Source organism: Momordica charantia (assembly GCF_013281855.1).
Source record: "Momordica charantia cultivar OHB3-1 chromosome 8 unlocalized genomic scaffold, Mcharantia_2.0 BLBB01000008.1, whole genome shotgun sequence".
Classification (NCBI taxonomy): Eukaryota; Viridiplantae; Streptophyta; class Magnoliopsida; order Cucurbitales; family Cucurbitaceae; genus Momordica; species Momordica charantia.
The window spans coordinates 27,434,392-27,500,025 of NW_028275166.1; the positions used below are offsets into that span (position 1 = coordinate 27,434,392).

Here is a 65,634-nt window from a genome sequence, read left to right on the forward strand (position 1 = left end):
AAATACAGAGTTAAGTTGTGCTAAATGATTAAACTAGACGTTTATACTTGTCCACAAAAGAACTTTGAAACGGAAGAAAGTTTTAGTCCTCACCCAACAAAATAATAATCTGTGCTTCATGTCTCCTATCAAATAATCAACCATTTTTGACACGTTCTTCCTTCAGAGGATTAAGAGGCTTAATTACTTCCTTAATATAGTTCACTATCGAACAATGAAAGTTAATTTAAATACTAGAGATGAAATTAAGGTAAAAGAGGAACTAAGAAATAAATGACATTTGAACACAATTAATCCAACAGTACCTGTTTCTTGATGACCATATGCCAACTTCAAATCGCTCAAAGCAGAACTTCAAGAAATCTAAATAAAAAGGTCTTTTGAAAACTGAAATTCACAACCAGAATAATCAATATAGAGATAGAACATGCACTAAATTAATATAAAATGTTAATCAATCCTCACCTGCACGTCGAGCAATATTAATGTCTGCTTTCCTCTCCTTCGGAGAAGGACTTACAATATCGACAAGCACACCATTTATATCAAGAATGAGAAGTTTTTTCTGACTGCGAGGTGGTCGTGAAAGTGGAGGTTTGAATATCGACAAGGCATTTTCTTCTTTATGGCCAATACCAAGGGAAAGCTGTTGAAAACTGTCGGCTACTTCTTCAGTATTACTTTGATTAAGAAGTCTTGGGGATGACATTTTACTCGAATCTTGGGCACAAGTCAGAACGTCCTTCTCATGTAGGTTAATATTTGGATCCTGCGATTTGTCAAGGTACTTCAACATTGTCTGTCTGTCTATCCTTCCTTCTGCCACCACAAGAAATCATACTTAAAAAATTGTGATTGTACACAAATAGGACACTTAAAATGACTGTTATCTACCCTGCCACCATCTTCTATTATGATGACGGGTGTTGACAATGACGGTCATTGAATGTCAGTTTGTTATTTATCACTTTGTCATCTAAGATTAAAAATAAAGAACAATCAGGGTTTGACGTCTTTAGAAAGTGTCTTCTAAAGTTATAAAGATGACAAAAATAATTATCACCTACTCAGTCGTTAACAATGAGTTCTATAAACAACAATTTAGAATACTATCATCTTAAATGAAAATGGACAGTAAAGTTTCTAAACTGTCATCTCCTCGTATATCTAAAGTTAAGATGACAATGGTTAACAATGGTTATCCAACATCATAAATTTACCTTGTCAAAAAAGAAAAAAAACCATATATCTACCTTCATTTAAAACAACTAATAATACCTTATGGTACCTTAAACTTGTAAACAATTCTAGTGAGGGAACTCAACCTAACAAACAAAAGGTACAAAATTATAATCCATCAAGGGTAACCGATTTACAATTGGAAGGAGAGAGTACAATCACGTTTTAGAGGTCTAGTTCTCCACCCAATTCACTCAACCAAAACCTACCCAACTCCTTTCCGCCCTCCCCTTTTATTGGTCATAACATAATTACGAAAGAGGGCCCACACTTCACACAAAACCACACTCATCTCACTTCTCTCATGCACACCCAACTAGCATTTTCTTATTTACATAAAAACGACACAACCACCTTACTGACTAGACTCACAGGTATTATCTCACTTCCCTCATGCTTCTTTAACTTGAAATAAACCAGTTGAAATGGCTTTACTGTGTTGCCATACACTACCACTTGGACTAAATTCTTTCATTTCCTTGTGCATCCCCTATCATTACAGATTAGCTGCCATATGTTTATAAGTTCACAAAGCCCCAGTGTGCCCCCCAAGCCAACTCCTCCTCCTCCTTAGTGGTATTCTTGCAATAGGGTTATAATTAATGAAGAATTCTTGAGAATAAAAAAAAAAATCTCCCTTTCGACTTTGAATGACCACCTCCCACTATCAAATGAGTACTGTATAAATGCTCATGGAAAGAAAAAGGTGTTATCCAACTGTTTTTTAGTTCCTCTGGATGCTCATCGCTTACCACCGAGATGGAAGCCAAGGTAACTATCTAAGAAGCAGGGACACTTCATTTTGGGTAACGTGTCTGTGTCGGACACTCTGACATTCCGATATTTATCGGACACTTGTAGCTTAATAGATGTGTGTCACACACTAGTTGTAGAAAGTGAAAATGGATTAGGCACTTTTTAAGCAAAAGAAATAGACATAAATAGTAATATAAGACAATAATAAATTTTGAGAGTAAAATACATCAAACTCAATTTTTAAAACATAAAATTGCACAAGCTTATTGAATTTAAATTTCCTTGCGGTATAAAAATATATAGACCTAAAAAAAATGGATATTTTAATAAACGTGTCCTTGTTGTGTCCGTGTCTTATATTTTTAGAAATTAACGTGTCTTCGTGTCGTTTCATACCCGTGTCTCGTGTCCGTATATGTGCTTCTTAGATAATTGTTCTAAGACAAAGGAAAAAAGCATCTACTCCCTATTCTTGAGCCCAAGCCAAAACCTGTACTAAATTTCAAAATTATAACCTAATAACTTAGTCAACCCTTTTTGGAGCTTCACTGTTCTTACTTCTTTGTTCTTGAAGAAACTTCAAACCCTTCTGTTCTGTCCGTAGTAGTTACAAGCTCAATGCATTTACACAACCAATGTTTTTAAAAGCATCAGGCACACTAAAACTAAAAGCACTAAGTGAAAAGCACAAAAAAATAGGACTTTTCTTAGTGAAGTGCTGAATAGAAAAACGTATTTCAGAGATTCTTTATAAAAAAAAAAAAAAAAAATTAAAAAATAAAAGAAAAAAGAAAAGGGAAAAGGAAAATGGGGCTGCAGGCACACTAAAGCATGGCTATGAGGCATGTGCCTCAGTGTGCTTTAGTGAGGGGAACTCAGTCCAAGAAGCGAGGTGCTTACCTCTCGCTTTTATAGGGTGCACTATTCAAAACATAGTTACATCTATAATCAAAGTTTCAAACACCATGCTATATCATATATTGCATACTACTACGAGTTCTTTGAGCATACAAACTCAATGCTTGCAGACAAACTCAATGCTTGCCCCTTTTTAAGAGTCTCTTGCTCACAAAGTCCAAGTGAAGCCAAAAAAAAAAAAAATTGACTAAACTTGCCAATAGAACCTAACAACATAATAAGATAAAGTTGACATGTTCCCTTGAGTCTACCATACATAGACTGCTGTGAACTCTTAAGCTATAATTTCTTTCATGTTTCCCAATTGGAATGAAGCTTAAAAAAAGCTAGGTCTGGATCGAAGCCAACCGGAACATATTCTGGCCAAAATAAGCTTGCACTTCTGATTTACTGAGTACAAGAAAATTTTATTTTTCTCCTAATTTTTAGGCCACATATCAAATTTAAGGGCTAATTTCTGTTAAATTCCCACTTTTAATCCTCCAGAACATCATTAGTTCATGTCATACAATATCCCAAAGAGAGTTTAACTTTTACCTTGAGAGATTAGATGTTTAGAACTCGTAGAAAATTTCATGAGTATCATCTTAAAGATACTGCTAACTTTCTAATACACACACAAATCTTAGAAGCTTTTGCGGTTGATTATTGCTTAAAGCACCCCTTGGTTTCACTTTAAATCTCAAGTGCTTAATTGATTCAAATACATATATATATATATATATATATATATATATATATATATATATATATATATCAGATTTTATCTAGAAGCTCGAAAGCTCACAAATTATTGCAGGAAATTTGCTAATAGATACTCTCAATTTCATTTACGTAACTTTCTGAGATTTAACTTCACTTTAAATCTCAGAAGCTTAATTATAACAAAAAGAAAAATAATATTTTATCTAGAAGCTCGAAAGCTCACAAATTATTGCAGGAAATTTGCCAATAGATATTCTCAATTTCATTTACGTAACTTTCAATCACAACCTCAATTCAACCGATTTCTTTTTCTACAATTCCATATCTGAGTCTACTTTTATGTTATATTAACTGAGAGACTAAAATTAGCACCCGAAAACCATAATTTAATTTGAACTTTATAAAAAATATAACATAACTCCAGTTTTCTGTAGAAATAAAAACCTTGCTTTGCTATAATTCTTTCCTCTTCTTATAATATCTCTAATCAAATCCATCCTTCCTACCCAATATTCCAGAAGCACAATGAGTTTAGAACCAACTTGTGAAATAAGTGCCTAGAGCTGCCTTATTCAATCCACCAAAAACAATCAGCCTCTTTAAGTGCCTAGAGCTGCCTTATTCAATCTACCAAAAACAATCAGCCTCTTTTGAATATTTACACTTCCTTTTCTTTGACTTTCTTTCTTTTCTATCCTAACCAAGATTCCAGCATTTCATACCCCATTGTCAGGTTTTAAACCCTTACTTAATTACGTAAAGGAAAGATGATGAAGAAAAGTTCAAGGCTGTGAAGACTTCAGGGTTGAAATGCATTTCCAAACATAAGTCTTGGCCTTCCATTTCTGCATCCTCCGTTATTTCCTTTCCCTTTTGGCCTTTCTCCACTTAAGCCCGGTAATGTATATTCATTTCGAGAGTAAGATCTAAAAAACACATCAACTTTAAGTGCAAAGTCCACTATTTCTGAACTAACAAATAGTTAGGACGTGGTTATTTTGTTAACTCATAACCAGCCAATAACTGCCCTGAGTTCTAAACGATTCTGTTTCCCGCTTTTGTTTAGGTTGCTCTACAACTAGCTAACTGCTAAGTATATAATAGCTTCAATTTACACAAAGACTGAATTAAGAAAGGATAGGAAAAATAGCCACCGCATGCAATCACAAAGTTCACCGCACTCATAAAGTCGAACAATATTTTATAATCCTCTATGCTTGAACAGACGCCTTATATTGTATAGACAATCTTGCATCAGATTTTTACTTATGAACATACAGGGAAATCGCACCCTTTAAAACAACATAAACGACAGAGAAATCAATCTAATATGTAGAAGATCATCGTGCTATAGATTTCTTAAGAATATTCAGCTTCAACACCCGTATGGAGACTACAATCCCAACCCATTTTTTACCAAAAAAATTTAGGGATAACATCAGCCTTTATACCTTGTCCGAAGAGGAACATGAAAATTATTAATATTTCGTTTGGCCAAGTCTTGAGCAACCCACCAAGCAAAAAACTACCGAAATCTCAGCATGAGATCATGTATTGCCCCCAAATAAATGGCAGGTCTAAACTAACGAAGAATCACATAAAACTATAATTACAGAAAACAATCGTAAAAGAAGTTACCTCTTCCGCAATCCCTGTCTTACTGGTGCTGAACGTCGCTTCGCATCCCCGCAGTTGATCGAATTAGCAAAACTGTAAGAAATCAAAGAGAATCGAAGGAGAAATAAGATGAAGAAGGAAAGGGGGAGAATCGGAGAGAGCCTTGGAGATGAAATTGTAGAGATTGAGAGCGAAATTTTTAGAGAGACGCACGCGGGAATGTAAATGGGAAGCAGGCGGGCGCGAGGCGTCCGTTACCCACGATTTTGATTTTGACAACCAACATTTTTTAACTTGATTTTTTACTGTAAAACCTCCCTTTTTTTTTTTTTTTGTAAACATTTTACTGAAAAACTTTGACTAAAAGAAGCTAAAAGTAAAATCATATTAGTCAGTACCCTTTAAAAAGCAAATTTCACGCTAATTGAGATTCGTATACAATCAAAATGTCACAAGTTGAAATTTCCTACCACCAATTATTGTACTAAAAAATATCGGAACAATATAAGTAAAAGCGTCTTTTTAACGTTTAGGTATTGAAAATCTCATAATGATGATTTGGTAAAGTTTATATTTTTACTTAGCTATTGAAAATATGATATTAAAGGGTGGTTTGGTAGAGTTTATATTTTTGGTTAAATTACAAATATATATATATATATATATATAATATATTATAATATTAGTTTAGGACTTTAGCTTAGAGGCTTATTTTCTCAAACCATCCTTATTCCTTCCTCAACAAGGCAAAGGCAAAGTAAAACTTTTCCCCAAGTCCACGGAATGCTATCAAAGTTGAAACTTGAAAGGTTCAACGTTACTATAATTTAAACACATTTTCTAAAAAAATTTTAGAATTTATCTTAACCTCTTTAAATTGATGAGTTAATCCATCGTAGATCAAACAAAATTATCTATAGTGGGATAATTAATCCATAATATTTTTTAAATGTAAATTATGTTAGATAAGTATAAATTTAGATTTCGAGATTTGAGTTACAAATTTTGATCTTTATTAATTATTTAATGAGATTTATGTTGTATTTGAATGATTATATTTAATATGTAGGATGAAGCTCCTAGACTCAAATCAATATCATTGCCTTTCTAATTTTTTCAAAAAATTCCCCGTCAGAAATTCACATATTATTTTTCCCTAGAATTTCTCCACATCGCCGCAGGAATTTATACCGGGTTGTTTCGTCGTTAGCTTCCTCTATGTAAGGACTTTTTCATTTTCCAATATCGTGGAAAACTTTTCCAAATTTTCTCTAAATTCAAATATTTTTCCAATTTTTCTTGAGATTCCAATATCGTGGGCGGCGGCTTTTTTTTTCGGTTGGGTTGATTTTTTATTTTTATTTTTGGCTAATTAATTTTTTCAACTTATTAATTAGGTGGCATAACATATACTTCTTCAATACTTATTTTCCAACCCTCTTTACTCCTCCCACGTTATATACAAAAATATTAAGTTATATAATATAGACCTGGATATATGTCATATAGTTATATGTAACATATACTTTGTAATAACATAGTAGAGACTCCACAAAATCCTAGATTTTTTTCTCTATTTCTCGAGTAGCCACCCCCATGGTGTTCCTAATTGCTAACCCTTCCTTCGCCGACGACTGCAACATCCCATGACCCAATCTAACCATGAACGCCCATGACCCAGGACCCCAGTGATGATCTATAGTGGCGTGATGATGAAGAGATCGAACTTATAAATCAATTCTCACTACTTCTATTTACTAGTGGAACTCAAAACTATAATGTCGTTAAAAAGTTCTAACACTTTCGTGTAAAAAAAATTTTCTAACATTGTCAACTGTATCATTTATTGTTGGTGAATGTTAAAATTAACCGTAAAGTGAAAGTTGACTAAATTTAGAGAAATGTTTAATCCGGCTACCTAAGAGAATAAAAATCGAAATTTCTACTAACGTCTTATAAATTTTATAGAAAATTTGAGAAGGAACTAGAAACTTTCCTCTTTTAAGTGATCTAATTCATCCTCTAAATGTTACGTTAACTCACTATATCTCTGGTCAATTGTGGGGAGTATACAGTATAATTGTTTAATGTTTAAACATAAGAAATAACTAAATGGAACATTTAAAACCAGTAGAACTAAATTTTAAAGAAATGACACCCAAATATTAGAAAGTAAAACACATATTTATAATTTAGCTCAAGATTAAAAAGGAAATTGACCAAAATAAATAAATAAATAAATATTATATATTTATCCCATATCTATATATAGTAGAACAAAGTTTCAAAAGTTGATGTCTACGGAAATGTCGAGGTCTCAGTTTTACAAATATGTTGATGAAAATATCGATAAAATATTGATGTCAATAGATATCGTAAAATCATATAATTAAGAAATATATTTAAATCAATAATCTAGATATTTTACTAATATTTTTTTAAAAATATTGATGCAGTCCTGGTGTCGATGTCAAACTTATGAACCTATAATGTGGATCGAATTTTAATATCATGAAAACCAACCTCATTGCTCATAAAACATAGGAACTTGTAGTTGAGAAGTCAAATTATTAGGGGACAAAAAGGCAGTTGAGATCCAAAAAAGGGTACAGTTGGAAAGCAAAGTTGAAAGAGAAGGGAATGGGAAGAGGCATTAAAGAATGAAGCTTTTGGGCTAAAGAAGGGAAATGAAAAGTTGGAAGGAGCAAATAAAATCACTTTAAACAAAACCAGAAGCTTCTCTTTTACACTTGTTTTCACAAACAACATCCAGGAATCATGCTTTCTTTTTTCTCACCTACCAAACCAAAATAACATAACAACACCCATTCCCCCAAAAAGGTTTTGTGTATAAAAGGAGACACCCAATTTTTTTTATATAACAAAGTCTCCAAAGGAGAGGAATTGTTTAATGTTATATTGGGTTCGTGTAACTGAGAGGGAATAAAGAGACTTGATTTTGTTGTTTTCAAAATTTCTATAAAAATTTTTAGAATGTTTATGAAAAACGGGGAACAAGAAATATAGATAGTTGTCAAATGTTCAAGTTTCTCGATCCCAAACCCACATAAAAATATTGGAAATGGTCAAATCAACTTTCTTGCTTCTGATTCTTATTTTCAATTTTTTTTACACATAAATAAAAATAATATTTTATCATTTTTTACTTTTAAAATGAATAATAAATATTAAAAGTAATAATAATATAGAAATTTGAATATTTAATCTAAAAAATTAATTTTTATACAAAGTTTTTACTTTTGAAGGTAAAATTTAATGGTTATCTTATTTTTTCAGTTAAAAAATATAATGAATAAGTGATAATTATCCAATGCAATTCTTTTTTTTTTCTAAGAAAAAAAAGATAGAAAAAACAAAAATGAGAAAAAAAAAACAAAAGTGAGAACACTATCAAGTGAGCCTATAATGTTAACAAAGGACCCTTTTTTTTAAATGGGTTTTCGAGAGTTCTATTTCCTATTTCCTATATTTTATTTTAAATTTGAAAAGGTTTTAATTTCAACTGACAAATTTGATTATTCTTATATATAAAATGGATAATTCATAACTTATTTGCATTTTCTTTGAAATTTATAAAAAGCATAATACAAAATAAAACAAATGCAACTAAACTTATATTTGGTTAAATTAGTTTGAGCCTAGTTTCAGCTTCATCCCTCCATGTTATTTTAGTTTGGCTACTTTTTAACTTTGTTTGTTTGTTTTAGTCTGAGTGACAATTTTGATCTTATTTACAAAACTTTAATATAAATTTTTTATACAATGGAAATATTTTAATACAAGATTATGACAACATTCCAAGAAATTTAGGGCATATTTTGTATGCAATCCAAATTTTGTTTATTGTTTTCAGATTCAATGAAGTAAATGGATTTAGTGAATATCAGTTTTCGGATGGTGTGTTTTCAGATTTTGAATTTAAAACTTTTAAAAGGTAAAACTCATGTCATTCTTGTTAAAATTTAAAAATGTCAAATATAATATATTATAAATTATATAATATTATAAAATAATAATTCTACAATATCTAAAATATATATGTCAATAAATTGATTAATATTATTTTAAATTAAACAACATGTTAGTGGGCAACTACACTAGTTTACAAATAAATATTTTGAATTTTTTTTAAATTGAGACTCAACTTATAACCAATCTACTACCAAATACATATTTTAAAATACTAAAATCATAGAATACAACTTTGTTTTACGACGTCATTGAATACTTTGTTTTCATATTATTATTTTCGAATTACCAATCAAACGCAATGAAGTGTCATGTTAAAATTACTATCAAATGGAAAAAAAATGAAAATGAAAGAACTAAGATCATCACTTCATACTAAAATAGACATTTCGAAAGTACAAGACTAAAGTTAGTAAACAAAAGTTAAAAGGATAAAAATAGAAGTTTTTGTATACAAAATCCAAAATAATATTTCAACCTTTAAAGTTTAACCATTCTTCAAGCCAATTTCAAAATTATTATTTTCTATAACTTCATTTTTTAAAATTTTATATAAATTATAAAAACTTGGGGGTGGTTTTCTTGAAGAATATACTCTAGTTTCATTACCATGCACTAATTGATTGAGAGAGCTAGAGAAGTTAATAAATACATTATTTTGTCAAAGTAAATCTAATTATGAGAATATTTGTCCTTTACTTAACAGTAATTAACATCTGTGTTTGACAAAGAGGACATGAGATCAAATCTCTCTTGAGTTGGATGATCGACGTTGAGTATCTAGCACTAGATTTCTCTTCTATAACCTTCTCCCTCGAATTTGCTATAAGTCAGGAGATACTTTGAGAAATTGGGTCTCCAACACACAGCGATGCTTTTTTTAACATCAAACTTTCCAATTTAACTTTTTCTTTATTCAATTAGTTTAAAGTAAATATTGCATACCGATACAATGATTTCATGATACCACCTGAAAGAGTAATAATACTCCAATTTCAAGAGTCTACGAGTTTTATAAAACATTATTGACGAAAAAAATGTGAAAATGTTTAGAGAGAAATTTGATATAACTTATCAAGCTCTTAGTGGTAAAATTTTACTTTTTTTCCTCTTATAAATTGAAGAAAATCTCTAGCCTGGTAAACTTGTGCAGCTAAACTCTATCAAACTTGTATTAAAAAAGAAAAGGAAAGGAAAGAAATGAATTATTCTTCAAACATTTTTTAATTTATTCAACATTTACCTAACAAAACGGTGAATAATATTGTTTGCATCTCAAGTTACTAATGGTTAGGTTCAAAGAATTTGATTGTTTCTTTGAATAAAGAAAATATAGTAACTCAATTCATACGGCAAGTCGAGTAATATTATTTGTTGGTTTTAAATTACAAAATTGATCCTTATAAAAAGAAAATTGACTTTATATTTAGAAATGAGATGTGTGAGTGCTACCAACTTAGAACTTTATTATGTAAAATTAAAATGAAATAATGTGATTTTGACAACCAACTAAACGAGGTTAGAATTAAATTTGGGATTTTTAGATGAGTTTGATGATCACCCCATAGGCCTAACTCCAATATTCAACTCTTTTTCAGCATGTTTTATCTTTACATGCTTCCTTAATAAAAGAGTTCAACATGTTTAATTTTTATGTTATATAAAAGAAAAATAGTTCAACCATTATCAAAAATTGAATTGTCAACCTTTTAGACGATAATACTCGAATTAATTTATAATATCTTCCCACATTTAGGGTATAAATTATAGAACCGGTAAGATAAATAAAAAAAAATGTTAGGAATTGATTTCACAACAGGATCACATAATTATTTTGTAAGATTAAGGTTCAGACACTTTGAAAAAAAATTATGTATTACCCTAAAAAAAATTGAAGTGGAAGAGAGGAAAAAAATGTTTTATAATTATGTGTTGAACAACACGCAGGTCGGAGGTGGCCATCATTTTGATTTTCTGAATCAGAAAAACGAAAGAAAGCTCCAATGGCTATGGCTTTCCCTTCGACACTATCAATACGATTCTGTTCTCTCTGCTCTCAATATTCCCCCTTTTCCCTTTCTCTCTAGACTCTGTTTTCTCTCTCCTCTGCTTCTGCATGCGTCAACAATGGGGAACCTCTGCGCCATACTCTCGCCGCCGCCCAAACCAGCGGCGAAGCAACCGGCGAACACCTTCCCGGACCCGCCGCCTCTGTCCATTTCCAGCAACCGATGGTCTCGAATGCGGTCCTCGCGGAGGGAGAAGCCCGGAGAGTCGCTGACTCCGGAGCAGGCTCTGGAAGTAGCCGCGGCGGCGCTCTACCAGAAACGCCCTCTGGATTCTTCTCTGCCGTTTGATCGGTCTACTTCGCTCCGGCAACCGGCCCCCGGCAAGAAGAATCGGAACGCCTTGCCGCGGAGTTCGAGCTCGCGGCCTCGCTCGCTCACTGACCCTCTTCTTCAGCCTCATCAGCTTGTTAATCAGGTTGGTCGAGATTGTTGGACTTCGAGTTTTGAAATTGATATGAATGATCGGAGATTCGTTGTTTGATTGTTGATGGCTGTTTTTTTTCCTTCTTTATGATGCAAATTGTGAATTTTGTTTGGGGGATTTCTAATTTATCTGTGTGGGAAAACCGAATCATTTTTGGGTCAGTTTTGGAACCAATTTTAGTCAGAAATTCAATCGGATTGATCCCTCTAAGTGCATTTACTTTCACTTTGAATGAGAGCATTTAAACATTCAATTGGATTCCAATCATTCAAAAATATAATGAAATGAATGCTATCTAAAATTTTCTCATCCTGTATTTAATAAACAGTTTCAGTGTAAATACTATATGTCAAATATGGACATTTTAAACTAGAAAGAGAATAAATTAACATAGTTTTGATCAATGGTTCTCAAAATAAAGGAGTAAAGAATGATAATAGTCCCCTGAAAAGGAAAGGAGTAAAACATAATGATGTGTATAATTCCAAAGATTTTAATATAGAATCGGAATCAGTCTGTATTGATGCACGTCTAAATCAAAATAGACCAATTGGATATTCTGTTCAAATTATTAATGGAGATTGCAACTATATTCTGCCATTTATTTTGTCTTTATTCTTATACCATTTTACAAATGGTTATTGTTTGAATTTCTTGGCTAAAGGATTTGTGGTTCTAATAAGTTTCAAATTTACAGGATATAAAGTTAGATGACTTGGAAACAAATCACTTTGTTCTTGTCCATGGAGGTGGTTTTGGTGCTTGGTGTTGGTATAAAACTATTGCCCTTCTTGAAGAAGCGGGCTATAGAGCCACGGCAATAGACCTAACTGGCTCAGGAATTCATTCGTTTGATCCGAACAGCGTCGTGAATCTGGCGCAGTATGTGCAGCCACTTACTGATTTCCTTGAAAAGCTTCCTGATGACGAAAAGGTTTCCTCATTCCCATATCAAACGTCCTTTTTAACTCAGTTTATTAAGTATGTATATATTCATAGATATACGATATGTACATACATTAGTATGTATGTATATTGAATGCGTATTCTCATGGGTGTCGAGAATATACCGAAAATATTAAATTTACTTAAGCCCAATAGTTGGAGACCTTCTCGGGTCTAGGGGTGGTTGAACTATAATGTTCTTGAGACAGTTTCTCTGTTTCAATCGACTTTGTTTGTTTCCAATCACGCTGGTGTATTTTGTGCTTAACTTCCTCTCTCTAAGCCGAATTTCTTTCATATTTTTAATTTATGCAGGTTATCCTAGTTGGGCATGATTTTGGTGGTGCTTGTATTTCATATGAAATGGAATTATTTCCTCTTAAAATTGCAAAGGCTATTTTCATTGCTGCAGCAATGTTGAGTGATGGCCAAAACACTCTTGATATGTTCTCTTTACAGGTATTCTCATCTGCTGATAAATTCCAAATTTTTTGTACCTTTGGACTTGATTATATATATGTTGAAGTTTGAATTCATTTAAAATCAGTATCTGTCGGTATGAATGCTTAGTTTGTGAGAATTCAGATGCTGTTTCTCTTCTCTCTTGTTTCTGGCTTTTAGTCGATGCTGCTCGGCAATCTTTCTGCACTCCTAGGATCTTGTTGATTTTAGTTTCTTTCCAATGAACTATGCTTGATTCTGTGCTAGGCTGGTTCGGACGATGTCATGCGACAGGCTCAAGTCTTCGTGTATGCGAATGGCAACGGCAAGACTCCAACTGCTATTGAATTGAAAAAACCATTGTTAAAGGACTTGTTCTTCAATCAAACTCCAACCAAGGTAACTACGGGCTCGTTTGATAACGTTTTCGTTTCTTGTTTCTTATTTTCAATTTTCTTAAGAAATCAAAGAATTTTACAACTAACTTTGTTTCTTGTTTCTACTTTTTTGGAACATTCTCACAATTGTATAGAAATTTTGGAAACAACACAAACAAGTTTCTATTTTCTTGTTCTCATTTCCAATTTGTTCCAAAACATAAATAAAAATATTGTTTTATCATACTTGAATTTTGAAACAAGAAACAGGAACATTACCAAACGTGCCCTACTTTTCTTCTTTAATTCTTTCACTTTCTTACATAACTCATATAGATTATGATATACCCGAAACAATGAACAAATAGTGCGATCACTAAAACTTAGCCAATTGATCACTCCATTGTCCTTACTCAGGATGTAGCTTTGGCATCTGTTTCAATGAGACCGATACCCTTCCCACCTGTTTTAGAAAAACTCCATCTTTCAGATGCAAAGTACAGATCAGTGAGACGGTTTTACATACAGACGCTGAACGACAATGCCGTACCCGCCCCAATCCAGGCGAGCTTGATCACAAGAAACCCTCCGGAACAGGTCTTCAGTCTAAAAGGTGCAGATCATTCCCCCTTTTTCTCAAAGCCTCAGGCATTGCATAGGCTATTGGTAGAGATCTCAAGAATCAAAAGATCTTAGGAAGCAGTCTCTCTCACCAGCTAGATTGGTTTGCATTGAAAGTTTTTCCAAGCTTTTGCTTTATTGGTATGGCATGTGAATGAATAAAGTTGGTGGGGCTGCTCTCCAAGAGGGATGAAATGAAAAGCCCTGATCTTGCCACCTCATTTTCTATTTCTTCTTCTTATTTTTTTATAAAAATATTACATTAATTAAAAGAGCAATGAGGTTGCAAGATGAGAATCATCTGGTCCCAAAACGGGCTGTTTTAATGGCCTTAATTGGAGGAGAGGTCAGCCCAAAGTTTGGGTATCAAAGTATCAATAATATGAATGCAATTAGGCATTGAAAGAAGTTCGGAATCAAGTTATACTTTCCTCTTTGCTTCTGTTTTTATTTTATTTTTTTAGGGAAAGATAACTACATATTGCATCAAGGTTAAAATACTATTTTGGTCCTGTACTTTCGATTTTGGTTCATTTTGATCTTTGTACCTTTGAATGTTCATTTTGGTCGTTGTAATTTTGTGTTCATATTGGTCATTATACTCTAAATTTTTGTCTATTTTGGTCAATTGTGTTTTCTAAATATTTATTTTGTTATCTACATTTTTTGGTCAATTCATTTTATTTTTTATCTCATTTTTCCGATCACAGTTTTAACACAATACTTCACTTGATATATTTCTTGAAATGTAGTCATAACTTTAAATTAAAGCGTTATGTATAAAATTTGTGTTAAAATTTTACTAATAGAGACCAAAATAGCCACTTTCTAAAAGTTCAATGACTAAAAACATATTTAAATACATAGACTAAGATGAACCTCCGAACAGTGATCAAAATATAGATAAAGCTAAGAATACAGCTACGGAAATAATATTTTAATCTGTATTAAATATGTAAATATTGTCTTTTATTTAATTGTTATTTTCCCCTATTTTCAGAAAAGAAAGAGGGGATTAGAAAAAGAAAGATATTAGAACAACCAACCACTTTTTTTTTTTTTTTTAAGGATAAATACGTAACTAGGTGCGCCTATGTTTAGGTTTGCTCTCTGATAAATTTTTCGTTCTCTGTATTTTAAAATTATGCTTCCAAATGTACGGTTTCTTCGATGTGTTTATCACCTCTCTTCAAAAGGCATTTGAATTCCAAACTAAAATCCAATGACCCAAGTTGGTAAAACTATTTTAGTTTTCATAATTTGAGTTAAGTTGAAAAACTAGATAACAAAACACATAAATACATAGTGTTTATAAGCTTAATTTCCAAAAATAAAAAACAAAAAATAAAATGTTATTTATAAGCTTAATTTCCAAAAATAAAAAACAAAAAATAAAATGTTATCAAATGACACCTTTAAAACACAGTTTTTAAAAACTTGATTTTGTTTCAAAAATTTGATTCAGAAGTCAAACATATTGTGAAGAAAGTTGAAAAATACATGCAAATGCAAAACAAATGGCGAGGAAGCAAAGCAAAGAAATCTGCGTCACAAATGAGTCCAAAGGTATTGAGCTTAACAATGTTGAGTAGTTTAATTTTAAGTGCAAGAAGAAGGGTGGGCAGCATATAACATGTGTTGTGGCCTCAGTAAACATGCAAGAATTATATTGGACCCAACGTTTTTAAAAAATATATCGGGAGAAAATTCACACACCCGCGAGTCAAGCTTTCTCTCGACGTTTTTAAAAAATTGTTGGGATAGGTCTATTTCTCCCGATGATTTTTAAAAATCCGTTGGGAGGAGTTTACTAATATCAAACAACTAGAATAAACTCATAATTCTTGTAGCGTAGGTCGATGCAGATATGAGGGATTTGGGCTTGAAAGATGATACTTGTATTATTGAATTTGATTTTCTGCTGGTTAAAAATTCAGTTTGAAAATAATTTAACTCAACATTTCTCCCTGTCATACTTTAAGTTTGATAGCTTCCCCATTATTTTTGCTAGGTGTAACCAAAGTATTAAATCCAATGGAAGACATTTTCATACGGTCATGAGTGGGACATTTTCGGAAAAATTATATTTCGTGGACTAAATACAATTTATATTTGATATTTGGGGTTCATACAATCTCTAATATTTATCATATGATTCTTTCCCTTGAATTCTTGGTTTTGATCGGCCTCTTGGCGGCTTGTGGGCGGCTTTGTTGATCTTGATCGGTCTATCGGCAGTTTGTTGATCTTGATCGGCCTATTGGCGGCTTGTTGATCTTGATCGGCCTCAAGCTTGGTGATGATCTTGATCGACCTCTGGCTTTGTGATGATCTTGATCGGTAGGCTTTATGTACTTGTTGATCTGAATCGTTGATGATGATAATCCTAGGATTTTGATCCTATGGAGGATGAAGGATTTTGATCCTCTGCATGATGGATGATGGATGGGATGAAGGGATGGATCAGAGGAAAGATTTTGATCCTCTATAGGAATGGGATGTGCAGCTCTGCAGGATGATGGAGGAGAATTTTAGGATGTAGGATGGAGGATTTTGATCATTTCCAAGATAAAGGATTTTGATCCGGATGGATTAGATGGTGAATGAACCTTCTACTCATAGGATCTTTCATAGACCTTAGCTCGGCTTGGACTCTGATTATAAATTCATTGCCACGTGGCGCAATCCAATTGGATTAGCTTATATCATCAAATAGGCATGACAAATTTGATTGGACCAACTTATATGTCATATGTGACGCAATCTTATTAAATCAACTTATGTCATAACTTAATTTGATTGGTCGAATTCAAATATCCAAAAATAATATGTGACATTATTTAATTGGCCTCAATTTAATGACATATAATATTGTTATTATAATTACGTGATAGTTTATGGTTTGCTGAAATTTATCAATCAACAATCATTAATATCAACGTAATAATAAAGCTACACTTACTAAAAAAAAAAACAGGAAACCTTTGTTTGTTAATTTAAATAATTTGTATAGATTTCTTAATTTTTATAATAGTGACATCAATATTTATTTCCATCAAATTAGAAAATATCTAGAATTTTGGGTGTAACTCAACATAGGCCCATAACCTCGAGATATTTATTTGGACTAGTTGTTGAATGCATTTTCTTTTTTCTTTTTATTTTATTTTTCTTAAAGATAAAAGGTGCATGACCCAAAATAAGGTCCTAATAAAGTAGGAAAAGTCTACACAATTCTGTTTTCATTTTCACTTGATAGAACACACACATTGAAGGAGTGCAAAAAGTTGCATGGGTCCAAGATGGAAAAATCAACATGGTCCTTCAATATCTCTATTTAAATTAAATTAATATCTTGTCACTTAAAGAATGAACAAACCACCACTCAATCCAAAAGCTTAAGTTGATGAGTTTCATTTATATGGATTCTAACCTAAACCATTTGGCAACTTTAATCAATTTATATACTTTTCCTTCTAATTTTTCTAAAGAAAAAATCAGAGTTTTGAAAAGATCTTTTGGATTTGTGTTAAAAAATTCAAGCGATGTAGAAGATAATTTTATAATTTAGGCTTCTTTTATTATTATTATTTTTTGGTTGACGGGTTGAATAGTGTCTTATTTCTTATCTTATCTCTAAATTCATTGGTTAAATTTCAAATTTCGTTAGGAGATAAAATAGACCACTGTGTTATTTCAATTGTCTATGTATGACTGCGAAATTTAAGCTCTAAATTTGGAAAATAATTGTACATTTTTAGTCATACTATCAAGTTTTCAGATTCAATCACGTAAGTAAACCAAAGATGTTAGAACAAGATTTTAGTAAAACATTTGACTTGTAGTCAGTCATATACTAACTTCCAAAATATACACGTCATAAAGATGAAGAAAGATGGTTGCTTCTCACCCGCACAAGCTTCCCTTCGGATTGGGATTCCATTTCTATCTCGTTCTGGTCCAGCTGTGTTTCGCATCTTCAATTCGGGTTAAATTTTTATCGATATATGTTGATATTCTATAAATATGTATTATGATATTTCCTTCCATATTTTCATATGTATATAAATTTGATATCCATATAAGATGTGAACTCTATTGTAAAAACAGAAAATATAAACAAAATAGTATAAGTGAACCTAATATTAATAGTAACAAACTTTAATTTATTTTGCAGTGCGAAGTGATTATTTATTAATTTAAATATTATTCATAACTTTTTTTAATAATTTTTAAGATTTTTAAGATATAACCATCAAAATTAGGGACGGCAAAAAATTCGCGTGAACCCGATCCGAGGGTCGGGAACCCCGATTTGACCAGGACAGAGTCAAACTAAAAATTAAAGCCATAATTAAAAATATTTTTGTTTTCTACAAATTATTTTTATTTTCTCAGAAGTTATTAGTTTTTTTTCCACTTTTCTTAAAAACACATTTAAATATTTTTACCCAAAATTTTTTAAAAAAATTACTTTTTTAAAACTATATATTTTTTAATTCTTAAAATTTAGCTTAGACTTTGATTTTTTTTAATTTTATTTTAAATAACTATACTAATTGTACCAGCGTCTATTAATTTAATAGGTTTCAATTGTATTCCTTTTCAATTTTTTTTAGTTTCACTCCTTGCGAAAATTATCAATAGGTGATATTTTTTTATAAAAATTAAGAAACATGGTGTAAAATTAGAACTTTTAAATCATTAAAAAAAATAAAATCAAAAAAATCAAAACTTAACTACACAAAGGACGAAGTATATTTTGTATAATTTTTTATAATATTTTGTATAATTTATCATATATATTTCGATCAAAAATTGAATTTATTAGTATACAACTTTAAATCTTATTTCTTATATCTCAGATTAAGGAAATAGTACTTTAACCACTTCAACTATGCTTGTTTTGTGAATTACGTGACACTTTGTTTATAAACAACTCATTCCCATAATTTTTGAAACTATAAATATTGTCAAAAAGCCCCTTGACACAAAAAAAAATTTGCAAATCAGCCATCTTCTTCTTCGTTATCTTGCAGTGGGGTCCTTAATCTCAGAGAAAACAGTCCCCGACATCCCTTTACTATACGCAACACTCGAACCGTCACCATTGCTTGTGGTCACATCACTGCTTACGCCCAACGCCGACGACCCGAGTTTCTCGTCAACGGTACTACTGAACATCTCCTCCATCAACCACCGCTCTTCGCCGCCACCGCCGCCATCGTCCCCTCCCTTCTTCTTTTTCGTCGCCTCCTGCAATTGCAATGCAAACTCCAATCCCCACACCACATCGTTCATCGCCGGCCGCTTGATTCCATCATCTTGGATGCAACTCACCGCCATCTCCATGAATTTTCTCAAACACTCCGGCGAGATCTCGTCCTTGATTTTCGGGTCGATGATCTGAGCCACCGTGTTGTCGCGGTGGCATCGCCGCGCCCAATCGGCGAGGTACGCTTGCTTCTTGTCGGCGGTGCGCATCAATGCTGGACGACCGCAGAGTACTTCGCAGAGGACCACTCCGAATGAGTACACGTCGGATTTTTCTGTCAACTGCTGCCGTCGGTAGTACTCTGGATCTAGATATCCGAAGCTACCTTTGACCACCGTGCTGACGTGGGCTTTGGACATGCTCGTCGGCCCCACTTTCGACAATCCGAAATCAGAGACCTTCGCGACCCATTTGTCGTCGAGTAAAATGTTAGTCGTTTTGACGTCGCGGTGGATGATGGTGTGTTTGGCTCCGGTGTGGAGGTAGTGTAGCCCTCTTGCAGCTCCGATGCAGATCTGGAGGCGCTGCTGCCACGTCAGGGGTTGTTCGTCGTCGCTGCCGTACAGGTGGCTCCGAAGGGTCCCATGAGACATGTAATCGTAGACTAGAATCATTTCGTTGCCGTCGTTGCAGTACCCGATCAGCGAGACGAGATGGAGATGGCGAAGTTGTGAGAGCATCTCGATCTCTGTTTTGAACTCGTGCGCTCCCTGTTTGGAGCCTGGTTTCAACCGTTTGATTGCCACTTGGGTTGCTCCGTCGTCAATGTTGCCTTTGTACACGTTGCCAAATCCGCCGATGCCGATGATGAAAATATCGTCGAAATCTTTGGTGGCGGCTCTAATCTCAGCCAATGAAAAATAACGGGACAGATTAGAGGGGAGATTCGAGCTGCGAGTTTTGCTCGACTTGTTCGTTGAAATGGAATATGGAGCCCACCAGGTAGTTCCGTCGTTGGAGGTCTGATCCGTAAATGTCCTGCGTCGCCGGAAAACAAATAAACCCAGAACAAACAAGGCTAATATTGCCACGATGGGTACTATAATCGCCACCATTTTACTTTTTGAATTTTTTGAGATTGAAGAAGTTGGAAGGGACTCTACGGGGGTATTGGGAGGTGGGTCTGGGTTTGGGCCGGCGAGGCTGCCGTTGGTGTCGCTTAATTTGAAGATTTCAATTCCATTCAAGATGACATTGTTGAATTTTGTGTTGTTGTCGTTAGGATTTGCTTGGAGCTTAACAGAAAGGTTCACTCTCTTCTCGCCGTTACTACTATGAACAAGCACAACATAATCTCTGCGAATCGGAATCCCTTTCCCGCCAGCCCAAAAAATAACGTCTGCGGATGACTCGGCGATCATTTCTTGAATGTAAATCAAGAAAACTCTGTCACCTGGATTGTTGATTCTACTCTCAATCTCGCAGAAATGAAGGCGAAGCATGTAAACGAATCCAGGATCTACAAGGTACTCCCATGTGAGGTTGAAGCTCTTGTTAAGCGTATTATTGTTTGGTCCCATGGTTCGAGCAGTTCGATACAGAGTCTCCGGCGCAGTGTATGGAGATATGTTACTATAAACGATTGGGATTGATAAGTTAGTAGGTGGAGAATCAAAATAGTAATTATCCAATAAATTACTTTCTTCTGACCAGGTTCGGAACATTCCAGTGTCTTCTTTGGGGCCAATGGCCCTTCCACCAATATTCATCCTGTATACCATTTCCAGAGACGTGGAGTTTTCAAATGTGTAGAACTTATCATCTTGGCCGACTTGGTGCAACCCCAGGTTGGGATCCGATGGTGTATAATAAAGATCAGTGGGCATGGATACAATCTCAATCCCACTGATAAAAGCATACGAGTTCTGATCTGTGGGAGTGAATGTAAGATTGAGTATGTTATGATTTTCATCCACATACACACAGTACTCTCGAAAAACTTTATCATTACGAGAAGCATCAGCGTTGACGGAAACATTGAAATCGCGAAGGAGAGTGTAGAGACCAGCTGTGACAGAGAAGACGGCTCTGGAGCGGTCGAAGTTGGGGTAAGGAGCAGAGTAGAAGTAAAGCCGAACGAACTTCTGGCCGGGACTCACCGGAAAAGCGTAGGTGAATTCCGAGCGTGAAAGCCGTGCCGTGGTGTAAGGGACATCGAGGAGCAAAGTGAACTGTTTGTCCGGTGACAAAGTCACCGAGTCGCTGTTCCGATGAAGATCGGAAGGGAAGAATTTGGAGTTGACGTCGCCGGCCCAGGTGCGGGTTCCCCCATTCTCAGTTGATTTGTCGGAGGAACCACAATCGAGCGCTATATTGTCGATGGGTTCGTAGGCAGCAAAGAGGGAGACGAACTGGAGGCAGAAGAAAGTGAAAGTGAATATGATGGTTGAAGAAGAAGAAGCATGTTTGGTGTTACAGTACTCCGCCATTATTAGTAGAGCAAATGCAGATTAATTCTTCATGGAACAAGATGAAAGAATAAATCAGCAGAACCATAAATCATAAATGTGAGGTGCAAGTCTCTGCCGTAGAGCATCAGGCTTTACAAGTCTCTGCAGGTTGAAAAGTCTTTGGCCTCTTTTATGTGTCTTTGTCTTCTTCCACCAAATTACAAGTCTTTATGCACACAGATCTTTACTTTTTGGAATATGGAAATACCTGTTTTGCCATTGGAATTCTTTTTGATTGACCAAAAATGTCACTCTCTCTCTTCTTTAATCTTTGGAGAACATAACTGATGATTTAATTAAAAAGTTGGTACTTTTGAGTGGGTGCTCATAAGGTCAAAGTAAAAAATTAGATGGAAGTCTCAAGAGGTGCAATATCGTAACATTGTATAAATACTATAGATCTTATCCTTTCCAATCCCATGCATAACCTCGATTTCAATCATTTTCATACACCTCTACGTCCCGTATTCGAATCCCCAAGCTTACCTCGATCGTATTTGTTTCTTTAAAATTTTTGTAAAATAAATAAATAAATATTTTTATTTAAAATTGAATTTGAATTTTTCATTAAAAGTAAATAATTTAGATTTGGGTAAATTGCAAAAACCACTAACCCACGATTACAATTGAAACCTTACAGTTTCAATTGCAAATTTTCGTGCTGGCCTCCCAAAAGTTTCTAAGTAGTATTTGAATGCTTTCAACACCTTCACACGATTTTGGGTAGCATTTTTTGATAAATTCATTGTCGGAAATTTTCGATTGTTGTCTGATTTGTTTAATTGGGGTCAGAGTTTTACACTCGGAAATTGCTTTTTGGATCGGATTCAAGCTCTTAGACCTCGTCAATCAATCCATCGACCTTTCTAGGACTAAAATTCCTTTTTCTTTTCTCTGTTTCATCCTCTGCTTTATCAATTGGTTACTTGTTTTAAAATTAGAATTTGAGTTTTCAGACTGATTTTGGCTTTTGGTATTTTTTAAAATTTTTTTTTTTTGGGGTGTTTCAAGTTCTGGGTGCGCTAGCATTTCACGGTTGGAACTGAATCTTCTGATCTGGTTTGGGCTCTCCAACTCCATGGGCAGGTCGCAAGTGTTAGAAATTGTCAAATTTCGGATACAGGTAAAAATTGTTTTAAAATAATATATTGATTATAAAAAATAAATATTTTTATTTAAAACTAACTTATTTACAAGAGCTTATGCCAGCTGACACCTATCTCTAATTAGGAAGTCATGAATTGGAATCCTCGATAATGTACAAAAATATTATCTTAATATTATCCTATTTTTGTCGTTAATTTAAAGAAGTGCCCCACCATTGAGGCTTTTTTTTTTATTTAAACTATAATTTTTAAATATTGATTTTTAGAATTTTTATTTTAAATGCATTTTATCAACTTTGCCCTAAAGTTAGCCACAAAAAATCGATTGAAAAGTATCCCAACCGAACTAAAAATTATCAACACGACAAAATAAATACCACTAAAGAAACTTGGTCCCACCACAATTTAATCATGCTCATAAGTCATAGATAGTCCAAGTAAAATGATAAAATAATGAATTTTTCTTCCTCTTTTTTCTTCTTTCTTTTGAAAAAATACTTTTGAATCGATGTCAAAATGCTTCACTGTTTAGAAAAAGAAAAATGTTTAAATTTCACCTACCTTTTAGTCTAATATATATATGTATAAACTAATGAACTATATTCAAGGCAGCAATACATTTACACATCGTTGAATCACGTTATTTCAAATTATTGACGAAAAAGTAATGACTTTGAAAATTCAAAAACTAAAATATACATTTTGAAGTTTTATGAACTAATCTCAACCTTTGAGATCAAAATTTGAAATTTGAAAAAAAAAAAAAAGCCGAGTGGAAGTGAAATTAAGAATTATTTAGGTTAAGTCCCCAAGGGATACTTTGGGTGACTTAGAACCTCAAGAAATAAACTTAAGATCTTGGGTTCAAACCACATGGGATGTAACTTTCACCAAACAATGACTCCTTACGTATGTTCGAGTATGGGGACAATGTGAATACCCCAAATATAAGGACATAAAGGTCAAAGGGTCGTCGACTCCTGGTTTATAAAAAAAATAATTATTTAGGTTTAAAATACTATTTTGATTTAAGTATTTTCAACTTTAGTTCATTTTAGATCATATATTTAAAAATGTATATTTTAGTTCTTCTACTTTTCACCTTTTATTTGTTTTAATCTCTATACTTTTAAAAAGTGACTATTTCGATTATTGTTTATAAAAATTTAACATAAATTCTTTACCCAATGAAAACGATTTAACTTATACATTTCAAGAAATTGATAAAGCTTAGTGACAAAAATAAACCAAAGATAAAATGTAGAGCGACTAAGTATTTAAACCAAGCATTTACTTTAACCAACCCCAAACCAGATTGGATAAATTGAAAGGTAAGTATTTCCTTAAAAAGGATTTTTTAAGCAATGAAATTTTTTTTAAATACTTTCTATTACTATTTTAAAAGTCACGCAACTATTTTTTAATTAAAAAAATTAGAGAAATAAATTAAGCCCCTAGAAGAGAAGCAAATTCAATGGAGAAAATAAATACCGTACTAAAAACTATCCAAGACGACAAAATAAATAAATACCACTAAAAAAATTTGGTCCTACTACAATATAATTATGCTCATGTCCGGTCCAAGTAATTTTTCTTCTTCTTATTTTCTTCTTACTTTTTAAAAATACTTTTGAATTATTCAGTCCAATTAAAAGTAATAAAAGATCAATTAGATGCTTTTCAAGAGAGTTTTTTTTTTTTTCTTTTTCTCTTCTTTCTTCGTCTTCTTCCCTTTAGTACAAACTACAAACGGCTTTTAAAAAGAAAAAAAAAAGGTTTAAATTTTATTTCAGTATCTAAACTTTTCTATCGTTTTATGTTTAATTTCCCTCCAATCCAATACCGATGTGTTAATCAACCTACATGATTTCAATTCACGCCCATATCAGCACATTTATATATCTCCAAACTACATTATTTGAAAAAATAATGGCCAAACTAAAATATACATTTTCAAGTTTTAAGGATGAGTCTCAATTTTTGAGATCAAAATGAGATTAAGAAAAAAAAAATTAGACTTGGAAGTGAAATTCCAGGTAAAGTAAGAATCCTCCATTTTCATCCTAATAGTTCAACTTTAATTTATTTTAATTAATGTATTTTCAAAATATCTATTTTAATCTTTATAGTTTCTCCCGACATTGTCCATGTACTTTTAAAAAGTGACTATTTATTTTTTCATTGTTTAAAAAAAATTAGCACAAATCCTATACACATAAGAAAGTTATAGTTACATTTCAAGAAATATATTAAGTATAGTGTTTCTTGAAATTGTGACCCACAAAATGGGAAGAAAAATAAAATAAAGAGACTAGAACAGTCAGGTGTAAAGATACATGAAACTGAAATACACACTCAGTCAAAGAAAAAAAGAAGCATAGATTGAAATAATATTTAGATCAAGCCTTTACCGGATAAATTGAAACGTAGGAAAGGTGATAGAATTGGCAGAGACGACATGTCGTTTGTTGTTTTAAACTAACAGATTGTGCGGTCATAGATGTTGCGGCGTCTACAACCAGGTCCCGGGTTGGGCGGGCCAAGACAGTCATACGGTGAATTTGGGCGATCGCATATAGGTTTCTGCGGCTTTACGGCCCGTGAAGAAGCGTATTTCGGAGGGTATGAAATTGCCATCTGAATGTCCAATTCGTATTCTCCGGCCAGGCATTCCTCGGCCCGGCCACCGCACCATATCGATCCGACGGTGGTCTCGTTGTGGAAATTCGAAGAAGTCAGAGATGCAGAGTGGCTTGTGCTCAGCATCATCATCAGAACTGCCACTGCCATCGCAGCTCCCGTGATTGAAGAATGTCCCATGGAAATGAAGGAGTTTGGGGAGGAAAAAGGAAAGAAAGAAAGGATAAAGAATCTGTGGATGTCAGCTCGTTATATATAATAAACATAAATATATTATCACTTTTTTTAATATTTTTTTAAATTATACCATTATGTTGTAGTATCGTATTAAACTTTTTTCGACATTTCCATCGACATTTTCATGTATTTATGATTGGAGTTCGATACGAGGGGTAAAAAAAATATAGAAATGATATTTCCATAATATTACATAGAAAAATGGACAAAATATAAAAAAAATATCGACAAAACTTTACTAATATAGTCAGATGTTAATATTAATTATTTTAACTCATTTAAAATTTGTTTGAAAATTATTTGTTAATCTAAATGTTTTTTCGAGTTTTTATTTCTCTAATTTTTCTAGAAATATTCATCAACATCGACAATTTATTAATTTAATATTATAATTTTATGTCAATTTTAGTTTATGTTTAGTGATTATTGGAAGAGTATAATTGTAACGATTGAGTTACAGAAAAGGAATGTGCATCTTGTTAGTATATGTAGTAACTATCATTTCTTTTAAGTTTTCTTTACCATGCTTCTATAGTCTCGGAATTCCTCTCATTCGAATGTGTATTGGTTTATTCATGTACCCTTCCTCTTTACTCGAGTGTAATGAAAGATTTCACACTAAATTTGGATTAAAAATAAATAATGATATTATACCATTGACTAATGTTTATTTTATACCTAGATGTAGCATATAAATAAAACTGTATTTAGACATTTATCAATGAATTAGTGCATACATTTATTTTTAAAATAAAATAAATGAGAAAAAAAATATTATTGATGAAAAAAATATATTATACAACAAAAATGATAGTGACAAAATTATCAAAAAGAAGATATCCTCGACACGGGAATCTTAAAAACTCATGTTAGAGGAGGACATCTAAAATTGCTCAGATACCTCCGACATCCAAAAATGCTCAGGTATCCAATATTCCTATCAAACAAGTACGAAAATCTGGATGCCCATTTCATGGGAATCTCAAATTCTCACTAAACAAACGACCCTTAAGTAGTTAATCTCAGTCACGTTAAAGCCGGCTTTTGGATAATTTATCTATTATTAAGTGTTTCTTTTAAAATGATTTTTTAAGAATATTTTTAATTACTACTTTTAGAAAGTATTTTTAGTTATTTAAAATCAATAAAAAAAAGTATATACTAAACACACTTTAAATTTCTAATTATTGTAAAAAAAAAAAAATCATCCCACTATTAGTGAGCTCGCAAAATTTTAAAAGATGAATTAAGTTACTTTAGAAGAGGAAATTGAAAATCCTCTATCAAATTCTTAGAAATTTAGAGTGAGAAAATTTGTTTTCTTCCTAGGTCTCCTTTCTTCTTTAAATTTTTTCCATGTCATGTAAATTTATAATTAAAAAATATTTAAATATTAAAGATTACATTAAAAAATTTTAGACAGTATAAACTAGATTCAAAAACACCAAAATATTAGGTGTTAAAATATATATTCATGTGAATAAGTTCTTTAACAAAGAATTAAAATTAAAATGATTCACATGCCCTTCACTGTCAAAAGAGTGGGTTTAGTTTATTTTGTTTTTGTTTCTTTTCTAATTACAGGGTGTTTTTCTTTTTCTTATTTTTTATTATTAGTTTTTTCCTTCTGCCGACAGCTGTTGGATGAAAATGAGTGTACAAATGCAAATGTATTACAGCACTGTTAGACATCAAATCAACAGCACACCTCATTCTTTTTAGGAAGAAGTTAAAATATTTTATTTAAATACTATTTTAATGTGTCGACTTAAATTTATTTGAGTTTATTTACTTCTAAAAATGTATGTTTGATCATTATACTTTAAATTTCAATTTTTATTTATTAATTTATATACTTCTAAAATATTTATTTTGATCTTATATTTTTAAAAAGAAACAAATTTTTATTATTCCATTTTGATTTTATTTATTTGAATTATAATTTTAATATGACATTTCACTGGCTAAATTATTAAAATATAATCATGAATTTGTATTGAAGAGCTTTCATTGTATATAAAATTAAAAGAATTTTATTGGTCACTTTTTAAAATAAAATTACTAGAAGTACAATAGATTGTTTGAATTTGAGAGTATAAAGATAAGATGAACAAAATTTCAAAATAAAGGAACTAAAATGAAGGTTCTTCATTTTAAAAGATAGAGAAACTAAAATATAGTATTTAAACTTATTTATTTTTATCATTGTACTGATATCTGGTAGTGCCCATCCAATCAAATAATTTACTATTAAATTAGTGATGTCCAATGGGATGATGGACCCGATTGTTAAAATGTCCTTTTCGTTCTTTAAAAATGGTCTGAGGAGGAGCACTTTGAAAAGAAATTTACGTATGATTTGTGTTACAATGTTGGAGTGAGTTTGAGATTATCTTGAAAAAATTATTTTTAAATAAATATTTATTTTTTAGTTAAATATGTATGGGGTGTTGGGAAATTAATGGTTCCATATAATTTTCTCCCCATACAAATATCCAAAATCCTTGATTCAATACAATTAAAAATGTCATAAAATATTGAGGCACAGTTTTGATGAGAAAAAACCAAGATTTAAGGATTTTTCCATTATTTATGATTTATTTTTAAACATCATGAAAAGTCAATAAATATTAGGATTCAATGATAGTTGGAAATGAAAAAAAAAAGAGAGAGATTTACGTATTTTTTCATTATTTATAATGTTTTTTAAACGTCATAAAAAATCAATAAATATCAAAATTCCATCATAGCTAATAAATGTCACAAAAGTATTGAGCACCTTTTTAACCGTTTCAGATTCTATGCTACTTGTTAGATTTTAATAAGAACATGCCCAAAACATCCATTTTTGCCTATTTAAATATACATCAAAGGATTGTTTCAGAGAATTATACTAGTTTCTGCCCCACTATTTTTTAAAACACATTTGAATCCTTAAACAGAATAGAAACAAATTTTAAAAAACAGATCTTTTAAGAAGATAACAAAACATAAAATAAATACGTGATATATATTTATAAGCTTTAACTTTTAAAGACAAAAAATAAAAAAAATGAAATAATTACCCAACAAGATGAAAAATTAAAAATTTCAAAATGTTACTAACAAATTTTTTTCAAAAATTTAACGCAAAATTATAAATAACTATATTGATTATATGTATAACTAACTACACGGACGAGGAAGAAAATATTTTTTATAATTAAGAAACTTGGAAAACTAACTACATTGGAAACAAATTAAGAAACTTGGGGTAAAATTAAAACTTTTAAATCATTGAGAAAATCAAATCAAATTTATATCATACAAATCTCAAATCAATTACACGAATGACAAAGAAAATACTTTTTATAATTTTTCCAATATATTTCTATGGAAAATTAAATTTATGTCATACAAATCTCAAATCAATTACATAATAAATTATTTATAAACAACCACTTAGTTTAGTTCCATAAATTTTTAAAAAATATAAATATTGCCAAAAAGCCCCTTGACCAAAAAAAAAAAAAAGAAAATTATTGCAAATCAGGCCTTCTTCTTCTTCATCATCTTCCGGTGGGGTCCTTGATCTCAGAAAAAACGGTCCCCGACATCCCTTTATTATACGCAGAACTCGAATCCTCACTATTGCTTGTCGTCACATCACTGCTTACGCCCGATTCCGACGACCCGCGTTTCACGTCACCGGTACTGCTGAACATATCCTCCATCAGCCACCGCTCTTCGCCGCCGCCATTGTCATCCACTCCCTTCTTCTTCGCCGCCTCCTGTAATTTCGATGCAAACTCCAGTCCCCACACCACATCGTTCATCGACGGCCGCTTGATTCCGTCGTCTTCGATGCAACTCACCGCCATCTCGATGAATTTTCTCAAACACTCCGGCGAGATCTCGTTCTTGATGTTCGGGTCGATGATCTGAGCCACCGTGTTGTCGCGGTGGCACCGCCGGACCCACTCGGCGAGGTACACTTGCTTCTTGTCGGCGGTGCGCATCAATGGCGGCCGGGCGCAGAGTACTTCACAGAGCACCACTCCGAATGAGTACACGTCGGATTTTTCCGTCAACTGCTGCCGTCGGTAGTACTCTGGATCTAGGTATCCGAAGCTACCTTTGACCACCGTGCTGACGTGGGCTTTGGACATGTTCGTCGGCCCCACTTTTGACAATCCGAAATCGGAGACCTTCGCGACCCATTTCTCGTCGAGTAGAATGTTAGTCGTTTTGACGTCGCGGTGGATGATGGTGTGTTTGGCTCCGGTGTGGAGGTAGTGTAGCCCTCTTGCAGCTCCGATGCAGATCTGGAGGCGCTGCTGCCACGTCAGGGGAAGTTCGTCGTCGTTGCCGTAGAGGTGGTTTCGAAGGGTTCCGTGGGACATGTAATCGTAGACTAGAATCATTTCGTTGCCGTCGTTGCAGTACCCAATTAGAGAGACGAGATGGAGATGGCGAAGTTGTGAGAGCATCTCGATCTCTGTTTTAAACTCGTGCGCTCCCTGCTTGGAACCTGGTTTCAATCGTTTGATTGCCACTTGGGTTGCTCCGTCGTCAATGTTGCCTTTGTACACGTTGCCAAATCCGCCGACGCCGATGATGAAAATATCGTCGAAATCTTTGGTGGCGGCTCTGATCTCAGCCAATGAAAAATAACGGCATAGATTAGAGGGGAGATTCGAGCTGCGAGTTTTGCTTGACTTGTTTGTTGAAATGGAATATGGAGCCCACCAAGTAGTTCCATCGGTGGAGGTCTGGTCCGTAAATGTCCTACGTCGCCGGAAAACAAACAAACCCAAAGCTAACATGGCGATCACTCCTCCAACCACGACAGGTACTACAATCGCCACCACTTTACTGTTTGAATTCTTCGATTGTGGCGTCGATGGTGGAAGAGGTTGGGTGGGGATGGTGGGATTTGGGTCTGGATTTTGACCGGCGAGGTTGCCACTCGAGTCATTTAATTTGAAGATTTCAATACCATTCAAGATGACATTGGTAAATCTAGTTAGAACGTCATTTGGGTTTGCTTGGAGCTTAACGGAGAGATTCACTGTCTTTTCGCCTTTGCTACTAGGCACATTCACAACATAATCTCTGCGAATTGGAATATATTTCCCCCCGGCCCAACGAAACACATCGGCAGACGGCTCGGCGATCATGTCTCCAATGTAAATCAGAAACACTCTATCATTTGTGTCGTTGATTTCAGCCTCAAACTCGCAGAAATGAAGACGAAGCATGTAAAAGAATCCAGGATGTACAGGGTACTCCCATGTGAGGTTGTAGCTCTTATTCAGCGTAACATTTGGTCCCATCGTTCGAGCAGTGCGATAGACATCATCTGGTGCTGTGTATGGCGGAAATTTAGTATAATTGAGGTGGATAATCAAGTTAAAAGGGCGAGCATCGAATATGTACGCATCCATCAAATTACTTTCCTCTGACCAGGTTCGGAACATTCCAGTGTCTTTAGAGGGTGAGATAAAACTTCCACCAATATTCATCCTATATACCGTCTCGAGAGACGTGGAGTTTTCAATGGGGAAAAACTGATTATTCTGACCAATTAGCTTCAATCCCCGACCGCCTTGATCGTTAGGCTCCGGCGGCGTATAATAAAAATTAGTGGGCATGGATACAATCTGAATCCCACTGATAAAAGCATAAGAGTCCTGATTTGAACTGGGAGTGAATGTAAGATTGAGTATGTTATGATTTTCATCCACATACACACAGTACTCTCGAAAAACTTCATCATTACGAGAAGCATCAGCGTTGACGGAAACATTGAAATCGCGAAGGAGAGTGTAGAGACCAGCTGTGACAGAGAAGACGGCTCTGGAGCGGTCGAAGTTGGGGTAAGGAGCAGAGTAGAAGTAAAGCCGAACGAACTTCTGGCCGGGACTCACCGGAAAAGCGTAGGTGAATTCCGAGCGTGACAGCCGCGCGGTTAAATAAGGGACTGAAGAGGACGACGGCCCGTCCGCCTGTGCAGTGACTGAGGCGCCATTCTTATGGAGATTGGAAGAGAAGAATTTGGAGTCGATGTCTCCAACCCAAGTGCGGGGGTCCCCTTGTACAGTTGAATTGCCGGAGGAACCACAATCAAGGACTATATCGTCGATGGGTTTGTAGGGCGGCGGCGACTGACCGGCTACGAAGAAGGAGAGAAACAGGAGCAGCTGGCAGACGACAGTGAATAGGATAGCTGAAGAAGAAGCATGTTTGGTGTTGGAGGCCGCCATTAGAGCAAATGCTACAGAATCGTCTCCATGAAAGAAGAATTTTCTTTTATTCTAGATTTGAAAGAATAGAAAAATCAGAATAGCAGAACCATAAATCATAAATGTGAGTTAAGAAGATTGGTGGGGAGGGAGATGGAGGGGAAGGTTCAAAAGTCTCTGTCATGAAGCATAGACTTTAATGCCTAAGAGAGTGAGCGTTGAAAGAGTCTATGGTTGAAAAGTCCTTGGTCTTTTTTCCTTTGTGTTCTTCGACCAAATAATTCTTTATGCACACAAATTGATAAAAGTTACTTTTTTTTTTCTTTCTTTTTTCCTTTTTCTCTTTGTGCCATTTGAAATATCTTTTGATTGACCAAAAATGTCACAGTCCCGTGTTTAATTTTTTTTGGGCAAATTGGACTAATATAATAACGGATTACGATTGATCTACAAATTTTTAATTGTAAACATTCAATCAAACTCACCTAATTGAAAAAATTGGACTCTTTTTATTGACTCGGCTAAAATATAAAGGGGGTGTTTGATTTAAGATTTTCAGCGTTAACTTAGCTAAACCAACCAACGTATTAGTTGATAGTTTTATAAACTCAGATTTGTACCGTATTTTATCATTTTCCCTCCAATTTACTTAAGTATATGTCTTTAGTTTTTGTTTTAAAATATATTAATTTGAAACAAAAGTGATTAATGGTTAGTTTGATAATAAATAAGTAAATGAATTTAATTGAAATGGTGATTAATAAATAACTAATTCACATATCAAAACAAATTTATTTATTGGAAATTTTATGGCTCAGAGTTTAAATTGAAAAAAATCGAATAAATAAGTTGAGTGGACCGGTTGGAATCATACTTTCGTTTAATTCAATTTTGTGAAGTATATAATAAAAAAATAATGGTCGATTTGATTTGGAAATAAAATTTATAATTTTGATTTACTCAATTAATTTAGTTCGATTGGATTTTTAAAAAAGATTTGTTTCAATGTCGGTTTTAAAGTTTCTTAAGTCGATATGTTGGCTTTGACAACAAACCCAACCCAAAAACTATTTTTCCTTCATTATAAACTTTATTTTTAGACCAATTATAATGATAAAATTTATATAAAATAATTTTCTTTAGTTTATACCGTATTGAAAATGAAAAAAGTATGGGACGACATTCTGAATGCTAGTACAATACCTGAAGAGAACGAGTAGGTGTCAATTACCAATTATGCTTATGTTCGCATCCTTTAAACACTTTTTTTTCTTCATAAAAGTAATAAAATCAATGTTTAATATCATTAATTGATATAAAACGGGTAAAATTGACATAAATAAGTATATAAAAAATAATAAAATATATAAAATGATCGTGCACATATTTTTTCTAAAAATGTGGCTATTTCTTATATGACATCACAAAAAGTGGCTATTTGAAATACTTTCTCTAAAATTTGTAACACTTTTCGAGTCTAGGTGTTTTTTTTTCCTTATTTTTATCGAAATTGGAAATTCTTGGGTAAAAATTTATTTTTTACCTAAAATTTTCTACATTAACTCGAACTATTCTACTCTTTTGATAATTATGTTTCATTGTTTATTATTTACTTAAAATTAAATAAAGAGAAAAGTAGTAATATTAGTTAGTTAGTAGTTGTTGTTGGTTTTTTTTTTTTTTGGGGCAAAGATGATATTAACAATTTGCCAGTGGCAATATTATGAATTTTTATTTAAATATTAAGATGAAAACTGAAGGGATCGTACATAAACAGAATATTTAAATAATTACAAAACTATTTACAACCCAAAAAAGAATATAATCGAAAATTTCTAAATATTCATCGACATCGACATTTTCGTAGATTTATGACCTTGACTTTTCTATCGATTGACATTTCAACCTTACAAACAACTAGTATTACAATAACTTAAAATATAGCTAAACACACAAATAGTTTAATTAACACTACTTTAGAGAAGGTGTTTTTTTTAAAAAAGACTTATTTGAAAAAAAATGTTTAAATTAAAAGGTAGGTTGGTCTGTGGAGTATTTTCCTTTTACGGGACTTTGGGGCGTTGATATTGAAATAAAGGACCTCGTTACTGAATTAATAAATTAATAAATATATGAGTTTTTTATTTATTTATTTTTTAGTATGGAGATCGAATTTACAATCTCTTACTCAGAGATATATACAATTACTACTAACTTATCTTCGCTCTTGGCTGTGTGAGTTTTTTGTTTGCACGAAGAATTTGAGGGATTAGCATAAAATTTAATATATCTATCTATATCTACATGAGAGAAACTTTATCTTCCTATTTTGTCCTTCAATCTTATTAATTCTTTCTATTACTTTGAAGTTAAGTTTGTCATTCATCATTTACCAAAAAGTTTGTCATTCATCTCTCACTTTCTCTCCCTAAATCTCCTCAAATTCCACTAATTTTCTTTCTCCCTCTTCCACAAGTTGCTCTCCCCCTCTAAATTTCCTCAAATTCCACCCATTTTCTCTCCCGTCCTACCACTTTTTATTTCCAAATATTTCTTTCCACGTTTATAAATTTCAATGTTGTCAATTAATTTTGTCTTCCTAAAAACTTCATTTATCTTTTCGAGTCATTTCATTATTTTTCTTTCTCATTCATTTTTAGACTTTTTTTCCTCCACTCATCCAAATTCCTTACTCAAAAAATGATCATTTATTTAAATTTATTTGGAAACGATAAAGATGGAGAGATAGTATTTGAAAAGAGAGAAAAACAATTAGAGGGATAGGAAATCGAGAGGGATAAATTTGTAAATATTGAGAGATAATATTTAGAAAGAGAGATAAAATTAGAGGAATTAAAACAGATAAATCTGTATTTCAATGATAAAATTGCTCTTAAACTAATAATAATAAAATGATAAATTCTGCATAGTTGGTGTCGCTCACTGGTTCTATATATAAAAGGGGATAAGGGAGAATTCTTTTTCTTCTTATTTTATCTTTTTAATTTAATCATTTTCATATTTATTTGGATACATTGTTGTCCTTTGATATAAAGTTTTCTTTCTCATTCCTTCCTTCTCTCTCTCCCACGCCCCCTCTCCTTTTTTTATTTTATTTTATTTTCATTTCTTTCAAAATATTTTAGATGGATATTCCACTTTTCTCAAATTAATTTTCTTTTTCTCAAATTAATTTTCTATCAATATAAAGAGTTAGAATATGTATAGTTGAATTAATTAAAAAATTAGAATAGGTATAGTTGAGTTAATTAAAAAGTTATAATTTATTTTTAGTTTTAACTTTTTATTTTCAAAACTATATAAAAAGTTTTTTCTTCATCTTTCTCTTAATTTTTCATTCATAAAAAACTTGGACTTCCTTTCTCTTTGATATATTTTTCTCCTTTAGTCAATGTATTGTGTTTTCTTATATTTAGTTAGATTATTTGATTGAACCCATTGAACTTTTGGTTTTTTTTTTCCAATGTAATGTTAATAATTGTTATTTTAAAAAATACTTGATAACCTACAATATATAAGTAATTTATTCAAAAAGTTTAAGAGATAGACATACTTGATGTTTTTTTTATTGTCATTTTTTTTTCAATGACTCAAAAACACAGTTTTATTTACTTTTATGCATTGTTATGTTTAGTAAAAAAGATGAAATATAGGTTTTTTTTTTAAGAAAAAATTTAAGTAATTGAAGAATAATATCATTAGTCACACTAACCAGATTAATGGTGATGAAAATTATCGAGACCGTTGATTTTATGAGATAAACATGGAGAATATAAAAAAAAAACTTGGTGAGATAAATATTGAGAGATAAAAAAGCTAAATTATTTAAAAAATTTTAACTATTTAATTAATTTTTATATTTTTAAGCATTGAAATAACAACTAGGAAATTTGATGTGCCCCACATATTTCTTACTAGTATTTTTAAATGACCGAAATTTCATTTTTACAAATCCAAAATGGCATAAATTTGACTCTTACCTTAAATTTGAGTTTAAATTTGTCTGGAACATATATTTTTTTTCATAAAATTTTAAACTTTATACTATATTTAAAAATATACATTTATTTGATACTATTTGTGTAAATATCTAAAAATTTTTAAGCCGAGGAAGGACACGATAATTCAAAATAGACTTAATATATACTTTCCAACCCGAGAATTATCACCACACAATAACCTTTCTAGTAGGCCAATACCGAAAAGACTTATGGATAAGTCATGTATGTGCATAATCCTTTAATTTTGTAAGGTGGAAACCTTGTTTTAAATTATTGTTTGGTTTTGAATTGTTCTTCGTGGAAATATTATTCAATCTATTCTAATCTGACATAAAAAAAATTATGAAAAGAAAGAGAGATATTGGAAAAAGACTTGAAGACTTTTCAACTTAGACCCATTATTATCAAGAAGAAAAAGACTCATCATCATCAGTTAATCACAAATATTAAACACTCTCTTACACCAACAGTTGATTAAATGTAAAATAAAAATAATAATAATAGGGTTTCATTTATTTAACTTCTATTTTTATCTATTTACTTTTAAATTTTTATAATTTTTTAAAAATAGAAAAAAAATTTGTATTTATTTTTAACGTTAGTGTTTAAAACATAGGTGGTGGGTGTACCATTTATAATATTTTTATTTAATATATATGATTGCATAATTATAAATCAATTTTACCCCACGTGCTACCAACCCCACCCTTGTACCTCCGGTTGACTCCAAACATATGCTTAAAAATTGGAAAGAGAAAATTAAATTTTCAATTCACTGGTTATGGCTTGCAGACTTCAGAGTTGTTGTTTCTGAAATCCACTGTTTCATAGTTTTGCTCTAAATTCTAATGGCGAGCTTTGAGATCGAACATGCTTATGCAACCATTCTGTTTACACTCTTCTACCTCCAATTTCTGTCGCTCCCCATTGCTGGGGACTCGCCGCCGGCTTACATACCCACCGATGATATAGCCCTTGATTGTGGTTCTTATGGAGCCTCAATTGTGTACGGGGGAAACGGTCGCCCCTGGGCCAATGATTTCACCACCAAATTCTTCCCTTCTAATTACCATCACAACTCCAAGTCCGTGAGTGTGGCGGCGGAAGAAAAACAATTTCCTTCCGCCATTGAGGTCCCTTACATAAATGCGCGGTTGTCACGCTTCCAATTCACCTACTTAATTACGGTTAGTCCCGGCCAGAAGTTCGTTCGCCTTCACTTCAACTCTGCTCCTTTCTCTAACTTCCAACCCCACAAGGCCGTCTTCTCCGTCACAGCTGGTCTCTACACTCTCCTTCGTGATTTCAATGTTGATGTCCACGCTGATGCTTCTGGTGCAACCGAATTTTTTCGAGAATATTGTGTGTATGTTGATGAAAAGGGAGTACTCGATCTTACGTTCACTCCTACAGATCAGGACTCGTATGCTTTTATCAGTGGGATTGAGATTGTATCCATGCCAACTAATCTTTATTATACCCCGCCGGAGCCGGAGCCTAACGATGAAGGCGGTCGGGGATTGAAGCTAATTGGCCACAATAATCAGTTTTTCCCTATTGAAAATTACACGTCTCTCGAGACGGTATACAGGATGAATATCGGTGGAAGAGCCATTGCCCCCGAAGAAGACACTGGAATGTTCCGAACCTGGTCAGAGGAAAGTAATTTGTTGGATGCCTACATATACAATGCTCAACCTTTTAGTTTATCTATGCACATTAATTACACTAAAACACCGCCATACACAGCACCAGAAGATCTCTATCGTACTGCTCGATCAATGGGACCAAATAGTACGCTTAATAAGAGCTACAACCTCACGTGGGAGTACCCTGTACATCCTGGATTCTTTTACATGCTTCGCCTTCATTTCTGCGAGTTTGAGCCTGAAATCACCGACAGAAATGATAGAGTGTTTCTGATTTACATTGGAGACATGATCGCCGAGCAATCTGCCGATGTGTTTCGTTGGGCCGGGGGGAAATATAATCCAATTCATAGAGATTATGTTGTGAACGTGCCTATTAGCAAACACGAAAACAGAGTGAATCTCTCTGTTAAGCTCCAAGCAAACCCAAAGGACTTTCTGACTAGATTTACCAACGTCATCATGAATGGTATTGAGATCTTCAAATTAAACGACTCCAGTGGCAACCTCGCCGGTCAAAACCCAGATATACATCTCAATACCCCCACCCAATCTCTTCCACCATCGATTTCACAATCAAAAAATTCAAAGAGTAAAGCAGTGATTATTATAGTACCCACTGTGGGCGGAGGTGTGGTAGCCTTGTTAGCTCTGAGCGTGTTTGTATTTCGGACATTTACGAACAAGAGCTCAAGTGATGGAACTTCCAAGAGGGCTTTGTATTCCATTTCGACGAACAAGTCAAGCAAGAGCTGCAGCACCAATATTCCATCTGATACATGTCATTACTTTTCACTGCGACAGATCAAAGCCGCCACAAAAGATTTCGCAGACGCTTTGATCATTGGCGTCGGAGGTTTCGGTAACGTGTACAAAGGGTACATAGGCAACGCAGCCACCCAAGTGGCGATCAAACGATTGAAACCAGGTTCAAGACAAGGAGAGAAGGAGTTCAAAACAGAGATAGAGATGCTGTCTCAACTTCGCCACGTGCATCTCGTCTCGCTAATCGGGTACTGCAACGACGGCATCGAAATGATTCTAGTCTATGATTACATGTCCCGTGGCACCCTCAAGAATCACCTCTATGGCGATGGTGATGAACAACAACAACCTCTGACGTGGGAGCAACGCCTCCAGATTTGCATTGGAGTGGCAAAAGGGCTACACTACCTTCACACCGGCGTCAAACACACCATCATCCACCGTGACATCAAAAGTACAAATATTTTACTGGATGAGAAATGGGTGGCGAAGGTTTCAGATTTTGGATTATCAAAAGCCAGGCTAGAGAGCACGTCTAAAGCTCATGTTAGCACGGTGGTGAAAGGTAGCTTTGGTTATCTAGACCCAGAATATTACCGACTCCAGAAATTGACTGAAAAGTCTGACGTGTATTCATTTGGAGTGGTTCTATGTGAAGTACTCTGTGCTCGTCCAGCACTGATTCACACAGAAGACGAAACGTCACTCTTGTTAGCTGAATTGGTTCGACGATGCTACCGTGAGAAGACGGTTGATCAGATCATTGATTCGAATATCAAGAACGAAATTGCACCGGAATGCTTTAGAAAATTCATCCAAATCACGGTGAGTTGCATCCAAGATAATGGAAACAAACGGCCCTCGATGAAAGATGTATTGCAGGGCCTGGAGTTTGCATCCCAACTTCAAGAGAGTTCCAAGAAGTTGGGAATTGTTGAGCTAATTTGCCTGGAAAATTATGATGGCTTGCTCTTTGAGGAGGGGATTTCAAGTAACAAGACTGAAGTGGTGACAAGCAGCAATGAGAGTTCAAGTATTTCGCATAATAAAGGGATGTCAGGAGCTGTTTTCTCTGAAATCAAAGATCTACAAGCAAGATGAATGGATAACTTTTCAATAATAATCTTGGAAACTTTTATATCTCAATTTACTATATCAGACGCCATACAATAATTATCTCACAATTCAAGTTATATTAGTTACCCATGCAATTTATATATATATATATATATATATAGGAGAAAATAAGAACATTATCATGACAAGCGTTTAATTGTCGGATCACTTTTTCGTTAATCGATTCGAGAACCATTTAAAATCATTTTCTAAACCTCAAAGATTAAAATGTTTATTATGAAACTTTTAAGGGCTGAAATATACTGCAAACTCAAACTTGAAAAATGAAAATTATATTTTACGACTAATTAAAATACGATGAAAAGTAGATAGGAGGGAGGAAATACAGAGTTGGTAGTGGAAGGTGTGGTTGGAATGAATGATGCAACTGACTAAATTCGACCCCTTCAAACCTCCCCATCAACCGTCGAATCAGCAACCTCAATTAGTTTCCCCTTTTTCTACAGGTCCCAGACCCAGTCAACAACCACAATTCCATTATCATCAAGAGGCCTTCTCCCCGTTGCCACCTCTAACACTACCACACCAAAGCTGTAAACATCTGTCTTCTCAGTGGGAATACCCGAATAAACAAACATACTCAGGTGCAAGATATCCCATTGTTCCTACCGGTATAGTTGCTTCTCTTGTATTCGAACTGTGTTCATAAACTTCTGCCAGACCCAAATCCCCAAGCTTAGCATTGAACTCCGCATCAAGCTCGAGTAACATATAGACAAATAGACAACGTAGGAATTATGTAAAATAAAAAAAAATATATTTGTGTATTTATTGCGTTGAATTCAGGGAAAGTTTACTCGGGAAGATTTTTCATATTATTTGGTCTATTTTTATCTCATACTTCCTTATCAGTCTAGTAGTGGGTTGTGGGGCATCTTCTTTTGTTTGCGGACTACCCTGATTGAAACTATGATATTGAACAAGGACCATATTACAAAATCAGAAGTTAAAATTTTATTTTCCTCCAAAAATTTTAAAAATTATGTTTGTTTGCTAAAAAAAAAAAAATAGTATGCTTTATTTTTTTTAAAACTACAATTAATTTTTTGGCTAAATTTTAAAACCAATAACAAGTTTTTCTTAAAATTACTTTTTTTTTTTTTGAAGTTTCAAAGCTAGTCTTAGATTATGAAAACGTTTTTAAAATATATATAGCAAAATAAAGAAATATATAGATGAAAATAGTGCACAAGCTTAATTTTTAAAAATAAAAATAAAAAATAAAATGATCAAACAGTATCTAAAGAATCACTTGAAACTTGAAACTTTTTCTAAGTTCTAATTTGGCCGAAAAAACAATGGAAAAAGACAAAGACTTTTCAAATTTAAAGTCTCCCTGACGCGTTAAAACCCAATGCTTCATCAACTTACCATCAATCGTCATTGATCTGTGTAGTTATTTAATAAGGTCCGAAACTTCTAAATTACTTGAAAAGCTTTATTCCCATATCATATTTCAATATAATTCAAATTTAAATAATTAAACCTAACTAATAGTGATTATATTATTTTGAAAATTATATGATATTGTTTTACATATCTCATATGGAGAAACACAGGCGGGAAGGAAGATCGAGTTCTTAAGGAGGCTTTGGCAAAACTAGTACTCAACTTAAAAGGGTTTTTGGGAAAGGCAAGATTAATCCTTTTTCTCTTTTTCTATCAGCGGTTCGAGCTCCTCGTATCAATTTATAGTCTTTGGCCTTGCACTTAATGGGAGAATCGACTTAATTGGTCTCTTACCATGGAGAAAGGTCAAACCAAATTCGACATGGAAAAATATTAAGGTCTCTTTAGTGTTCCACCATTGTTATTGCTTCTTGTTTCTTAAATAAAAAACTCTTCCAAAATATATAAAATTAACCCTTCTCGAATAAGTATATATCACATTAGCTACTTTACTTAATCTAAAACTTCATTCTTCTTGAAAAATAATAGAGAGTAAAGCAGGGAAATAAATGACTTTTTTCAAGAGTTATCAGGGCGGCTAAACTAAGGGGGTTGGAAAAACATTTCGTTCTTTTTACTTGAACTAAAAAATAGTGATTAATTGACATATTCCATAAGGGACGGATTTATGGTAGGTCCAGAGTGGTTCGAGCCCCTAAACTTTGTAATATATATATTATTGGTTAAAAATTAAAATGAATTCATTCTAAAGCATAATAAACCTAAAATTGTCAAAAAGAACTCCTATCGAAATCTAATTCAAACAATGTTTTAACTTTCTAAAATATTCAATGAATACTTCGTATTGAAATTTCATTGACGATATCGATAGGGTCGGATATGTTGTGGTAAGGAATCTCCCATTTTATGGTGCTTTCAACTTTTGATTTCACATAAATGATTTCATGTCAATGGGATGTATTATCATAACTTTATACCATAAATTTTCAATTTTCAAAACAAAGGTAGGATATTGTGCCCATTTCCAACATGATCGATGAAATTCCTTCTATAACATCAAAGCATATGTATAATACTTTGAAATATCAATCAAATACTATCTGTATTTTGAAAAGCTAATTTTTCGTTATACTTTTATACTTCGTCTTCCTCTACTTTTTGTTAATTATACCTTAATCTGTACTGTATTTACTATGCAGTAAACACCCAACATAAAGAAAACCAAAAAAAATTATCACTTCATAACATAAATTTAATATGTATTTAAGAAAATGATCTCATAACTTTTCATTTTTTTTTCAAATATAACAAACTAAAGCATTATATCATATTTGAATTTGATTTTCGTTTGAATTATTATTTTAAAAAATTTCGAACTTTTTACTACATTAGAAGAAAAACTATCCCACAAAAGGATAATCTTTTAATTCTAAGTTATAATACTATAATAGTACTCTAAAAATGTATATTTCAAAACACAACTAATAAAATCTTTTATTTAAAATTTATAAATGTTTAGAATTAGTTATAAAAAAAATTTGAATATATTTCAAATTTTGAATCTCAAAATGAGTTAAAAATTACTATAAGTAAATTACATTTAGGTTTAATTTTGATAATCTCAAATACATAATATTATTATTATTATTATTATTATTATTATTATTATTATTATTATTTTGAAAAGCTCAAATACGAAATAAATGGTTGGTACTTGACAAATTTTATAATGACAAAATGTAAAAAGTAGGAAATTAATTTTGATAGCATAAATTATGACAGAAATTAAGGAAAATAAAAAATTATAAAAACAATTAAAATTTTTATAACAAATATTTAAATTAAAAATAAATATTTTACTCTATTTAAATAAGTTTAATTTTTTTAGTATTAATATATATCCATATTAGTGATATTTTTGTGATATATATATATAATAATAATTTTATATCACTAATATATATATATGTATATGCATATTTTGTCAATTTTTTGTGACATCGTAGAAATGTCGATGCTCTCTTCATGATATATATCGAAATTATAGACATTTGAAAATGTCTACGAGCGGAGAGAAATTTAATATCCTTTCTACACCCTTTAACACTCATGATTTTTCGAACATAAATTCAAAGATTCCAAGATAAAGAGATATATATGAACGTTTTGTTGCATAAGAATTTTTTGGGTGGAAGAAGACGATCGAGAAGTACCAATACTTTTCAACCTAAATTATTGAATAAATCATTTTCGTGAATAGTCATTTAATTTGTAAGCTTGAAATTTCTTCTAAATTATTGTTGAATAAAATCTTCTATTTAGCGTAATTCAGTTAATCATTCAAATGCTAAGGTATTATAATATATTTTGCATGAGTACTACCAAAAATAATTTTTCTATAAAAACAAAATTAAAGAACCAATCACAAACACAATCTTTTTTTTTTTCCCAATCAGAAAGTATTCCCAAAGACTTTTCAACCTAGACTCATAAGTCATCACCAACAGGTATTGTCAAAAAAAAAAAAAAATGATATTCCTCAGTTCATCTCTTGACTCTTACACAAGTCCATCAGTTTAACTCCAAGTAGATGCTTCCAAAAATAGAAAACAGAGACTCAACTTAACTCACCTTATTATATTCTTCTGGTTTGCAAATTTTAATATTGTTCTATCTGAAATCTTCTTTCGTAATTAAGAATACCTTTGATTCTGTATAGCTTGTGTGCTGTAATGGGGAGGGTAAGATCAAACATGTTTCTGCAACCATACTACTATTCACTTCTCTCAGCCTCCTCTGTCTCTCCCTCCCCGCTGCTTACGATCCCATCGACAATATAGCACTTGATTGTGGTTCCTCCGACAAATCAACAACTGATTATGGGAAAACCCGCATCTGGGTCGGAGACGTGGACTCCAAATTCTTCCCTTCCGATCTTCATCACAACAGCGAGTCCGTGACTTGGTCGGCGGAAAAACAGTTGGCTTCTGTCCCCGATGTCCCTTACATGACGGCACGCCTTTCACACTGTTGAGATTTTACCTCACCCTACACCTCTTGCTTCTCTTTAGTGCATGCAGAACAAAAAATGAGAGAAGACAACTTCTGGCGGTGCTCACAAAGAAGACGAAGAAGACAGATGAAGATAAGAGAGAAAATGAAAGGGAAGGAGAATAAGAACAACAATCTTTTAAAGTGGTTCGGCACACGGCCTACATCCACTGTAGGGAGAAAACTTTTCTATTTCACAGCACAAGTTTACAAGGTGAATCTTTCAAAATCCCTCCTAATACAAAATTAGAAATTGGTTTTATACGCCGGTTTCTAACCTTTAACCCTTTGGGTAAAGCCTAGATATACTGAGTCTTGAGTTGGTTTCAACAAACTATAAAACTCCACCTTGAAACAGACTGCAAGCGAAGAAAAAATCCCCCTTTCTGAGGAAGATCTACCCCTTTTCTGGTACATGCATTCCAATCAATCTTAGACAGTGTTCAAATTTTTGTTGATTGACTGGTTTTGTGAGCATGTCTGCGGCATTTTCTGATGTATGAACTTTCTCCACCTTGATTTGCTGTTTTTCGATTTGTTCTCGGATGAAATGGTATTTCACATCTATATGTTTTGTTCTATTGTGGAATTGTTGATTCTTAGACAAATAAATTGTGCTTTGATTGTCACAATGTATCACCACTGTCTCTTGATCACGACCATATTCCTTTAGCAAGCCCTTTAGCCATAGAGCCTCCTTTACTGCTTCTGATAGAGCGATAAACTCGGCCTCTGTGGTGGACAGAGCCACTACATATTGAAGTGAGGCCTTCCAGCTTACTATATTAGATCCGACTAGGAATAAGTATCCAGTTAATGATCTTCGTTTGTCTAAGTCTCCTGCATAATCTGAGTCTACAAATCCATAAAGCTTTGCTGTTTTCTCGTTTGAGACTCTGTATGTTAATCCCCTGTTTTCAGTTCCTTTAAGGTATCTCAGCACCCATTTGGCAGCTTCCCAGTGCCTTTTACCTGGGTTAGACATGTATCTACTGACCAAACTGGCAGCATATGATAGATCGGGTCTGGTATACACCATAAGGTACATTAAGCTACCAACTACATTTGAGTAGGGGACTTTCTCCATGTAGTTTTGATGTTCTACATCTGTTTCTTCTGGTGAGTTAGCTATAGATAGCTTGAAATGCTGTGCTAAGGGAGTTTTTACAATCTTGGCACTTTCCATATTGAACTTCTGTAGAATTTTCTTGGAGTACGAAATTTGACTGATGTTCAATGTTCCTTTTCCTCTGTTTCTGTTAATCTCCATTCCGAGTATCCTCCTTAATTCCCCTAGATCCTTCATATCAAATTCTGATTTAAGACATTCTTTTACCTCTATGAGATCTTCTTTTGTCTCACCAGCAAGTAGCATGTCATCAACGTATAGAAGTAGATAGATATTATGCTTATTTTTAGTTGTTTTAATATACACACAACTATCATAAGCACTTCTTTTGAATCCAACTTTAGTTATGAATTCATCAAACCGTTGATACCAACGTCTAGGTGACTGTTTTAAGCCATAAAGAGATTTTTTTAGAAGACATACCTTGTTTTCCTCCCCTTTTACCTTGTATCCATCCGGTTGTTTCATGTATATTGTCTCACCAAGGAAACCGTGTAAAAAAGCTGTTTTAACGTCTAGTTGATCCAGCTCTAAGTCTTTTTCCGTCACCATAGAAAGAAGCATTCGAATTGATGTGTGTTTAACGACGGGAGAGAAAATATCTGTATAATCAATTCCTTCTTTTTGAGAAAAGCCTTTGGCGACTAGCCTAGCTTTATATCTTGGCAATTGTACATTTGGGATGCCCTCTTTGTATTTGTAGATCCATTTAGATGCTATTGGTTTTCTGTCTTCTGGTAATGGGACTAGCGTCCATGTCTTATTTAATTCAAGAGAAGACATCTCTTCATTCATAGCACATATCCACTTCTCAGCCTTTTCACAGTTAATTGCCTCCTCAAAATTTTGTGGCTCTTCTATATTCAAATCATGAGCTGCATTTAGAGCCATTGCTATGCAGTCTGCATCAGCATATCTAATAGGTCTCTTTGTTTGTCTTCGTTGTCTATCTCTGGCAAGTGAATAGCCCTCCAAGTTTGGAGGTTCTTGATATGTATCTTCTTGGGTCTCATCTTCTCCCCCATCAGATTCTATATCTTCTGGTATAGGTTGCTGATTCTGAATTTCATTTCCAGATTCTTTTATTGTCTCCACCTCAATTATAGCTTTGGATTTCTGTGGGATATCTTCCGATTGAGATTCACAACTCATGAACATTTCATTTTCTCTAAAGATTACATCTCTGCTGTTAATGCATCTTTTTTCGATAGGTTGCCAAAGTCTAAATCCTTTCACACCTTCAGTAAAACCCAAGAACATGCATTTTATTGCACGAGGCTTTAGTTTGCCTTGACTTACGTGTACATAGCCCACAGAACCAAAAACTTTCAAAACATCAAGTTTGGGTGGCTGTTTGGTCAATTTCTCTTCTGGGGTCACAAAGTTATTTGCTGTGTGAGGACTCCTGTTGATAGTATGGACAACATATGCAGTGGCTTCTGCCCAGAACTTTTCAGGAAGTTTAGCATCAAGTAGCAAGCATCTAACTCGTTCCATTATTGTTCTGTTTAATCTTTCTGCAACCCCATTCTGTTGGGGTGTGTACCTTACTGTTTTATGACGACTAATTCCATGTTTTTTACAGTAAGAGTTATAATCTTCATTACAGAATTCTAAACCATTGTCAGTCCTTAGGTATCTTACTGATTTTGAAGTTTGTTTCTCAACTTGTTTCTTCCAGTCTTTAAATTTTTCTAAGGCTTGATCCTTGGTTTTAAGAAAGTACACCCAAGTCTTCCTAGAAAAATCATCAACAATAGAAAGAAAATACCTTGATCCATTTAAGGATGGACTCTGTGCTGGACCCCATAGGTCTGAGTGAACGTAATCAAGGATTCCCTTTGTTACATTGTCAGACTTGTTGAAGCTTTGTCGGGTTGTCTTGCCTAGAACACAAAATTCACAAAAGTTTAAATTTTCACAAGCTTCTTTAGGTAATATTCCTTGTTTAGTTAGTTCACTCAGACCCTTGCTGCTTATATGTGACAATCTTTTGTGCCATAAATCTCCACTGGTTAGTTCCCCATTTGTAGAGACTAAAGCTGTGTTAAATTTTTCAACATCTTTAACAACAAAAAGACCATTGATCTTTTCTCCAACAAGCACCACCCTGGAATCTTTTGATACCTCTAAAGTACCATCTTGCCCACTGTATTTACAGCCGTTTGAATCTAACATTCCCAACGAGATTAAATTTCTCTTTAAGCCGGGTACATGCCTTACATTTTGTAAGATTTTCGTGGAACCATCTTTCAATCTCAAAGAAACTGTGCCTATTCCCACAACCTTGCATACATTGTTATTTCCCATGTAAACAAGACCTCCATCCCATTCCTTGTAGGAGCGAAACCACGCTTTTGATGGAGTCATGTGATATGAGCACCCAAAGTCTAATACCCAGTCATGTTTTTCTTGAGAGGTTTCCCCTTGTCCACACTGATTAGTGGCTGCAAGTACATCTGAGTATGTGATAGAGTTTTCACCCACTGAGGCTTCCGCTGAATTCCCTTTCTTTTGCTTTGTGTTTTGTTTCTTCTTGAAGAAATAACAGTCCTTCTTCAAGTGGCCTATTTTATGACAAAAGTTACACTTTACAGGTCTGATTTTTCCTCTATCTTCGTACTGATTCTTTTGATCTTTTCCATTGTTCTTGAATTTTCCTTTTACAAAATGTCCCTCTGCATTTGAGTTTTCTCTTTTCCCAGCCTGCAATTCTAGCTCCTTTGTCTTGACTGCAGAAATAATCGCATCCGTGGTTATGGATTCCCTACCGTACTTTAGAGCAACTTTTACTTCTCTATAAGATTCCGGTAGTGAATTCAGAAGAATAAATGCTTCATTCTCAGCACCTATCTTTTCTCCAAGACTATTAAATTCTGATGAGAGTTTCTTGAAGTCATCTAAGTTCTCACTCAGTGTTTTAGAGCTATCCATCTTGTACGTGAAGTATTTTTCCCGTAAATAGGCTTTGTTCGGTAAATCTTTTGACAAAAAAAGAGTATCTAGTTTTGTCCATATTTCATAGGCTGTTTTTAAATCCATAACCTGCCTTAGAATGCTATCACTCAAATTCAATATCAGAGTTCCATATGCCATTTCTTGCATAACTTCCTTTTCTTCCTCTTTCATGGTGTCAGGCCATTTTGCAGGGTCTGTAATCGCTTTAGAGGCTTTCTGTTGCCCAAGAATTGCTTTAATCTTGGTTTTCCATAGTTCGAAATCCCCTTTACCATCAAACTTTTCGATTTCATACCTTGCAACTGCTATCTTGAATATCTTCTTGAAAAGAAAGGTTGGTTCTTTCTGTCAATCTGTCACTTTCTTTTCCTCTGCAGGCTCTGATACCAATTTTGTTGAGATTTTACCTCACCCTACACCTCTTGCTTCTCTTTAGTGCATGCAGAACAAAAAATGGGAGAAGACAACTTCTGGCGGTGCTCACAAAGAAGACGGAGAAGACAGATGAAGATAAGAGAGAAAATGAAAGGGAAGGAGAATAAGAACAACAATCTTTTAAAGTGGTTCGGCACACGGCCTACATCCACTGTAGGTAGAAAACTTTTCTATTTCACAGCACAAGTTTACAAGGTGAATCTTTCAAAATCCCTCCTAATACAAAATTAAAAATTGGTTTTATAGGCCGGTTTCTAACCTTTAACCCTTTGGGTAAAACCTAGATCTACTGAGTCTTGAGTTGGTTTCAACGAACTACACACACTTTGAGTTTACCTACGCTTTTCCGGTGAGTCCCGGCCAGAAGTTCGTTCGGCTTTACTTCTACTCTGCTCCTTACCCCAACTTCGACCGCACCAGAGCCGTCTTCTCTGTCACAGCTGGTCTCTACACTCTCCTTCGCGATTTCAACGTTTCCGTCAACGCTGATGCTTCTGGTACCAATCATTTTTTTCAAGAATATTGTGTGTGTGTGGATGAAAATGATAACAAACTCAATCTTACATTCACTCCCACCAATATGGACTCCTATGCTTTTATTAGTGGGATTGAGATTGTATCCATGCCCGCTGATCTTTATCATACACCGCCGGATCCTAACGATGAAGGCGGTCGGGGATTGAAGCAAATTGGCCAGAAAAATAAGTTCTTCCCAATTGAAAACTACACGTCTCTCGAGACGGTATATAGGATGAATATCGGTGGAAAAACCATCTCCCCCTTTAATGACACTGGAATGTTGCGGACCTGGTCAGAGGAAAACTATTTGCTTGATAGGAACATATACGATGCTCGCCCTTTTAACTTGACTATCCACCTCAATTATACTAAATTTCCGCCATACACAGCACCAGATGATGTCTATCGCACTGCTCGAACGATGGGACCAAATGTTACGCTGAATAAGAGCTACAACCTCACATGGGAGTACCCTGTACATCCTGGATTCTTTTACATGCTTCGTCTTCATTTCTGCGAGTTTGAGGCTGAAATCAACGACACAAATGATAGAGTGTTTCTGATTTACATTGGAGACATGATCGCCGAGCCGTCTGCCGATGTGTTTCGTTGGGCCGGGGGGAAATATATTCCAATTCGCAGAGATTATGTTGTGAATGTGCCTAGTAGCAAAGGCGAAAAGACAGTGAATCTCTCCGTTAAGCTCCAAGCAAACCCAAATGACTTTCTAACTAGATTTACCAATGTCATCTTGAATGGTATTGAAATCTTCAAATTAAACAACACCAACGGTAGCCTCGCTGGCCCAAACCCAGACCCACCTCCCAACACCCCCACTCAACCCCTTCTGCAACTTATTTCACAATCGAAGAATTCAAAGAGTAAATCAACGATAATTATAGTTCCCATCGTGGTCGGAGGTGTGGTAGCTATACTAGCTCTAAGTGTATTTACATTTCGTAGATGCAGGACAATCACAGACAAGAGCTCAAGTGATGGAACTTCCAGGAGGGCTTTGCATTCCATGTCCACGAACAAGTCAAGTAAGAGTGGCAACTCAAATCTTCCATCTGAGTTATGCCATTACTTTTCAATATCGGAGATCAGAGCCGCCACAAAAGATTTCCACGATGGTTTCATCATTGGCACTGGAGGTTTCGGCAATGTCTACAAAGGGTACATGGACAACGGAGCCACACAAGTTGCGATCAAAAGATTGAAACCAGGTTCCAAACAGGTAGAGAATGAGTTCACGACGGAGATTGAGATGCTCTCATAGCTTCGTCATCTCCATCTCGTCTCTCTGATCGGATACTGTAACGACGAAGATGAAATGATTCTAGTTTACGATTACATGTCTCATGGAACCCTCAGAAGTCACTTGATCTGTGGTAGCGACGATGAACAAACTCTTACATGGAAGCAACGCCTCCAGATTTGCATCGGAGCAGCGAAAGGGCTGGACTACCTCCACACCGGCGCCAAGAGCACCATCATCCACCGTGACGTCAAAACAACAAACATTTTACTCGACGAGAATTGGGTTGCGAAGGTTTCTGATTTTGGACTGTCGAAAGCCGGCCCAACGAGCATGTTCAAAGCCCACATCAGCACGGTGGTTAAAGGGAGCTTCGGTTACCTTGACCCGGAGTACTGCCGGCGGCAGCATCTCACTGAAAAATCTGATGTATATTCCTTCGGAGTGGTTTTGTGCGAAGTGCTTTGTGCTCGTCCTGCGTTGATTCGTAACAACGAAACGACACTCTTGTTGGCAGAATTGGTTCGACGGTGCTATCGTGAAAAGACTGTTCATCAGATTACTGACCCGAATATCAAGAACGAAATTGCACCGGAATGCTTTAAAAAATTCGTCGAAATCGCGATGAGTTGCATCCAAGGCGAGGGAAACAAACGGCCATCGATGAAGGATGTGGTGTGGGGGTTGGAGTTTGCATCCCAATTGCAAGAGAGTTCAAAGATGGGAGACGATGAGCTCAGCAACAGGGAGGGCTGGGATCACTTGGGGGAGGCCATGTTCAGTAACAGTGCCGAGATTGAGATGAGGACAAACAGTAGTAGTGAGAATTCAAGTTTTGTGTGTAATAATGGAATGTCAGGCATCGTCTTCTCTGAACTTGAGGACCTGCAAGGAAGATGAAGGACAAATTTCAAATCAGTGTGCTTTTCTTTTTCCTTTTTTTTTTTAGTGGTTGCGTTGAAAAGAATTATGGAAAGAAGGCGTTACCATATTAATGTATTAGTAGGATATCCAACCTGCTCATTCCTTATCCTCTCTTTCGTACCTTTACCCATCTCTGTCTCATCTCCATCGCTCGTCTTCCCTACCTTTGTTTTCCATTCAATTTTCACTTTCCCTCTTTTCTTCGCTTATTCTCACATTCTTAGCAACTCAATGATCAAACCGGCCAACCCGACCCAAAAATATAAGGGTTGGGTTTTTAGTTGGAGATAGTTTGTTTTAATTAATTAAACAATTTTACAGAAATAATCACTTTTGCCGTTATCGTAGCTCCACCATCAAATTCCACTCCACCAATACTTACCATCAGCTATTGAGTATATGTTTGTACATAATTTACACCCATTTTAAATTAAATAATTGACAGATAATAATAATAATATGATAACTAAAATGACCCAAACAGTTATTTTTTAGTTTTTAGAAACAAATTGACATTTTATAAGTTAAAAACCATAATACAATAAACAGAAAACCAAATGGATTTTAAACAAAACAAAAACATATGATTTGTTTAGCTCCTTTGTTATGTTATTTTCCTAATTAAGTAATGGGAAACAAATGTAATAATTTGTAGAATAATAGATCAGGTGAAATTCCATTTCCAATGTGAAGTGATGAAACCAACCTTAGCCAATTAAGTACATTGATTAGATAAATTCAAACAATATATCAAGGTAATTAAGGTGGTGGATAAGAATTACAAGAAACATCACATGTCGACATCTGATGCTTCTAATTATGTTCTATTGTGGACAGTCGCGATTAAATGGGCTACACTTTTCTTCCACGGGAATTTTGTGTTCTGTGGGGAGACAGCTCCTCAATCCTACCTCCGGCCGATCACATAGCTTATTCTTGAGATTGCTTGCAAGGCTCTCAAATGTCAACTTAATGTCCTCTTCTCCTGTGATGCAGTCTTTGGTGCCACCACGGCACGACTTTGACGTTGCAGCAGCGACAACGGTCTTGCTGCTACTCTCAGCCATGCAGTTGCTTGCACTCAGGATCACCATTGCCATTGCCACCGCTACCACTACCACCATTGTGTTTAGAGAATGGGCCATGGAGAAATGGGATCCCGAGCGGAAGATGATCGAGTTAGAGGAGGAGTGAAAGAAAGCAATGGCTAAAGAATATGTCAATGTGAGCTCATTTTATAGGAAACAAAAATAGGTTAAATCTCCTTTAAACCACAAAATACTCATGTGGCAAATTACAGCTCCCCCGAAAACTTTGGGACGACCAGCTTGTTATCCATAGAAATAGGGTAGGATTCTAAATCTAGGGCCCTTTAATGTACACAAATTAAGCCAAATCGCATACATCTATCAAAAGCGATTTTTGCCTCAAAAGCATGCTTCCATGGTTTAAGAGAGATGTAATTGATCAAATTGAAAATTCGAGAGTGTCTCGTGTAATGACGTTATTTTTATATCTCATCTAAAAGTCACTCTAAATTCTAAAAAATTAGAGTCCACGAATAACTATGTATTCTTTTATCTTTTAGAAAAATAAAATATATTTTTGTTACTTATGAGGGAGTCAATTTCAACTTTCAACACATTTCATCAAATTAAACACTAAATTTAGGTAAATATTAAATATTACTGACTAGAGCTTAACTCAACGGGTTAAGGCACAATATGTATTGACCAATCATGAGATTCATAGTTTGAATCCCCACTTTCACATATTTTAGTATGTAATTCTCATATATATTATTTTTAAAAAGTTATCATTTTGTCACTTAATTTTATTTTGGGGCAACTTGAGATATGTCAAAAAAGTTAGGAAAATAAGCAAAATAGCAACAAGGTTTGAGTTTTTCAAATATAGCATTTTTTTTTTGCAAAAAACGGAGGCCCACGTTCTACATTACAAGTATACCCTACAGGCCCAAATCAACAATAAATTACTTCTGATTGACTTCTTATATACTAATGATTGACAGATATACTCTTGATATATATGTGATATATGTTTGATATACATATGGTATAAAATTGATTTACTTCTGATATAACTATGATATCTACTAATATAGGTGACATAAAATTGATTGACTTCTGATATACTACTGATTTACTTATGATATAACTATGATTGATAGATATACTCTTGATATATATGTGATATATGTTTCATATACATCTGATATGAAATTGATTTACTTCTGATATAACCATGATATATACTACTATAGGTGATATAGAACTGATTGACTTCTGGATATACTATTGATTTATTTATGATATAACTATGATTGACAAATATACTCCTGATATATATGTGATATATGTTTGATATACATACGATATGAAATTGATTTACTTATGATATAGCTATGATATCTACTACTATAGGTGATATAGAACTAATTGACTTCTGATATAACTATGATTGACAGATATACTCTTGATATATATGTGATATATATTTGATATACATATAATATGAAATTGATTTACTTCTGATATAACTATGATATCTACCAATTATTTTGAACATATTACCTATAATATATGTTTTTTGATGTACTACTAATATATGAAATAATTTTTTTTTCAGATAAAAGCAATGGTACAAACACGAAAAATGAAATAAAAAAACATCGTCGAAATTGTTGATGTCGTTCGTCCCAAAAGACAACATAAACCAACACCAAAAGTGTTGTCTATAAAAAAGAATGGAAAGCTTCAAAGATATTATCTTCGAAGACACGACAATCACTAAGAATGAAGATTGATGTCCCAAGCTTTTACCTAAACATTATACAAGAATGGAACTTACGCTTTTCTCGACTGTTGGAACTTATGCTTCTTCTTTTATAGAATTTTAAGAATGACATTGTTAGTCTACTTTTGGTTTATGCTACTGGTTCGTTTTGATGTTTAAACCTTTAAGTTTTTGGTTGAAGGACTTTGCTGCTGATTTGATGTTGATGTTGATACCCAAGAATGATGTTCAAACCTTTTAAGAATGACATTGTTGCTGATTTTGTTTTGATCTTTAAAATTTTAAATAAAACTTAATTGTACTATTGATATATGTACGATGTATACTTGATATATCACTGATATATTATTGATATACAGAAAAACACTAAGTTTCTATTTACCTCTAATTTCTAATTGATTTCTCATTCACAGTAATTTCGAAAATCACCATTGACATTGACATTCATATTTCTTTCAAGTTTTCTTTCTCATTTTCAGTAAGTATCAAATTTTTTTCTCATTTTTCATGGATGCCAATACATACTCATTTCTAATGGATCAAAAAAATACAAGACAAAGGGTTTAAAGCAGGTAAAATAGTGATTCACTATTATGCAATTGATATAGTACTGATTGACTTCTGATATACTATTGATTTACTTCTGATATACTAATGTTGTGAGATATACTCCTGATATATATGTGATATATGTTTGATATATAATAACGAAGCGATAACTGAAAAGGGTAATTTGAGAATACTGAAAATTTTAAAATCAGGATTTAAAAAAAATGTTATATCTGAAAATATCAAAAAGACATGCTATTTTGTTAAATATAGAAAACTTATATGCTACCCATTACAAATTTCCTTTTATTTTTTACCTCATTTTTCCACTAAAATTACTTCAACACAACATTACACTCAATATATTTATTAAAATGTAACCATGAATTTTTAAAAGGGTTTCAATTATGTATATAATTTGTTTTAAAATTTTGCAAAGAAATACTAAAATGGTCACTTTGTAAAAATATAGGGATAAAAACAAACATTTGAAAGTATTGAGACTAGAATAACTGAAGTTGAAAGTACATGGACAAAAATGAACATATTGAAAGTACAGACATAAGACCAGAATGAACCAAATTATGCTCAAAGTACGGGAATCAACATAGTATTTTAACCTTGGGCTGTGAGATGGAAGGCATAAGAGCCCAACAAGCAATTAGTTATGGTGCTAATTTAGGATAAATTTTTTTGACAAAATATGATAAAATTATTTGCTTGTAAAAAATGTTGTTGATTTAATTAATTAGACTCACGATGTGAAAAAGTTTATCTAAAAGTCAATCATATCCATCTTGTTGTATTTTAGTATAGCTCAACAGTAATTGATATATATCATATATCTTATTTTTAAAAAGTGATCATTTTTGTCCCTTAATTTTATTTTTAACCTCATTTTTCTACTACAATTATTTCAACACAACATTATACTAAATATATTTATTAAAATGTAACCATGAATTTATATTAAAAAGGGTTTCAATTATGTATACAATTTGTTTTAAATTTTTTCAAATAAGGTCTAAAATGACACTTTGTAAAAGTATCGGGACCAAAACAAACATTTGAAAGCAATGAAACTACAATAACTAAAGTTGATAGTACATGAACAAAAATGAACATGTTAAAAGTACAGACATGAGACCAGAATGAACTAAATTAAGCTCAAAGTACGGGAACCAAACACACAATTAATCATGGTGCTTAATTTAGGATAATTTTTTTTTTTTGATAAAATATGATAAAATTCCCAACAAGCAATTAATTATGGTGCTTAATTTAGGATAATCTTTTTTAACAAAATATGATAAAATTAATTGTTTTAAAAAATATTGTTCATTTAATTAATTAGACTCACTATGTGAAAAGTTGTGAAAAGTTTATCAGTCAATTATATCCATCTTATTGGATTTGTAAGGAGTGCAAACAAAATCTTACATTAATTAGGGAAGAGGGTGTCAATGAAATAAAAAACAAAACTATGAGAGTCATGTTCAAAGTGCACAATATTATACCATTGTAGAAATACTCAAGTTACGATTGTAATTAGCCCATCCAACGTAACATGAAGGACAACATGGTCAATACTCCATTGCTAATTTTTTTACTCCATCCAATACTTACCTCAACCCCACTTAACTTCAATACATGTCCATATTAGCATTCACGCACATTTAAAACCAACTATCCATATGCTTACAATTTATAATGTAATTAATTAAGGACAATAACCAAAACATTTATTTTTAACGTAATTGCAAACAGATATATGTAAGATTTGTAGAATCGAAACTCCAATCGTTGGAGAAATCTTACCCAAAGTACAATTACAATGAAATGGAATGAAATACTCTAAGATGCTTTATTGCTACAACAAGTCCAAGTAAGATTTGAACCTACAATCAAGTCATTAGATAAGTTGAAACAATTTAACAGTACGTTGGGGAGCACAATCAGCGGACGACATATATACTCGCTTTATTTATTTTTAACATAACTTGTGGAAGTGAGAATTATTTTCGAACTCAACTAAATTAGATCGACACTTGTTGACTTGTTATCTTGTTCTAATGACAGAAGTTGCGCTTATAATCAGCACAAGTTTCTGGATTGGGAATTGGGTGTCCGTCGTCGAGGCATCTAGAACTTCCCGGCCGAGAACATATAGGTTTGTTCTGGTTTCCGGTTCTTGAACTATCAAATAACTTAATCGACTTTACCAAGTTTGGAAATGCCGACTCGTTGTCTTCTTCGGCGATGCATTCTTCGGTGTGGCCATCGCACCGCATCGAGGCAGCGATGACGAGCGTGTCGTTGTCGAAATTGGAAGGACTTAGAGGAGCAGCATTGCAGTTGCAGTTGTTGGCACACAGAGTCAGCGCCAAAATGAGGAGCGCCATTGCAACTCCTGTAGTACTGTTGGAAGAATGTCCCATGGAATTGGGGTTGAATTGAAGAATGTGTGGGTGTGATCTCATTTTATAGGAATGAGGATAAAAATATGAAGAATAAATATTTAAAATTGAAATGCTTCACATGGCCTTTGCCGACAGTTGATGTCATGATCTTGGGCAGATATTTAGATTCACCACCCCACTCAGTAATGGCCATGGCCATCCAATCCAATAATTTTGCATTAAATAGTGTAATGGAGGCCAGCTAGAGAATGGACAACGACCCTTTTCTGAGAAGTTGTTGTCTCAGAGGAGCAATTGGAGAAGATATTTATGTACCATTTGAATTAAAATGCTCTCGCTCTAGCCTTCCTCCAACAAATATATTCTTCACCATGTAGAGACAGAGAGAGCAATTGTCAATCTTCAAATCTTCTCTTTAAATGGTACACTAGTTGAATGAATTACTCAAGTGGACATGAACTCACGGGTGAACATTTATAATTCTGACTCGTGTAGGATCAAGGGACATATTTGTCTTTCTTTAAAAGATAAGTATGACATTTTTTGTATGTACTCATTTGTAACTTTTTACATGATAGGTCATAAAAATATAGGAAAGGCTCGAAGGGAACAGGACACGAATTAAATTGCTTGAGCCAAACTGCTTGAATCGAGCCAATTTGGCCTAGTTGGGGGAATCGCACCACAATGTAGGATGTGCTGTCATCACAACAAATCATGCATGAGTCAAGTGTTGAAAAACCTGCACGTTATTAAGTGTCCTAGAATCTCAGAGATTGAGCGAGATTGGCATAAGAAAGGTCAAACCCTGAGTGTATTCCCCTTACAAGTGGGTAGAGAGATCACATGCTTGAAGTACATTACACAACATTAATTTTAGCTACACTAAACTAAACCTACTGTCTGATTTAAGCATCTGAGTGTATTGGACTTAACACCACACCAATATGCAATGGTGATTATGTGTGTAGGTGTTCCTTTGAAGCTCTTATTCATAAGATCAATTAGTTTGTGACGTGGACAAAAACCTTGCATTAATATTATTAGGCGCCATGTGTGAGAGTGACATAAGCAATTCTCTACCCAATTTGCACATGTCACACGAACGTTAAACGTAAGTAAAAATGTTTGAACATTGTAGGTCCTCAAAAATGAAGACAGACTCTCATGGGTAGAATAAGGATAAATAATAATGTCTTTTTCACCGCGACCATGACCATATCACCTAAAACTGCTTTGACCTAAAGGAAGATATTGAAGTGTTGATTCAGCACGACTATTTGAAGGAGGTAATTAGAGAGAGTGAAAGTCACTGCACCAAGCCAACTCGAGGTAATGAAACTAGGGCGATAATGATTTCTCTTCTAGAGAGAAAAAAGACAATCTTCGACGGTCTAGTAGGAAAAGAATCTCGAAAAAAGAGGAAAGTGAAGCGTCAATTGGGGTTTTTTGTAAAAATAAAGACCTTTTCGAACTTAATTGAGAAAAACGGGTGGGGGTTGAAATATTTAGGTTTTTAGGGTGTTGCGTCTGTTGAAAAGACGAATTTGGTTAGTTTTATACGAATGCGTCTCTTCAAGAGACGCATTTAGTGCTCCGTCGGACGGTGTAACGGAATGACATAACGAGACTTTGACGGCGTAAGGAGACCTGACGGACCGACTAGATGCGTCTCTTAGAGAGACGCATCCAGTTTTTTATTATTATTATTATTATTTTGTTTTTACTTTCCTTCACATCCCATCCTAATTTTTATTAAACACCATAATTGCGATATTCGTACTAAGCAACTTCACTCGTATCTCATCTTTGAGGGATACATACGTCGCCGGTTTTCGTTGAATGAACATCACTACGTTTTTTTTTTCTTTTGAATTAATTGTTTTATATATTTATATTATTTTGTGAGTATTTTAGCTTAGAGTTTATTACTTTATATTAATAAATGTTCAAAATTTTGATGACTACTTTTTTAAAAAATATTTTATTCTTTTATATTAACATATGTCTTTCATCTTTTATTAACTTAATAATTAATAAATTTTTATAATAAAATCAAAACTCAAACTTCATAATTTATCTAAATTTTTTAATTTTCGATTAAATATACTTCATAAATAAAAACATCAAAATTCATAAAGAAAATCTGTAAAAAAAGTTTTGTAACAATATGACTTTATTTTTTTGTCTTTTTAAAACATACATGCTCAAAAGAAAAAATATATATATATTTTTTAGTTTTCAATATTTTGCTTAAATTTTATAAATGTTTTTAAAAATAAATAAACTCACAAACTCATAAAAAATACCCATGAATTTTTAAAATTCAATTACTAAAACAAAAATGTTCAAAAATATGCCTCAATTAAAATTCATATTAAAAAATATTTCCATATCTCAGTAATATTTTAAATATATATTATAAAGTAATTAAAGATACCTATATTGTAAACAAAATCTTGCTCCAAGTTTGCTATCTCTATTAAATTTGAACGGTTCCTACAACAAAAGAAAATTAATAATAAAACTAAAAAATAAACAATAAACAATAAAAATATTAACAATTACCTTAAAAGGATGATGGTGAAGATAAAATGGAAGGGAAGTAAGGAAGGAAACAAAAAATAGAAGGAAAAAAGGGAAGGAAACAAAAGTAGGATTAAAATGAGAGTGATGATGAAGATAGAATGGGAGGAAGAATGGGAGACCCGAGTTAGAAGAAGAATGGGAGAGTTAGAAAAAGAATGGAAAAATGAGGAGGGAGTAAAACAAATGTTTAATAAATTGAATTTGAAAAAAAAAAAACTGCAATTGTGCAGGGAGGTTCCTTGCAAGGAACCTCTGAATCGCCGCAGGGAATCCACTTGAATTTCCAAGACGGATGCGTCTCTTTAAGAGACGCATCCTGAATAACTCCGTCAGTTTAAACTGACGGAGTCTGTTCCCAAAAAAAGTGCGCTGAATGCGTCTCTTGAAGAGACGCATTCGTATAAAACTAGTCAAACACGTCTTTTTGAAAGACGCAAAACCCCAAATATCCAAAATTTTCAAAACTCACCCGTTTATTTTCAATTAAGTTTAAAAAACCCTTCAGTTTTTCAAAAAATCCCATCAATTGGCTAGGCTTGTCCCAAAAGTTTGGGAAGTGTGCTCCACCAACCTAAGCTAAGTCGAGCTCGTGGATCGAGCTTTCAGAAGAAGAGGCAGTAAACCTCCATCAACCTTACGACAATGTCTTAATGGTGACTCTAACTGTAGAAAACGTCAAGGTCCATGAGATTCTAGTTGATGGCGGTAGCTCACACGATGTACGTGTGCTCTACTCGGCAATCTTCAATGCATGAAATTATAGGAACGAGTAGGCTAAGAAGTAGTTTAGTACCTCTAGTCCGGTTTGGAGAATGAGTCATGCTAAGAAGTAATTCAGTGCTTCTGGTCAGGTTTGGAGGCAAATGAGTCATTCCTAAAGAAGCATCAAGCTCCTAATGAACCTTTTAGGGATGAACCCAACTAAGTGACCCTGATGGAGTGATGGAGTTTTGTTGTGGACTAAACCTCAGTTTACAACACCGAATCTTAGGAAGGACAAACTTCCACATTCTAAAGGTCATACCATCTACCTATTACTAGGTAATGTAGTATTAACACTTGGAGCAGTTGGAGTGTCAAGAAAGAATAGTGAGTTTTTCGCAAATATACTATTATACTGCCTTAAAGGAAACGAAACTAATGCATGTTATCGACTCAACACTTTTGATGGACGACGAACCAATCTATAATAGGGAGAGGTGGACCCAAGCTCCTAGCAATTTAGAGTCAACTACCTGGGGGAGCTAATAAGCTAGAGAAAGGGGGCGCATCTGCCAAGGATTGGGAGTCTATTCTGCTCGTGTCTAACGAGCAATGGGTCATTATCATCAGAGCCAAATATAGAGAGGAGCCTCCTGTTACTTCGAAGATGTATTCGCATGCATTGTCATATAGGGATATGCAAGGGATCGATCCAAGGCCCAAGGTGTACTAGCGACCGTGATTTCAAGCCAATTAGGCAAAAGTGCCGACCCTTCAACTAGGCTAAGAACACAAGATCATAGTCGACCAAGTCTAAGAGCTACTCAAACTAAGTTCATTCAAAAAGTACCCTACCCTCTTAATGTGGTCCTGGTAAAGAAATTAAGCAAGAACTTGTGGAGGATGTGCATTGACTTCACGAACCTTAACACAAAGTTTGCCAAAAACTAGTTTTCCTCTATCTTGAATAGATCAGGATGCAATAGTCGAAATGAAGCGCTAAGCTTCATGGTTGGCTATTCCAACTATAACCAAATCAAAATGAAACTATCCAACGAAGAGAAAACCTTGTTTGTTACTCTTTAGGCCTCTCTTACGACACAATAATGTCATTTAGGTTGAAGAACACCGACACAAAATACTTAGGCGATGGTGAATGAAATGTTGTCAATGGATTGCTTGGTAGAAACATGAAGTTTCTAGATATGATATGTTTTTTATCTATGTAGTGAGCCAATTTTACCATTAACCTATCTTTCTTAAGGATGAATAATATTAATTATAACTAATACTTCATTAAAAATTAAATGAGAAATTACTCCTAAACTAACCAATAAATTATACAAATTCAACCAACAAAACACTCTAGAAATAGTGCTCATACCTACACAAAAATATTTTTAATAAAATGAAAAATTAACTAATAGATGCTTCAACCAAAAAAAAGAAAAAAAGAAAAAAGAAAAAAAAGAAGTTGACTGATAGATGGGTAGTTATTTAAATTTAGGGTTGAATTTATTGAAATTTAAAGTTTAAGGCCAAGAGGATTAACTCACTCAACCAAAATAAAAGAGAGAGATAATTATTCACAACCCAATAGAAACTTCTGAATTTGTGCATTTTTAATAATAATTTTGCTTAATTTAGTTTTCTATTTTTAAATATCATCTTTGGTTTTCCTTTGTATATTTTATCACCTTTATTATATATTAATTTATTTGAATTCTTAGCTAAATTTTAAAAATAAAAATCATTTTGCTCTAAAAAAATAAAAAATAAAAAAAATAAAAACCATTTCTTTAAACTATTTCATTTTAGTTTTCAAAATTTGACTTACATTTTTAAAACATTATTAAAAAAATAAAAAATAAAAATAAAAATAAAAACCATTTCTTTAAACTATTTCATTTTAGTTTTCAAAATTTGACTTATATTTTTAAAACAGTATTAAAAGTAGATCGCAAAATAAAAAAAAATATAGATGAAAGAAGCATATATAAATTTAATTTGAAAAAAAAACAAAAGGATATCAAATAGGAGCTCAATTAAACTTAAAAATTAAAAATTAGAAAAAAATCATGGCTGCGAATGGGGCATAGCAGACTCAGGGCTAGATGGAACCTCACACCCAGGTTCAGGTCTCCGGGGTTCAGTGTGGTAATATCCACAACTACCACCTTGAGTTATAAGGATCCAACTGGAAAAGTCACGCGACGTTGATTCCCAATTTAAATAAAAAAAGAAAAAAATAGTAAAGATGGCTTTCAAAGGAAAGAGGAACTACAATCCGCTCCATCTTTTTATATACTGATAATCTTATTATGGTCGGTTGAATATTAGATTATTCTTTCTTTGGTATCTTTGTATTAGATGTATAAAGAGTACGAACAAATTCCTATTTTAATTAGAGAAGAAGTGTGAGAGACAACATCTCCATTGATATAAAGCATTTTGGGTGATCCCAAAAGCAAGGTCGTGAAAGTTTATGTTCAAAATAGATAATGTCATACTATTGTGAAAATGTGGAGGGTCTTCGTTCGAATGGTTGCTTCCCAAACCATCTAAATCTTTAAAGTGTTTTCTCTTAATTCTATCATTGTAGAGATGGAAATTAAATCTTTGATCTCAAAAATGATAATTGGTGTCTTTATCTGTTGATGTTGGGATTCTAGTAGACCGGTTATCTCCGCTCCGTGCACCAACTAGAATACTTCGGGACCAAATACTTGCAAAATCGAAAAAAATCCTAATCTGGTGTGACTTCAGTCACACTGGCTCCGATGCCTAGGTTAGCAAAAGGAAAGATCACTAAACAAGCAAGACATTTGAAAGTGTAGTTCTGGCTTACTTTCAAGGGGTGACTCCATCCCTATTTATAGTCGAATTGCCCCCCTAGGGTTTCTCAGGACGCCAACCCTAGGTTTGATATTCGTGGACTTTGGGTCGGGATGCCTCCAGCATTAGTAGAGGAACGGGGACGGGGCTCGGCTTTGGGGCCCGAACGCTATACACTTGAAACAAGGACCGAGAGGGAAAAAGGATAGCGTTGAGGGCCTTCTCGACCTAAGACCGCGAAAGGGTCGGCGTCAAGGTGGGGTCGGCCCATTGGCGGGCTAGCCTCCGTGCTTTGGGTCGACTCTGCTTGTCGATGGTCCCGGTTGTCATTCCTGATGTAGTTGAATCTTCTATCGTATATATTGCTCCATACATAACATTATAAATAAAACTATCTGAAAGATCTACCTAGCTTGTTAAAATATTATTCTATTTTTAAAGTTTCAAATTTTTGGATCTTAGAAATTAAAATAATTAAGGGAGATGACACAAAGAGGTTTTTAACATGGTTCGGTTTTCCAACCTACTCCACGAAACCACGCCCAGAGAATAAGATTAACAATCAAAAGTTAGTACAATTTACAATCAATATTGACTTATGCATAAAAGAACTCCCTTCTTAAATCATGCCGCAGTACTTGATCGACTCCTACTTCGATTGAATCTTTTCAAACACAAGCTCCCCTTGTGTTGTAGTCCATCGCTTGAACTCCCTTCAATGGTGGATGTGTCTTCTCCAATAGTTGATAGAAATCTCACAAAAGAAAAACAACTCACAGAATTGCACTTATCGAATTACATAAAAAATTCTCTCTAAAAAATTTACACCATAAACAATGCTTCAACAATTTGAGAGAATAAAACAAACTTTGCTTCATCATTTCTTGCTTGATATGTTCCAAGACTACACAATAAATAGACAAGAAAAATTGACATGAGAAGAAAGTGAATTTATCACAATTCCAATTCAACCACAAATATCTCAATACAATTAAAACACAATTTTCATATAATCAATTTGTTTATGCAGGAATTTGCACAATGGTTCTTCACGAATCGAGCTCGAACCCGGTCCCCGGTTCCGACCTGAACACTAGAGTGGACCTGCACAAGAGGGTAAGCACTCCGACGCTCAAGTCAGTATAGATCGGACTCCTTATTTAGTTCGAGGTGAGATTCGATACCTGAGCGTGAAATGAAGTCCTCTATTTATAGGTGATGGATCCGACAGTATACACGACCGGCGGTTATATATTTTTTCTCATATCGGACCTGTCGGGTTCCGAGCAGGTCGGACCCCAGTCAGATCGAACCTTGGTGCCCATACTTAGTCTTTTATAACGGGCGAATCCGGTCTCCTCGGCGGGGCCGAGGTGGACCTAAGCAATCCTTTTTATTTGGTTTCTTCAAACACTAATAAGGGTCCTCCACGTGTATCGGGTATGTTTACCCCCAAACATTGGCCCCCTCTCTGTCAGGTTCGATCTCGACCTGACAGAGAAGTTCATTCGAATATATTTTGGACACGTGGCGACTTTTCATTTGTAGAGGGAATATGACCGTTGCGGAAGACGTTTCGACCTGCCAGGTTGTCGGAGCACTCAAGTGTTTCGTTGCGTATCTCGAGAAGATCCTAGCCACTCCTTGATTACACGTGTACGGCGCAGAGGCTTTTCCGATCAGCTATAAATAGTCCCGAAACTTCAGGTCAAACCCTACGTTTCCTGAATTTCTGGAGTTCGATCTGAAACCAGCTCGAACCTTCTGTAGGTCAGTTATTTTCACTTTTACTTTCTTTTCGAGTATGGTGGTGTTCTTGTCTTCCCCCTCCAGTAGCGATAGCTTGGGTAGCGTAGGTCGAACCATAAGTAGCTCACCCCCCAAACCAAGTGATTCTGGGGAGGTCTTAGCTCGTAGGTTAGAGTCCGAACTGGAAGAAATAGAGAACTTTAGGTTCTCAAATGACGGAGAGGATAGTGATACCTCCACCTCGGGCCAGGGTCTGGAGTACCCCTCTAGGATGCCCGAGCACTATCTCGGACACCTTCGTAGGGGGTATAAAATTCCAAACAACATCCTCCTTAGGATCCCGGAGGAAGGGGAAAGAGCTGACAATCCTCCAGAAGGATGGGTCACTCTTTATTTGAAGATGTTTGAGTACGGCCTTAGACTTCCCCTTCATCCCTTTGCTCAGGAGTTCTTAAACCGAACTGGACTGGCTCCTGCTCAAGTGGCCCTCAATGGGTGGGGTGTCATTTTTGCTTTAGCCATTCTTTTTTGGTTGCGAGCTCGGGACGAGGATGAGGCCGAGCTGCTAAGCGTTGACCAACTTCTTGGGTGTTTTGAGGCCAAGAGGATAGCCAAAAAACCAGGTCGGTACTATATGTGTGCGAGGAAGGGTGCGGGTGGTATAGTCAAGGGGCCGACCTCC

At 34.0% G+C, this 65,634-nt stretch overlaps 3 protein-coding genes, 1 long non-coding RNA gene and 4 pseudogenes across 4 annotated transcripts in view; 4 read left to right on the top strand and 4 right to left on the bottom strand.

The window, feature by feature from the left end:
- The window catches only part of LOC111024972 (putative FCP1 homology domain-containing protein C1271.03c), a 6,637-nt gene extending 1,151 nt beyond the window's left edge, over positions 1 to 5,486 (bottom strand). The window contains exons 1-4 of the mRNA XM_022302804.2: positions 5,257 to 5,486; positions 466 to 819; positions 306 to 387; positions 94 to 160 (exon numbers count right to left, since the gene is read on the bottom strand). Of these exons, the coding sequence (XP_022158496.1) occupies positions 94 to 160; positions 306 to 387; positions 466 to 796 (480 nt within the window). The 5' untranslated portion in view covers positions 797 to 819; positions 5,257 to 5,486. The remainder of the gene's footprint in view (positions 1 to 93; positions 161 to 305; positions 388 to 465; positions 820 to 5,256) is intronic.
- Positions 5,487 to 11,090: 5,604 nt separating this feature from the next.
- On the top strand, positions 11,091 to 14,526 carry LOC111024985 (putative methylesterase 11, chloroplastic). Its single transcript, XM_022302820.2, has 5 exons — positions 11,091 to 11,709; positions 12,416 to 12,652; positions 12,979 to 13,122; positions 13,372 to 13,503; positions 13,899 to 14,526. The coding sequence occupies exons 1-5, from the start codon at positions 11,140 to 11,142 to the stop codon at positions 14,175 to 14,177; spliced, it is 1,362 nt and encodes a 453-aa protein (XP_022158512.1). The 5' UTR covers positions 11,091 to 11,139; the 3' UTR covers positions 14,178 to 14,526.
- Positions 14,527 to 18,968: 4,442 nt separating this feature from the next.
- Positions 18,969 to 24,060, bottom strand: LOC111024978 (receptor-like protein kinase FERONIA). Its single transcript, XM_088128086.1, has one exon. It carries the CDS (start codon positions 21,804 to 21,806, stop codon positions 19,131 to 19,133), a length of 2,676 nt encoding a protein of 891 aa, XP_087984212.1. The 5' UTR covers positions 21,807 to 24,060; the 3' UTR covers positions 18,969 to 19,130.
- Positions 24,061 to 29,140: 5,080 nt separating this feature from the next.
- On the bottom strand, positions 29,141 to 32,332 carry LOC148209879 (receptor-like protein kinase FERONIA pseudogene; annotated as a pseudogene).
- Positions 32,333 to 36,745: 4,413 nt separating this feature from the next.
- Positions 36,746 to 39,616, top strand: LOC111024973 (receptor-like protein kinase FERONIA pseudogene; annotated as a pseudogene).
- A 9,554-nt stretch (positions 39,617 to 49,170) lies between these two features.
- On the top strand, positions 49,171 to 50,610 carry LOC111024983 (receptor-like protein kinase FERONIA pseudogene; annotated as a pseudogene).
- Positions 50,443 to 51,397, top strand: LOC148209880 (receptor-like protein kinase FERONIA pseudogene; annotated as a pseudogene).
- A 5,100-nt stretch (positions 51,398 to 56,497) lies between these two features.
- On the bottom strand, positions 56,498 to 60,631 carry LOC148209881 (uncharacterized). Its single transcript, XR_015792675.1, has 2 exons — positions 60,460 to 60,631; positions 56,498 to 57,776 (listed from the first exon to the last, which is right to left on the bottom strand). It is a non-coding gene; the product is annotated as an uncharacterized LOC148209881 (long non-coding RNA).
- Between the last annotated feature and the right edge of the window lie 5,003 nt (positions 60,632 to 65,634).

Coding starts and splice junctions, on each gene's coding strand:
- LOC111024985 (XM_022302820.2), top strand. CDS start 11,140: ATGTTTTATAATTATGTGTTGAACAACACGCAGGTCGGAGGTGGCCAT. Junction 11,710..12,415: donor CTCATCAGCTTGTTAATCAG/GTTGGTCGAGAT, acceptor TCAAATTTACAG/GATATAAAGTTAGATGACTT. Junction 13,504..13,898: donor TCAATCAAACTCCAACCAAG/GTAACTACGGGC, acceptor GTCCTTACTCAG/GATGTAGCTTTGGCATCTGT.
- LOC111024978 (XM_088128086.1), bottom strand. CDS start 21,806: ATGGCGGAGTACTGTAACACCAAACATGCTTCTTCTTCTTCAACCATC.